The sequence below is a fragment of the Microchirus variegatus genome, assembly GCF_963457635.1.
Source record: "Microchirus variegatus genome assembly, chromosome: 7".
NCBI lineage: Eukaryota > Metazoa > Chordata > Actinopteri > Pleuronectiformes > Soleidae > Microchirus > Microchirus variegatus.
The window spans coordinates 24,973,994-25,046,082 of record NC_139808.1 but is presented as its reverse complement, the minus strand read 5'-3'; the positions used below and the strand labels follow the sequence as shown (position 1 = coordinate 25,046,082).

At 38.4% G+C, this 72,089-nt stretch overlaps 4 protein-coding genes across 4 annotated transcripts; 2 read left to right on the top strand and 2 right to left on the bottom strand.

Annotated features, from left to right (window-relative positions):
• Window positions 1-832: 832 nt before the first annotated feature.
• irf6 (interferon regulatory factor 6) lies at window positions 833-6,218 on the top strand (the record flags this gene model as incomplete). Its single annotated transcript, XM_083891865.1, has 7 exons — window positions 833-1,006; window positions 1,729-1,924; window positions 2,029-2,127; window positions 2,994-3,260; window positions 3,972-4,364; window positions 5,224-5,342; window positions 5,988-6,218. The coding sequence occupies 7 exons, from the start codon at window positions 833-835 to the stop codon at window positions 6,216-6,218; spliced, it is 1,479 nt and encodes a 492-aa protein (XP_083747991.1).
• Window positions 6,219-8,824: 2,606 nt separating this feature from the next.
• eps8l3a (EPS8 signaling adaptor L3a) lies at window positions 8,825-26,945 on the top strand (the record flags this gene model as incomplete). The annotated part of the gene is made up of 19 exons (XM_083891999.1): window positions 8,825-8,889; window positions 8,984-9,063; window positions 10,203-10,267; window positions 10,371-10,529; window positions 11,483-11,632; window positions 11,750-11,814; window positions 11,918-11,988; window positions 12,076-12,170; window positions 13,433-13,538; window positions 13,634-13,707; window positions 13,822-13,896; window positions 21,821-21,966; window positions 22,095-22,218; window positions 22,284-22,327; window positions 22,404-22,500; window positions 22,585-22,689; window positions 25,610-25,701; window positions 25,990-26,122; window positions 26,934-26,945. 19 exons carry the CDS (start codon window positions 8,825-8,827, stop codon window positions 26,943-26,945), a joined length of 1,758 nt encoding a protein of 585 aa, XP_083748125.1.
• Window positions 26,946-31,173: 4,228 nt separating this feature from the next.
• On the bottom strand, window positions 31,174-59,085 carry ampd2a (adenosine monophosphate deaminase 2a). The gene is made up of 18 exons (XM_083892437.1): window positions 58,994-59,085; window positions 40,227-40,357; window positions 39,230-39,360; window positions 38,474-38,542; window positions 37,501-37,612; window positions 37,221-37,407; window positions 36,331-36,472; window positions 36,139-36,228; window positions 35,908-36,037; window positions 35,536-35,730; window positions 35,316-35,447; window positions 35,062-35,225; window positions 34,312-34,438; window positions 34,061-34,224; window positions 33,859-33,979; window positions 32,632-32,805; window positions 32,429-32,539; window positions 31,174-31,516 (listed from the first exon to the last, which is right to left on the bottom strand). The coding sequence occupies exons 1-18, from the start codon at window positions 59,052-59,054 to the stop codon at window positions 31,301-31,303; spliced, it is 2,457 nt and encodes an 818-aa protein (XP_083748563.1). The 5' UTR covers window positions 59,055-59,085; the 3' UTR covers window positions 31,174-31,300.
• A 7,518-nt stretch (window positions 59,086-66,603) lies between these two features.
• On the bottom strand, window positions 66,604-68,052 carry LOC310929139 (G-protein coupled receptor 61-like; the record flags this gene model as incomplete). The annotated part of the gene is made up of 1 exon (XM_083891854.1): window positions 66,604-68,052. One exon carries the CDS (start codon window positions 68,050-68,052, stop codon window positions 66,604-66,606), a length of 1,449 nt encoding a protein of 482 aa, XP_083747980.1.
• Window positions 68,053-72,089: the final 4,037 nt, after the last annotated feature.

The window sequence follows — 72,089 nt, the reverse complement described above, 5'->3', positions numbered from 1 at the left end:
GACGCACAATATTAATGTTGTTGAATATTGCGATAACTTATAACAGATGTAATATTTTCTTGTCCCCATATAGACCAGACATTGGAGAGAAAACAAACATTAAATCAAGTATTTCCATTTAAAACACCATGGCTTTATTGGAAAAATAGAAGAAAACTAATATTTTTTACTACTATAAACGACATGGTTTTGAGAAATGTGCCTTTTTTTCATGCCATTTAGGAAGAAAATGGTTAAAAAAAAAAAGCTAACAACTGCTAACACAGAGACAAATCCACATTAATCACGTTTAAAGCAGTATCTGTGATATGTTTTGTATTGTTGGTGATATGTGATATTATTATACCATTTGGAAGTTACACAAGTAATCGCAAAACAACCAAAATCATAATTATGACCAAGTGCTAAATCAAAATACACCGCTGTTATTGAATAAAAAATTTGTAACAAAACAGTATTGATATCTTTAGTTCATTAGATAAACTATGGTTTGTTTGTTAATAGTTGACAAAAAGGTGACATGCAGTAGTTTTTGTTGTAGTGTACAGCCCTAAATATGAAATTGGAGTTTGTGAGTTCCCCCCTGTGTGTATATGGGTTTAATCTAGGTTCTTTCTAGTTTACTCCCACAGTCCAAAAACATGCAGATTTTGGGGGATTAGGTGAATTAGGACCAGGGTGTGACCCCATCTTTGTGGAGGATAAAGTGGTACAATATGAATTAATTAATTATAAAAATGGTCGTCTGGGGTAAATCCAGACCTGCAGGATTGAGGTTTTTGTCTCTGACTCTGAAGTCTCTCTCTCTCCCTCTCTCTCTCTCACAGTCAGGATGTCGGTCACCCCTCGGCGTGTCCGCTTGAAGCCCTGGTTGGTGGCGCAGGTGGACAGCGGGCGCTACCCGGGCCTGGTGTGGATAAACCGCGACGGCATGCGATTCCGTATCCCGTGGAAACACGCGACGCGGCACACACCGCAGCACGAGGACGAGGACACCATATTTAAGGTGAAGGCTCCAGAATAAAGAGTTTAGAGCAGGGGTTCTCCAAGTTTTGATACCTGAGGGCCAATTTAGGAACTCACCATTGGACTGAGGGGCTGCCAAAGGAAAAAAAAAAAGGAAAAAAACCACAGAAAGAAATCCCATTTGTAATCATTTTAATGACCAGATTGCAGTTCTACAGTTTACACTTATTGGTCTGTATCCAGTAATGTCCAATAAACATTTAACAAGCTTAGTAGCTCCTGGATTAAAACTGTCAACTGTACTATCAACCGCCAGAAATGTTTCTGCGGGCCGCCATTGGCTCGCGAGCCGCACTTTGAGAACCAATGGTTTAGAGGAATCAGTCGGTTAAAATGGCGACTTCTCTGAATCAGAAGACGGAAACGACACATTCACATTCATATATATATATATATATATATATATATATGTGTGTGTGTATACATATATACACATACACATATATATATATATATATATATATATATATATATATATATACATATATATATATATATATATATATATATATATATATATATATATATATATATATACATGTGTATATTTTTTTACTTGAGTCGTACTCTTTCCACCTCTTCAGATACGTGATGCATCCACATACCTTAACAAAACAACACCACACAATGAGCCCGTGTGTGTGTGTCAGAGCAGGATTGTGGTTTTAATAGCCGTGTTCTTCTGTGTAAACGATCTTGCAGGCATGGGCCGTGGAGACGGGCAAATTCCAGGAAGGAGTCGACGAACCTGATCCGGCGAAGTGGAAGGCCCAGCTCCGCTGCGCGCTCAACAAGAGCCGGGAGTTCAAGCTGGTCTACGACGGCACCAAGGAGGTCCCCATGAATCCTCTGAAGATCTACGACGTCTGCGACATCCCGCAGCCGCTCAGCAGCCAAGGTAAACGACAGCGGACTGGATTATTGGATACAAACCCCCCCCCCCCCCCCCCGCCGCCTTTTTTGGTTCTTTCTCATTTAATACGATTAACTGCCGCTCAACAGCCTCTTCAGACGCCGGCTCTTGGACTCCACATGAAGAGAACGGTGGTGAGGAAGACGCTCCGGATACACCAGAGTCTCTTCCTCCATACCAATCCAACGGTGAGCGACCTTTCCTCCATGTTTACACTGCCCTTCTAAAGTGCGGGCTCACTGAGAAATGTCCTTATTAAGGAAAAGCAATTTTTTCAATAAATATAACATTAAATGAATCAGAAATACACTCTCTACATTGTTAATGTGGCAACGCGATAATGCGGTTAATGCCGTCAACTTTAAGTTATGACACGTTTTCAGTGACGACTGACCGGAAAAAGAGTGTACGTGACGTCATGTTTTGCGTGACTCCCGATTGTTAAAATGAGTCTCTAAAGTAACACTAAAGCTTAAAAACAGAGGCACACATACGCAGTACCGAGGTACGCTGGTTATTTGTAGTGCTGCTCTTTTCGCTTAATAAACGGAGCACTGCAGTTCCACTGTAGGCGCGCTAACGGTGCTAAAGCAGCTAACGGGGTTAACTGGTCAGTGCGTTAACCTAGTGCCCGGCACTTTTTTTTTTATTGGAATATGTACATAAGTGTATAGAGGCCCATTTCCAGTGTTCTAATGGTACGTTGTGTTTGCTAATTGCGTTAGAAGGCTATTGGATGATGAGAAAACCCTTGAAAAACCCTTGTGCAATGATGTTAGCACAGCTGAAAACAGTTTTGCTGGTTCTTTGACGCAAAGGGCAAAATTATTATTTTGATTAAGAAATCATTATTTCTAATCTTGTCAATGTCTTGACTATATTTTCTATTCATTTTGCAACTCTTTTGATGAATAAAAGTGTCACTTTTAATGGAAACTGCAAACAAAATTGTATAGGTGACCCCAAACTTTTGAACGGTAGTGTATATAACAATTTTCTGCCGTTTGCTTGAACAAAACCGATTTTTGACTAATTTACCCCGTCGTTGATCCAGGTCCCAGTCCGTCTCCTCTCATCATGTGGTCTCCGATGAGCTCGGACTCGCCCATGCAGCCTCCGAGTTGTTCCTCGTCCAATGAGGCCTGGCCCAAAGAAGAGCCCGGGAAAATCTGGCCTAAAGAGGAGCCGGTGGACGTGGAGATGCAGCCCACACCCATGGCCGACATGCCCCCCGCTCCTCTATCTGACCCCATCCTGCAGCCCTCTCCTCTCACAGATGCCTTGTTTGCTTCGCCGGAAACATGGATCAGTTCTCTCCCGAGTAAGTTTGCACTTTGTCTTTAAAGGAGACTTATTATGCAAAATCAACAAAAAAAACTAATATTTTGAGAACCAAAGACATCAAAATACTATTATTTATGGTGATATTTCACTTAATTTCAAAATTAGTTTTTTAGATTAGTTCTTTTTCAAAATCTGGCCTGCGTGGTTTTATATAAGCATATTAACATTTACATTTTTATTAATATGCATCCTCACTTTCCTTAAACAAACAAATACATAAAATAGAATGTAAATAAAAAACATTAGATGGCCTCCCTTGTCCCATTTCAGGTACAACTAATGTTTTAACATGTTTTAAGATAGAACTTAATTTATCCCTTAGGAAATTCTTGTTCCAGGTTGCTCCAAAATTGCAGAAATAACAATATTCAGGGTTCCTACGTAGTATGGAATTTAATTTGAGTCATTTCCAGGTCTGGATAAGTACGGAAAAAGGGGGGGGAAAGTTTGTGTTGTTTCCAGACTATTATCTCACTTTCTAAAATAAAATATATTAATATATACAAATCAAAACAAGCTAGTAACGCAAGCATAGCCTACCTGTAGATGATATGAAACCTATCATGCTGTCGGGTTACCACGGTTACTGTTCGCCATGTGATTTTTTTCCATATGTTTTCCATAACTGTGAATATAATCTCAAAAGTAAAATATAAAATCAACGTCTCTGTGCTGGTCTGTGCCTCAGTGACAGACCTGGAGGTGCAGTTTCTGTACAGGGGAAAGGAAATGTGTCCAACCATGACCGTCAGTAACCCCCAGGGCTGCAGGCTCTTCTACGGGGACCTGGGCCCCATGGTCAACCAGGAGGAGCTGTTCGGTCCCGTCAACCTGGAGCAGCTGCGCTTTCCCACCACGGAGCACATCACCAACGACAAGCAGAGGGTCTTCACCAACCGCCTGCTGGACGTGATGGACAGAGGTCTGATCCTGGAGGTCAGCGGACACGACATCTACGCCATCCGCCTCTGCCAGTGCAAGGTCTACTGGTCCGGTCCCTGCGCTCCAAACCCGGCCGCGCCGAACCTTATCGAGCGTCAGAAGAGGGTGAAACTCTTCTGTCTGGAGTCTTTTCTCAGCAGTGAGTAGAATATTTTTACGGCTACTACTTTACAGTTACTAGGTAGAGGACATTTAACCCTTAGAACACGGAGCATTTCAGCTGCTTTACTATATTTAAACATACAGAGGGTATAAGAATGTGCAATATAGAGTGTCTTATATCCTTTTTTTCTATCTATAGACAATCCACCAACTATATAAACTAGTGTCTAACTACGGTTAACGCACATTAACGCATGGTGCGTTTCCATGACGACTGACAGGAAAAAGACGCGCGCGACGTCATGTTTACGTTTACGAGTCTCTAAAGTAACGCTAAACATTAAAAACAGAGGCACACATACGCAGTACACAGGTACGCTGGTTATTTGTAGCGATGCTCTTTTCGTTTAATAAACAGACCGCTCCAGTTCCACTATAGGTGCGCTAAAGGAGCTAACCCAGCTAATGGAGCTCACTGGTAAACGGTGCCTGGACTCTGCTGCCACGGCACGTAAACATGACGTCACACACACACACAAAATACAAAGAAAAACGCTCTAATTTTCATCTCAACAACACATAAGACGATAAATAGCTGGATGTGTGCCGCACCCATAGTAAATACACAACTCCTTATATGGACATCCTGGTGGTGTGTGTGTTTATAGATCACATCTTCAGGCTTTAAATAATGGGAGTTTTATATAATATAATATATAATATAGAGTATATCAAATCCTCACATGTGAAATGTTTAAATGAGGTGGTTGGTGTTTGATTGTTCATGTTTATGTTCATGGTTAAAGGTTTCAACAATCAATATTGTCCAGCCTGAAGCACAATTTTAGTTTATTACTGTATTCTCATCACCTTTTTTTTCTTGTATATATGTGTAGGTGTGATAGCACAGCAGCGTGGTCAGGCACCAAACCCTCCTCAATTTGAAATCAACCTGTGTTTTGGAGAGGAGTGGCCTGATGGAAGACCCAAAGAGAGGAAGCTCATCATGGTCCAGGTGAGAAGGGCTGGAAGTTCAGCATCAACTGAACTGACTGTATAGATGTAACGTTTGCATACGTTTGCAGATGTAACGTTGCAGATGTAACGTTTGACTTTGCAGTCAAAGCCAACTTGTGGTTATCACTGTAATTTCACTCGTGCTGTTGCAGGAAGCTGGGGAATCAGAGTCTTTGAGGCATGTTAACACGTTAACGGCGTCAACGTTAACGCACATCGCACTTCCATGCCGTCTGACCGGAAAAAGACGCACGTGACGTCATGTTTACGTGACTCCCGATTGTTAAAATGAGTCTCTAAAGTAACGCTAAACTTTAAAACGGAGGCATTTGTAGCGCTGCTCTTTTCGTTTAATAAACAGACCGCTCCAGTTCGACTGTAGGGGCGCTAACGGCGCTAAAGTAGCTAATGCATCTAACGGAGCTAACTGGTAAACGGTGTCTGGACTCCGCTTCCCCGGCATGTAAACATGATGTCACGCCGGTCTTTTTCCGGTCAGTCATCGTGCGTTAACGCCGCTTATGCCGCTAACCGCCATTAACGAGCTAACGTGTGCAGCACCAATTATTTATTTTGCCTCAGTTCACTCCATCTTTTGTTTGTGCATGTTATCGTCTTTATCGTCCCTCCTCCGTTCCTGCAGGTGATCCCAGTGGTGGCTCGCATGATAAGCGAGATGTTCTCCGGCGACAACACGCGCTCCTTCGACAGCGGCAGCGTCCGCCTGCAGATTTCAGTCCCCGACATCAAGGACAACATCGTGACGCACCTGAAGCAGCTGTACTGTCTGCTGCAGACGCACCAGGGTCAGGACGGCTGGGCTCTGCCCCCGGGGTCAGGCCTGAACATCAGCCAGGCTCTGCAGGCTCAGTGAAACCATACGCACACACACTCAGAGTTACCCTGTTGTAGCAAAGAAGTACTTATTGTAATCGTATTGAGACGTAGGATGTTTTTCCTTTAACATGACTTTTCTGTACATAGAGTGCCCTGCAGCAGCAGCAGCAGCAGCAGTAGTCTTGCATTATTTGTGCAGGGAAACCTTTCCGTGGGCCAAAGTCCTCGTCGCTCGCTGCGAGGGAATATTTAACGTAGTTAATGAGTTACAGAAATTGCCTTGTGTGTGTGTGTGTGTGTGTGTGTGTGTGCTCTATTTATCCAAAAAAAAAACACAGGTCAGTGATTACCAAACTGTCGTTCAGGAAAACCAGGCACTATGCCTTTTAGATTTTTGGATCTTTCTAAAGCTTAAGAATCTGTTAAGGGGTTAAGTTTGTTGGTATGATTTAAGAGGAAATGTTTCCCTGCTCTTTCACGTGAGGCTTTCAAAGATTTTTAAACATCGCTGTGTCTTCCCTGCAGTTTTGTCTCCAGTCATTTTTATTGTATTTTTTTGTAGCATATTATTACATTTGCATATCTTTTTACAATCCGGCAGCCATTTAACTAAATCACATTCAGCTACAGGGATCTGTTTGAGTAAGGACGCCACTGCACTTTGGGGGGAGCTGAATGTTCTTTTATGTTTAGTTGAATGAATGTAAGTGCATTTATCATGTGATTGTATCTTTATTTTATCAATAAAATTGCCAAAATAACCCTCAAGTATGTTTTTAAATTACAAATATGATGTTTTGTTTTGTCTCTGTATGAGAGACCCCGTGACCCTCATGTGAAGTGAGGTTCCCGCGGATCCTTAAAAGGTCTTTCAAAGGCATTGAATTCATAAATCTAAAAAACAACAAGGCCTTAAATAGTATTAAGATGTCTTGAATAAATCCCTCTTCTTTCAAAAGTCTTGAAAATGGTAACCCAAAATAATTGGTAACAGTTATTTTAAACACCAGGAAGTGGTTTTTCAGCTGTCACGTCACTCTGGGAAATAAGATTAATCTGGACTTTTTAAGGCCTTTAGGAAGAATTTTCAAACATGGAACTCCACTCAACATAGAATAAAACATCTATAAAAGCCTGTGTCCGTGTCTCAAGGTGATTTACAGGCGTCTCTTTTACTATTGTGATCAATGGGAAAATTGCTTTTTGGGCCCCATGAGTATTTTTTTGTTGCAGTACCCAGAGTGGCCACTATGACAGAATTGTCTTCAAGGCCGAGGGGGCGAGCTCTATCCAGTTCTTATAATACTGTACATCCATGGTGTATATAATTGATGAACTGTGACTAGTGCATGTGCTTATGTGACATTGCTGCCCCCTAGTGGTTTTGCTGAAGAGCATCATACATGCAATACAGAGCGAGTAAAAAGCATCATATTATCAGGGCCTCTAATACAGATTAAAATAAATGAGGTGGATTTGAATTTCATTTGAGGATTATTGTTATTATTATTATTATTATAATGAATTAAAAACCCATCTTTTGTTGGGTTTTTAATGACACACAATAGTTTTTATGACCATTTACAAATAATAACAAATAAACTTTTTTTTTGTTAAAAAGTAAAAACTGAAAAACTAATGAAAAATCCCAAACTATTACATTATATTATATTATATTATATTATAAGCCAATTCCTTATTTCCTAAGAAAAAAAAAATCTTACCTTAAATAATCCTTGTAATTGACCTTGATTTAAGTGTTTTCATGAATTTAATGTTCATTTAATGCACACATATGATCCTGTTAAACCACGGGTCTCTGGATACTGATAATGAATTAAAAAATTCATATTTTATAGTCCTGTTGAAGGAGCAGGAGCTCAATATTCACAGATGCCAAAATAACACATATGGGTATATGACATCTTTATTGACGTGAGCTAGTCACCTCCTGAGATTCCCTGTGTATCTGTGCTGACCTTTGCTCCAGCAGCAGTTCTCACTAAACTCAGGTGCTGCTGAGCTCAGTATCACACAGAGCTGAGCGCCGGACTCTGACCTTCTCCTTTTATGAGGAAGTTTGTCTTCGGCGAGAGGCGAATAATGTGGAGAGACGCGTGGGGATTTAAGTTGTCCTTTTGATTTGATTGAAAGTGAAAAAGGAAGTGACAGACATCACAGGTGACACATCACAGGTAAGACTGTGTTTTTAAGTGAAGACTCTTATGTTTATGGTGAAGATTATCTTTGAGGATTAACGTGTGTTTGTGTTATATACTGTGACGTTTATCCAGAAAGATTGAAATCATTTCAAATAAAAATGTCTCTTATTCTCTCTATGTCTCATCTTATTGTATAAATATTCATCTTTTCCTCTGTTTATATACATGTGTGACATATGAACGTCAATGTAAATATGGCAACATCATCATAAACTCGTCTTTATGAGGATCATATCCGACCGCCTGATTCATTCATTTATTGCGAATGCTACCGTTTTCTACCCTCCAACATAAAGGTCGTGTCTCTCGGTTCATTTTCCGTCATCTTTGGAGCTTGAAATAATGAGAAAAATAAACAAAAAGCCTCCTTTATAAACTGATATGACATATTCTTGTTTTTGTGTCTATGTCAGCAGTGAAGATGTTCAGGAGAGACAGTCCCTTTGTCAACGACAGCAGCAGCTATGCAGGCTCCATTCAGTCCAAGTATGTACAGTGATTATGCCTCTGTTGTGTGTGTTCTATGTGTTTTTAAAGTTGTTTTACTGTCATTCGTGAAACTGTAAATGTGTTGTGACAGCGGTTTGCCCACGACCAATCTCGACGAGGTGTCATCACAGGTGTCAGGCTACGCTAGGCCGAGTGCAAAATCTATTTACTGTGAGTAACCTTGCTGCATTTTACTTCTACTTTTAGAACTACCAAGGGGGGTCATTTTGACCGTTTTTTATATTTTTAGGGCGATAACTGTTGAAATTAAAATATGAAACCGTGGGACCCTGACTTTTCCTAAATGTGTGTAATTACCATTTTAACAAAGTTATATTATTAAAAACAATAGACTTTAATTACAATAGCGGTCAATTTGGCTATGCATTATACAGGGTGTAAGAGACCTAGGGACCGTCTAAAAAGTGCAACACCTGAAAAAATTAATTAGAAAAATATTCAATAATTTTGCCATTATACAGTGTAGTGTCATCAAACTTTCTGTGTACTTCACTGCTGCCACGTACATGATACTACACTACTCTGTATTCATGCACAGTACATCAGTGAAGTATACAGAAGGTTTGATGACACTACACTCTATTATGGTGAAGTTATTGAAAATTATTAGTCATAAATATTCACAAAAAGAGTGGTGTAGTATCATGTACAGTACAGCAGTGAAGTATACAGAAGGTTTGATGACACTACACTGCATTACGATGTAGTTACTGAATATTTTTTTAAATATCTTTCTTCGGGTGTGCACTTTTTAGACGGTCCCTGGGCTCTTGTCTAATGACTGCACTTAGAAATCAATGTAGCTTCTGCAGCTCTTTATGATGAAAATGGTGTTGTAGCTTAGCATCTACATTGCTACACTCTTAGAAATAAGGGTTCCAAAAGGGTCCTTCTACAAGGGCTGAGGTTCTACCTGGAACCATTTGCTTCTGAAAAACCCTTTCCTGAATAAAGGGTTTTTCAAGGGTTCTTGGTAACACTAATGGTTCCAGTAAGAACCACTTTGATCCAGAGAACCCTTTAAAACATCTTTCCAGAATAAAGGGTTTTAAAAGGGTTCTTGGTGGAACCCTCCAAAAGGGTTCCAGATGGAACCTTTATAAAAAGGTTCTACCTGGAGCCAAAAAGGGTTCTCCTATGAGGACAAGCCGAAGAACCTTATGTGGTTCTACTTAGCACTTTTATTTCTAAGAGTGTATGATTGAAAACGTGTTTCAACAATGTTTAGTTTAAATGTTTTAAATGTTTTTAATATGCTTCTAACTTCTTCTACTAAACTGCATTAAAAGTGCAGAGGAAAGCGTACGCGGCCTCGACAAACAAGCTGCTGGACAAGTTTCCGTACAGAGTGGAGGTATCGTACACGTGACCTTTGACCTTTGACCCACCTTTGTCAGAGTCCTGTCCCTTCACCATTAACGCTGTCGCCGTTTCGTGTCAATGCACCTGTGCCGCAGCATTTGTTCACCTGTGACCTGGACGGCAGGGAGCTGAGAAGCGTCGCGGACTGCGTGGAGCGTCTGAAGCTTCTGGACGGCATGGGTCGAGTGTGGGGTCAGAGCATGGTGCTGGAGGTGCACGGCGCCCACCTGCTGCTCACTGACCCGGACACCAAGGTAAACGGCAGGAGAGGCTGTGAGGGACGGCCACAATGGACCATTACTATGTATAAACATACAGTATATACTGAGGCTATAAGAATGTGCCATACAGAGTGTGTTATGTCTTTTTTTTCAGTACAATCTAGGCCAAATAAAATAATTTTCATCAACTAAATAAACCTGAGCTAAAAGTATGCAAAATGTTTAACCCTGAGTGCTCACACACCACAGATCTGTGCTGCAGGTGCACTCATGTTAATTTGCCGTGGGAATAATACACAACTCCTTATATGGACATCCTGGGGGTGTGTGTTTATAGGTCACATACTCAGGCTTTAAAAAAAAATGTTTAGTTGTGATATAAAGTAGCGATAATTGTGAAGAAGTCACAAAATCAGAGTGTTTTTCTTTTCTTTTTGTTCATAAAAACAACCCAAGTGAACTTTGAAATGTAATTCACGAAACGTATTTCACAAATTTCACAAATTCAATCCAGATTTTAAACATTTTGAGTACTTTTTGCTCATAATCATTATTTTTTCCACCAGATTTGCCCAAGCAGATTTGCCCAAGCAGTGTGCTGAAAAAAAGGATATAAAAAAGTATATTTTACACATTCTTATAGCCTCTGTATAAACTGTATGTTCAAACATGGTAATGGAAAAAATCTGCCAAAATGCTCTGTGTTCTAAGGGTTAAAATCGTATTGTATTTGTGAAACTTGTAATTTCGCTAGTTTATATGGCGACATAAAATAAATCATAAATTTGACTCAACAACACATAAGAAGATAGACAAAAAACACATTTTTAAAGCCAGAATATGTGACCTATAAACACACACCCTCAGGATGTCCATATAAGGAGTTGTGTATTATTCCCACAGCAAATTACCATGGGTGCGCTAAGGGTTAATTATTTGTATTTAAGATTATATTGTGACGTGTTTGTTTGTTGTTTTTTTCCCAGGTGGAGCTGGAGTCGATCGCTCTCAGCGACGTCGTGGAGCTGAAGTCCGAGCTGACGACGGAAATATTCAGCTCCCTGCTCATCGTGTCAGTTCGGTCGAGGGGGAAGAAAACCACCACCGTCTTCATGTTTCAGTGCGAGGACGTCCGGGTGAGGGCAGAGCCAGGGACAAAAGAAAGAAAGAAAAATGCTGTAATTGTGAAATTTGCAAACCACTGACTGTGTCTGAAGCTGCAAAAGTCACTGCGTGATTTGTTTGAATTAAAGGCCGACTTCGTTCAGAGAGACCTCTCCCAGGCGCTGTCTCGCAGGAGGGACAATCCAAACGTGGAGTAAGACGTCCCGCGCTCACCTATCATGTCCTATTGCTGATAAAGCCCGATTATTGATTATTAATGTCTGTCTCTCTCTCTCACTTCCTGAAACTTCTCACAGCGCCATGAAAAACCATCTGAGCGAACCTGAGGAGCAGAGTCTGTCGCTGCAGTCGGTGCCTCGTAGCTACGGTGAGGCCGATTGTTGACGATCGATATGTGATCTGCACTCAAAGCGAATCTTTACTCTATTTTTTTCTTTTTTACCAACCCCGACAGATGAAGACGATTTCCTCGAGCCTGAGCTGGTTGTGCTCAAGGACGAAGAGGACGACGAGGCCTCGTCCTCCTTAAAGGACGCATCGCTGAGTGTGGTCAGTCCATCACTCAGTCAGTTTCTCTATTGTTTCAAGCCCCTAGTTGACCCCATAAGCCCCATAATTTGACTAAATATTAGAAAATTATTGGATGAACTCTGGGCCATAATGGTTTGTGTAGTGTAGGGGTGTCCAAGCTACGGCCCGAGAGCCAATCACAGCCCTCTGTGAGATGTTGTGCTGCCCGCAGCTTCGGTTTTATAACGTATTATTTATGGCCAGGCTCTGGCTTCCAAATGCGTGCAAATTTTTGACATTTTTGTCAAATTTTGGAACAAAAATTTCTTTTTTCAAAAAATTGTCAAATTTTGGACGACATAGTATAGTATGACGTTTTTGTCAAATTTTGGACCAACATTTTGTTTTTCCAAAAGAAATGTCAAATTTTGGACCAACATTTTTTTCTACATTTTTTTTACAATTTTGGACGACATGCTATACTATGACTTTTTGGTCCAATTTTGGACAATAATTTTTTTTTTAATTGTCAAATTTTGGACGACATATGACGTTTTTGTCAAATTTTGGACCAACATTTTTTTTTCAAAAGAAATGTCAAATTTTGGACCTACATTTTGGACCTAAATTTTTTTACATTTTGGACAACATGCTATACTATGACCTTTTGGTCCAATTTTGGACCATAATTTTTTTAAATTTCTTTTTTAATTGTCAAATTTTGGACGACATAGTATAGTATGACGTTTTTGTCAAATTTTGGACCAAATTTTTTTTTTCAATTTTTGGACAACATGGTATAGTATGAAGTTTTTGTCAAATTTTGTGTGTAAATCACGTGTATAAGGCCGCAAATGCCAGTCAGAATGATCTAATGTCGCTCTGGAATGACCATTCAGGCTGGAAATAAATCCACAAAGTATGCTGGGATGTGTAGTTCTTCATTTGAAATGCTTGTGTTCCGGTGGAAATAAGTTGTTTTGATAAACAGCAAAGGCAAGACGACATTTGTGGTTGTAGTTCTTGAAAGTGAGTTGTTGTTTTACTCTTATTTTGCGGCTGGATCCATGAATCTTCATAAAAAATGTAATTGTTATAAAACAGTGCATTTGTATGTAAATGTTTCTGTTAAAAAAAGAAATAAGGACCAATTGGCTGAAGTGGTTCTCGCGCTTGCTTTTGTCCGGGTTTCGACACCTGGTCAGAACAAGGGCTTTCCTGCATGGTTTGTTTTAGAAGATGAAGTAAAAGAAAAGCACAATTTAAACAAAAAAGTTAACTTTCTTTCTTTCTCCCTCCAGGACACGTTGAATCAGATTTTAAATGACATTGAAGTCTTCATGAGTCAAGTCGCTGCTGTAGCGACGAGGAATGCTCAGAAAAGGAAGAAGAAGAAAAAAGGAAAAGGTAACTTTCAGGCAGACACGGATGAATCCAGGGTGGATCGTAATGAACGCCAGTAAATCACACACTTTTTTCATATATGCAAATTATATTTTAAGTGATGGAAGGCATGCCTGGCACAGAAGAGTTTGCAGCTTGTCTCCACAAGATCAAGTGTGGATTCAACCTTCTGGTAAGCACTTCCTGTGTGTGTGTATGTGTGTGTGTGTGTGTGTGTGTGTGTGTGTGTGTGTGTGTGTGTGTAACAGTGTTGTTGTGTATGAAAATGTTCTCTTTTTTTGGACAGGGGGAGCTAAACGGAAAGATTGATAATCCCACTGCTCCTGAGTTTGTTCACGTCCTCTTCACCTTGTTAGCATTTGTAAGTCAAACGTTCAGATTTCCACATACAGTGTGATTGTGATTATAATTCAACAGGGGCGAGTTTGGGTCAGAGCTTCAGGGTGCTTTTTCAAATGAACGACATACTAAACTATGACTTTTCTGTCAAACATAACTAGTATAGTATAGTATGACGTACTGCATAGTATAGTATGACGTTTTTGTCAAGTTTTGGACCAAAAAACGTTGTTCAAAAAAATTGTCAAATTTTGGACGACAGTATAGTTTGATATTTTTGTCAAATTTTGGACCAAAAAAAAGTTTTTCAAAAAATGGTCAAAGTTTGGACGACATGCTATACTATGGCTTTTTGGTCAAATTTTGAACCAAAATGTTTTTTTCTAAAAAATTGTCAAATTTTGGATGACATAGTATAGTATGACGTACTACATAGTATAGTATGAGTTTTTTCTCAAGTTTTGGACCAACAAAATGTTTTTCCAAAAAATAGTCAGATTTTGGACGACATAGTATAGTATGTCGTTTTTGCCAAATTTTGGACCAAATTTTTTTTTTCAGAAAATGGTCACATTTTGGACGACATAGTATAGTATGTCGTTTTTGTCAAATTTTTTACCAATTTTATTTTTTTCAAAAAATAGTCTCATTTTCGAAATATAGAATAGTATGACGTACTACATAGTATAGTATGACGTTTTTGTCAAGTTTTGTTAACAAAAAAATGTTTTTCTAAAAAATTGTCAGATTTTGGACGACATAGTATAGTATCTCGTTTTTGTCAAATTTTGGAGCAATTTTTTTTTTCAAAGAATAGTCACATTTTCAAAATATAGTATAGAATGACGTACTACATAGTATTGTATGACGTTTTTGTCAAGTTTTGGAACAAAAAATCTTTTTCAAAAAACTTGTCACATTTTGGACGACATAGTGTAGTATGTCGTTTTTTGGCAAATTTTGGACCCAATCTTTTTTTTCAAAAAATGGGCATATTTTGGACGACACAGTATAGTACGACGTATTGCATAGTATAGTATGACGTTTTTGTCAAGTTTTGGACCAAAAATATTTTTTTCCAAAAAATAGTCAGATGTTGCACAAAATACTACAGTATGCCGTTTTTGTCAAATTTTGGACGACGTATGACGTTTTTGTCAAATTTTGGACGAAACGTTTTTTTTCCAAAGTTAGTCAAATGTTGCGCTAAATACTATAGCATGCCCACGATCCTAAAAAATGTGTTACTTTGTATAGGAATTATGGGAATTTATAAGAATTTTGATCTGGAGTTTGTCATTAACTCACGATCATTGTACACGGGTCAGTCATCCCAGTTTCAGGTTGCTGGTCTCACCTGAGGCAAGGTGTGAACGGGCCATTAGGGAAGGTCTGATATGTCCACATGTATCTGCTTCTCAATTCATTCACAATCAGGGTATCAAACCTACAGCCTTTAAGTTGAGAAACAACTCACTCAACCATCACTTCAAAACCTGTACACACCCAACGTGGGGCTCGAACCCACGACCCTGAGATTAAGAGTCTCATGCTCTACCGACTGAGTTAGCCGGCTATTGTTGCCTATAAATCAGTGGAAACTTCCCAGAAACTTTCCATGGTATATGAATAGTATGTCGTTTTTGTCTAATTTTGGACCAAAATAATTTTTCCAAAAAAATAGTCAAATGTTGCGCAAAATACTACAGTATGCCGTGTTTGTCAAATTTTGGACGACGTATGACATTTTTGTCAAATTTTGGACCAAAAAGCTGATTGAAATAAAATGTCAATTTTGGAACGACATAGTATAGTATGTCGTTTTTGTCAAATTTTGGACCAAAATCCTTTTTTCCAAAAAAATAGTCAAATGTTGCGCAAATACTATAGCATGTTGTTTTTTTCAAATTTTGGACAACGTATGATGTTTTTGTCAACTTTTGGTCCAAAAAGCTGATTGAAAAAAAATTTCAATTTTGGAACGATATAGTATAGTATGTCGTTTTTGTCAAATTTTGGACCAAATTCTTTTTTTCAAAAAATGGTCACATTTTGGACGACATAGTATAGTATGATGTACTACATAGTATAGTTTGAAGTTTTTGTCAAGTTTTGGACCAAAAAAAGGTATTTCAAAAAAATGGTCCGATTTTGGACGACATAGTATAGTATAACGTACTACATAGTATAGTATGACGTTTTTGTCAAGTTTTGGACCAAAAAAATGTTTTTCAAAAAAATTGTCAGATTTTGGACGACATTGTATATCGTTTTTGTCAAATTTTGGACCAAATTTTTTTTTCAAAAAATAGTCTCATTGTCGAAATTCAGTATAGTATGACGTACTACATAGTATAGTATGACGTTTTTGTCAAGTTTTGGACCAAAAAAATGTTTTTCAAAAAAATTGTCAGATTTTGGACGACATAGTATATTATGTCGTTTTTGTCAAATTTTGGACCAAATTTTCTTTTTTCAAAGAATAGTCACATTTTCAAAATATAGTATAGTATGACGTACTACATAGTATAGTATGACGTTTTTGTCAAGTTTTGGTCCAAAAAAATCTTTTTCAAAAAACTTGTCACATTTTGGACGACATAGTGTTGTATGTCGTTTTTTGGCAAATTTTGGACCACACTTTTTTTTCAAAAAATGGGAATATTTTGGACGACACAGTATAGTACGACGTATTGCATAGTATAGTATGACGTTTTTGTCAAGTTTTGGACCAAAAATATTTTTTTCCAAAAAATAGTCAGATGTTGCACAAAATACTACAGTATGCCGTGTTTGTCAAATTTTGGACGACGTATGACGTTTTTGTCAAATTTTGGACCAACATTTTTTTTCCAAAGATAGTCAAATGTTGCGCTAAATATTATAGCATGCCCACGATCCTCAAAAATGTGTTACTTTGTATAGGAATTATGGGAATTTATAAGAATCTTGATCAGGAGTTTGTCATTAACACACGATCACTGGACACGGGTCAGTCATCCCAGTTTCAGGTTGCTGGTCTCACCTGAGGCAAGGTGTGAACGGGCCATTAGGGAAGGTCTGATATGTCCACATGTATCTGCTTCTCAATTCATTCACAATCAGGGTGTCAAACCTACAACCTTTAAGTTGAGAAACAACTCACTCAACCATCACTTAAAAAACCTGTACACGCCCAACGTGGGGCTCGAACCCACGACCCTGAGATTAAGAGTCTCATGCTCTACCGACTGAGCTAGCCGGGCTAGTGGTACCTAAAAATCACTGGAAAATTCCCAGAAACTTTCCATGGTATATGAATAGTATGTCGTTTTTGTCTAATTTTGGACCAAAATAATTTTTCCAAAAAAATAGTCAAATGTTGCGCAAAATACTACAGTATGCCGTGTTTGTCAAATTTTGGACGACGTATGACATTTTTGTCAAATTTTGGACAAAAAAGCTGATTGAAATAAAATGTCAATTTTGGAACGACAAAGTATAGTATGTCGTTTTTGTCAAATTTTGGACCAAAATCTTTTTTTCCAAAAAAATAGTCAAATGTTGCGCAAATACTATAGCATGTTGTTTTTTTCAAATTTTGGACAACGTATGATGTTTTTGTCAACTTTTGGTGCAAAAAGCTGATTGAAAAGAAAAGTCAATTTTGGAACGATATAGTATAGTATGTCGTTTTTGTCAAATTTTGGACCAAATTTTTTTTTCAAAAAATTGTCACATTTTGGACGACATAGTATAGTATGATGTACTACATAGTATAGTTTGAAGTTTTTGTCAAGTTTTGGACCAAAAAAATGTTTTTCAAAAAAATTGTCGGATTTTGGACGACATTGTATATCGTTTTTGTCAAGTTTTGGACCAAAAAAATGTTTTTCAAAAAAATTGTCAGATTTTGGACGACATAGTATAGTATGTCGTTTTTGTCAAATTTTGGACCAAATTTTTTTTTTCAAAGAATAGTCACATTTTCAAAATAAAGTATAGTATGACGTACTACATAGTATAGTATGACGTTTTTGTCAAGTTTTGGTCCAAAAAAATCTTTTTCAAAAAACTTGTCACATTTTGGACGACATAGTGTAGAATGTCGTTTTTTGGCAAATTTTGGACCCAATTTTTTTTTCAAAAAATGAGAATATTTTGGACGACACAGTATAGTACGACGTATTGCATAGTATAGTATGAAGTTTTTGTCAAGTTTTGGACCAAAAATATTTTTTTCCAAAAAATAGTTAGATGTTGCACAAAATACTACAGTATGCCGTGTTTGTCAAATTTTGGACGACGTATGACGTTTTTGTCAAATTTTGGACCAAAAGTTTTTTTTCCAAAGATAGTCAAATGTTGCGCTAAATACTATAGCATGCCCACGATCCTCAAAAATGTGTTACTTTGTATAAGAATTATGGAAATTTAAAAGAATCTTGATCAGGAGTTGGTCATTAACACACGATCACTGGACACGGGTCAGTCATCCCAGTTTCAGGTTGCTGGTCTCACCTGAGGCAAGGTGTGAACAGGCCATTAGGGAAGGTCTGATATGTCCACATGTATCTGCTTCTCAATTCATTCACAATCAGGGTGTCAAACCTACAACCTTTAAGTTGAGAAACAACTCACTCAACCATCACTTAAAAAACCTGTACACGCCCAACGTGGGGCTCGAACCCACGACCCTGAGATTAAGAGTCTCATGCTCTACCGACTGAGCTAGCCGGGCTATTGATGCCTATAAATCACTGGAAAATTCCCAGAAACTTTCCATGGTATATGAATAGTATGTCGTTTTTGTCTAATTTTGGACCAAAATAATTTTTCCAAAAAAATAGTCAAATGTTGCGCAAAATACTACAGAATGCCGTGTTTGTCAAATTTTGGACGACGTATGACATTTTTGTCAAATTTTGGACCAAAAAGCTGATTGAAATAAAATGTCAATTTTGGAACGACATAGTATAGTATGTCGTTTTTGTCAAGTTTTGGACCAAAAAAATGTTTTTCAAAAAAATTGTCAGATTTTTGACGACATTGTATGACGTTTTTGTCAAATTTTGGACCAAAATTTTTTTTCCAAAGATAGTCAAATGTTGCGCTAAATACTATAGCATGCCCACGATCCTCAAAAATGTGTTACTTTGTATAGGAATTATGGGAATTTATAAGAATCTTGATCAGGAGTTGGTCATTAACACACGATCACTGGACACGGGTCAGTCATCCCAGTTTCAGGTTGCTGGTCTCACCTGAGGCAAGGTGTGAACGGGCCATTCGGGAAGGTCTGATATGTCCACATGTATCTGCTTCTCAATTCATTCACAATCAGGGTGTCAAACCTACAACCTTTAAGTTGAGAAACAACTCACTCAACCATCACTTCAAAACCTGTACACGCCCAACGTGGGGCTCGAACCCACGACCCTGAGATTAAGAGTCTCATGCTCTACCGACTGAGCTAGCCGGGCTATTGTTGCCTATAAATCACTAGAAAATTCGCAGAAACTTTCCATGGTATATGAATAGTATGTCGTTTTTGTCTAATTTTGGACCGAAATGATTTTTCCAAAAAAATAGTCAAATGTTGCGCAAAATACAACAGTATGCCGTGTTTGTCAAATTTTGGACGACGTATGACATTTTTGTCAAATTTTGGACCAAAAAGCTGATTGAAATAAAATGTCAATTTTGGAACGACATAGTATAGTATGTCGTTTTTGTCAAGTTTTGGACCAAAAAAATGTTTTTCAAAAAAATTGTCAGATTTTTGACGACATTGTATATCGTTTTTGTCAAATTTTGGACCAAATTTTTTTTTTTCAAAAAATAGTCTCATTTTCGAAATATAGTATAGTATGACGTACTACATAGTATAGTATGACGTTTTTGTCAAGTTTTGGACCAAAATTTTTTTTTTCAAAAAAACTGTCAGATTTTGGATGACATAGTATAGTATGTCGTTTTTGTCAAATTTTGGACCAAATTTTTTTTTTTTTTAAATAGTCTCATTTTCGAAATATAGTATAGTATGACGTACTACATAGTATAGTATGTCGTTTTTGTCAAATTTTGGACCAAATTCTTTTTTTCAAAAAATGGTCACATTTTGGACGACATAGTATAGTATGATGTACAACATAGTATAGTTTGAAGTTATTGTCAAGTTTTGGACCAAAAAAAGGTATTTCAAAAAAAGTGGTCCGATTTTGGACGACATAGTATAGTATGTCGTTTTTGTCCAATTTTGGACCAAAATTTTTTTTCAATAAAGGGTCACATTTTGGACGACATAGTATAGTATAACGTACTACATAGTATAGTATGACGTTTTTGTCAAGTTGTGGACCAAAAAAATGTTTTTCAAAAAAACTTGTCAGATTTTGGACGACATTGTATATCGTTTTTGTCAAATTTTGGACCAAATTTTATTTTTCAAAAAATAGTCTCGTTTTCGAAATATAATATAGTATGACGTACTACATAGTATAGTATGACGTTGTTGTCAAGTTTTGGATCAAAAATATGTTTTTCAAAAAAATTGTCCGATTTTGGACGACATTGTATATTGTTTTTGTCAAATTTTGGACCAAATTTTATTTTTCAAAAAATAGTCTCATTTTCGAAATATAGTATAGTATGACGTACTACATAGTATAGTATGACGTTTTTGTCAAGTTTTGGACCAAAAAAATGTTTTTCAAAAAAATTGTCAGATTTCTGACGACATTGTATATCGTTTTTGTCAAATTTTGGACCAAATTCTTTTTTTTTCAAAAAATAGTCTCATTTTCGAAATATAGTATAGTATGACGTACTACATAGTATAGTATGACGTTTTTGTCAAGTTTTGGACCAAAAGTTTTTTTTTCAAAAAAACTGTCAGATTTTGGATGACATAGTATAGTATGTCGTTTTTGTCAAATTTTGGACCAAATCCTTTTTTTTTTTAAAAATAGTCACATTTTCGAAATATAGTATAGTATGACGTACTACATAGTATAGTATGTTGTTTTTGTCAAATTTTGGACCAAATCCTTTTTTTTTCAAAAAATAGTCACATTTTCGAAATATAGTATAGTATGACATACTACATAATATAGTATGTCGTTTTTGTCAAATTTTGGACCAAATTTTTTTTTTCAAAACATTGTCACATTTTGGACGAAATAGTATAGTATGACGTACTACATAGTATAGTCTGACTTTTTGTCAAGTTTTGGACCAAAAAAATGTTTTTCAAAATAATGTTCAATTTTGGGAAGTATAGTATGTCGTTTTTGGCAAATTTTTGACCAAAATTTGTTCCAAAAAAATAGTTTAATGTTTCGCAAAATAGCCTATGTTTGTGGAGACGTAGTTTAGCAGGGCGTTTTTGTACTTATTTGAAGACAATCTATATGTATTATCAATCATTGTATATAAACATTTGTTCTACTTTTAACACGTGCTGCCGAAACCCCGGATTGAACCAGGGACCTTCAGATCTTCAGTCTGACGCTCTCCCTACTGAGCTATTTCGGCTTTCTGATGAGTAATTGTCAAATTCTGGAGCTAATACTATAGTATGGCGTTTTATGTCAAATTGTGGACGTCGTAGTATAGTATGTCGGTTTTGTCAAATTTTGGACCAAATTTTTTTTCCCATAAATTGTCAAATGTTGCGAAATAGTATAGTATAACGTACTACATGGTATAGTATGACGTTTTTGTCAAGTTTTGGACGCCATAGTATAGTATGACATTTTTCTAAAATTTTAGACGATATGCTAACCTATTACTTTTTTTGTCCAATTTTGGACAACATACTAAAGTTAGACTTTTTTTTAAAGTTTTGCATGACATACTAGAAATTGACTTTTTTTTAACTTTTTGGACGACATACTATGGCTCATTTATTCAGTTGTGTGCCTTTGCTTACATATTTTTTTCATCAGATGTTGTTTTCTTGGCAGATAGTACCTCATGGTCCCGAGCATCTGTCCTCAACCATTGTGTCTCCTCTGCTGACGCCTCAGAGTGTCCGTCTCATGAGTGAAGAGACGTCCACAGAGGAGGACCAGCTGTGGCAGTCTCTCGGAGATGCTTGGAGCATCCCCAGGTGAGACACTAGACTTTTTAATTATCATTTATCACCCCATTACAATGTTTGATTTCTGTTTTTAATTTCCCTTTATTTGACAATCATATTGCTTTTAAATGTAATTGTTGCTGTAATGGTTGTACCAGCACTAAATGGCCAGAGGGTGACAAGGACATCCTGACGTACGCGTTGAAGTTCTCAGATGAAGTCACACCTGTCCACAGTGAATCTGTGAGCAGACAGGATAGTCCACATCCTGCAGGGAGACAGGTAAACCCTCACAGACAAACATACACACTTTATTTTGATAAATTAAAATGTAATTTTCTGTTTAGGGGTCGACAAACTGGGCTCCTCAGTATCAACCACAAAATGCCAGGTACACACGTACACAACATTTAATTTAGCATGATGGGAACATTTGAAACTAAATTATATTGTTGTTTTTTTTCCAGCTTGGATGAGTCAAAGCCACGTCAAATGCGCGTCATGTATGATTTTATCTCAAGAAACCACAGGGAGCTCACCATCAGGAAAGGGGACATCGTTGAGGTGCAGATCAGTGACCAAATTTGAAAAGTTCCCTAAAATTCTCTCGTACCACTTACTTTTCTTCTTTGCGTCGTGGACCCGCAGGTGCTGGACGTGTCCAAGCAGTGGTGGAAAGTGAGGAACAGCAGCGGGGATGAGGGCTTTGTTCCCAATAACGTCCTGGAGACTTGTGATGAAACGTCTAACGAGGTACTTACCGAAACAAGGACAATTTACACTCAGTCTTCTTAACCTTAGAAACCAGGGGGGCGATGGGTTGCCTCGGAAACAGAGGTGATTGAAATTTCACGACCAGATAACTGTGTCCACACAGAGAAGCATCAAATGAAGCTCCCGCTATGTTCTTCGTCTCGACCGCTGACAGGAACAAACTCACACTCGGTTAAATAATGTGAAATCTAACTCACGTGCTGAGCTTTATTTAAACAGCATTCGTCAGTCGTGTGGATTCACAAACAATAGATGGACAGCCAGGGCACTGTTTGATTTGGCAGAAGAACTCACAAAATGATTCTATGAAAAGTATTAGGATTAACGAGTATGGTTTCTGAGGTATTGTGTTGGACTGGTTAAAGAGTTACATAATAAACAGGGAAAAATTTATAAATCAATATACATCTGGATTTATGAATATAACATGTGGGGTGCCTCAAGGGTCAGTTTTAGGACATAAACATAAAATTATCTATCTATCTATCTATCTATCTATCTATCTATCTATCTATCTATCTATCTATCTATCTATCTATCTATCTATCTATCTATCTATCTATCTATCTATCTATCTATCTATCTATCTATCTATCTATCTATCTATCTATTAGCTAAAAGTTAGCTAAAACAATTGATATCTAACTATCTATCTATCTATCAGCTAAAAGTTATCTAAAATGATTACTATCATCTATCTATCTATCTATCTATCTATCTATCTATCTATCTATCTATCTATCTATCTATCTATCTATCTATTAGCTAAAGGTTAGCTAAAACAATTGATATCTAACTTTCTATCTATCTATCAGCTAAAAGTTAGCTAAAATGATGACTATCTATCTATCTATCTATCTATCTATCTATCTATCTATCTATCTATCTATCTATCTATCTATCTATCTATCTATCTATCTATCTATCTATCTATCTATCTATTAGCTAAAAGTTAGCTAGAACAATTGATATCTAACTATCTATCTATCTATCAGCTAAAAGTTAGCTAAAATTATTACTATCATCTATCTATCTATCTATCTATCTATCTATCTATCTATCTATCTATCTATCTATCTATCTATCTATCTATCTATCTATTAGCTAAAGGTTAGCTAAAACAATTGATATCTAACTTTCTATCTATCTATCAGCTAAAAGTTAGCTAAAATGATTACTATCTATCTATCTATCTATCTATCTATCTATCTATCTATTAGCTAAAAGTTAGCTAGAACAATTGATATCTAACTATCTATCTATCTATCAGCTAAAAGTTAGCTAAAATTATTACTATCTATCTATCTATCTATCTATCTATCTATCTATCTATCTATCTATCTATCTATTAGCTAAAAGTTAGCTAAAACAATTGATATCTAACTATCTATCTATCTATCTATCAGCTAAAAGTTAGCTAAAATGATTACTATCATCTATCTATCTATCTATCTATCTATCTATCTATCTATCTATCTATCTATCTATCTATCTATCTATCTATCTATCTATCTATCTATCTATCTATCTATCTATCTATTAGCTAAAGGTTAGCTAAAACAATTGATATCTAACTTTCTATCTATCTATCAGCTAAAAGTTAGCTATAATGATTACTATCTATCTATCTATCTATCTATCTATCTATCTATCTATCTATCTATCTATCTATCTATCTATCTATCTATCTATCAGTTAAAAGTTAGCTTAAAGTTAGCTAAAACAATTGCTATCTATCTATTAGCTTAAAGTTAGCTAAAACAATTGCTATCTATCTATCTATCTATCTATCTATCTATCTATCTATCTATCTATCTATCTATCTATCTATCTATTAGCTAAAGGTTAGCTAAAACAATTGATATCTATCTTTCTATCTATCTATCAGCTAAAAGTTAGCTAAAATGATTACTATCTATCTATCTATCTATCTATCTATCTATCTATCTATCTATCTATCTATCTATCTATCTATCTATCTATCTATCTATCTATCTATCTATTAGCTAAAAGTTAGCTAGAACAATTGATATCTAACTATCTATCTATCTATCAGCTAAAAGTTAGCTAAAATTATTACTATCATCTATCTATCTATCTATCTATCTATCTATCTATCTATCTATCTATCTATCTATCTATCTATCTATCTATCTATCTATTAGCTAAAAGTTAGCTAAAACAATTGATATCTAACTATCTATCTATCAGCTAAAAGTTAGCTAAAATGATAACTATCATCTATCTATCTATCTATCTATCTATCTATCTATCTATCTATCTATCTATCTATCTATCTATCTATCTATCTATCTATCTATCTATTAGCTAAAGGTTAGCTAAAACAATTGATATTTAACTTTCTATCTATCTATCAGCTAAAAGTTAGCTATAATGATTACTATCTATCTATCTATCTATCTATCTATCTATCTATCTATCTATCTATCTATCTATCTATCTATCTATCTATCTATCTATCTATCTATCTATCTATCAGTTAAAAGTTAGCTTAAAGTTAGCTAAAACAATTGCTATCTATCTATTAGCTTAAAGTTAGCTAAAACAATTGCTATCTATCTATCTATCTATCTATCTATCTATCTATCTATCTATCTATCTATCTATCTATCTATCTATCAGTTAAAAGTTAGCTTAAAGTTAGCTAAAACAATTGCTATCTATCTATTAGCTTAAAGTTAGCTAAAACAATTGCTATCTATCTATCTATCTATCTATCTATCTATCTATCTATCTATCTATCTATCTATCTATCTATCTATCTATCTATCTATCTATCTATCTATCTATCTATCTATCTATCTATCTATCTATCTATCTATCTACACTAAAACTGTACTAAATGCTAACTAATGTTAATACTTGTATAATCGTCCAGTATGAGGAAAGTGAAGGTGTTCCTGTCCTGACAAGGCGTTCTAAACCTGCGGAAGTGAAAGTCTGGCTGGAAGACAAGGGCTTTAGTAAAATGTAAGTATTTAAGTATCACATGATGAAAGGAATGATATCCTTGTAGCTCCTCTCTATGGGTGAATCATCAATACTTTTATTTTTACCTTCCTTATTTGTCATTGACAGTGATCTGATATCTGTTCAGTCGTTTTTGATTTGTCTTCTTTCATTGTATTCCGTATTCATCTCCTGTGTTTATTTATTTTTTTATTATCTGTAAAGTTTGTTATAATTATTGGACAATTAAAAAAAGGGACATTCCACAGTCCTATAATGAACCCCAGTGTTGATGACCGTGTGTTACAGCACAGTGCGCTGCCTGGGCGTGCTGAGCGGCTCCATGCTCCTGACCATGACCAGAGAGGAACTGAAGACGCTGTGTCCAGAGGAAGGAGGACGAGTCTTCTTCCAGTTACAATCGGTCAAGTACAGCATGGCCGTAAGTCACAGACGGACCGCGGTTACACAGCTTCATGATTCACACAAAAAAAAATTCAAATTTTGGTTGACATAGTACAGTATGACATTTTTCTCAAAATCTGGACCAAAATTTTCTTTCTAAAAAATGGTCAAATTTTGGAACACTATTGTATAGTATGATGTTTTTGTCAAATTTTGGACCAAAATTTTCTTTGGGAAAAAATTTAACATTTTCGAAAATCATAGTATAGTATAGTATAACGTTTTTGTCTAATTTTGGACAAAAAAAAAATGTCTAAAAAGTTTTCAATTTTGGAACGACATAGTATAGTATGACGTTTTTGTCCAATTTTGGACAAAAAAAATTTTTCTAAAAAGTTTTCCAATTTTGGAACAACATAGTATAGTATGATGTTTTTGTCAAATTTTTGACTTTTTTTTTTTCATAAATTTTTCCACATTTTGGAATGACATAATATAGTATGACGTTTTGGCAAATTTTGGACCGGAGAAATGTTTTCGAAAATAATGTCAAATTTTGGACAACATAGTATAGTATGATCTTCTTGATACATTTTGGACGACATGCTATAGTACGACTTTTTGGTGAAATTAGGACAAAATTTGTTTTTAAAAAAAAAGTCTAATTTTGGACAACATGCTATACTATAACTTTTTTGTCAAATTTTGGACCAAAAAATGTTTTAAAAAAATTTAAAATTTTGGACGACATAGTATAGTATGATTTTTTTGGTTGTCAAATTTTAGGTTCATGATTCATGATTGGCTCTGTGATAACAGCTGGTGTTTGCTTTGTGTCTCAACTGCAGGCTGACCAATAAACAGCCACAGTAATATATGACATCCACGGAGGAAGAGGAGGAGGAAGAGGAGCCTTATCTTCATCATTTATGCGACAGGACTTGATATATCGTCTCCTCTGAAACATGTGGTCATGTAATTTAATACGATTTGTTGTAATCAAACCGTTATATCCAATCAAGTGTAAATAAAAATACAGCAGATAATGACTCGAGTGAATCAACATGCTTTTATTTCATTGATCAGACGTTACACAGAAGTGAATCTTATCAGAGGCAAATCCATCTGTGACATTCAGGAAATAGAAGAATATCCACCAAATTAGTTTTAAATCTAAAATGGACATGACTGTGCGTAAAAAAACAAAGACACAAAGACACAAAGACTTATGCAATCAAACAAACACAAATATGATTTTGAGTGTTGAAATAATCATCGTCAGAGACACTTTAATGGAATCCTTGAAAACTAAGAGTCAAAAACTCACTCAGGTTCAAGCGTCTGAAACATTTTTTTTGTTTAGTTTCATGTTTTATCCTTGTTTTCGACACATATTTGGGTTTGGGGGTTTGGTAGGATTGTATTAATGGGTTCCTCAGTGTCATTCAGCGACGTAAACTGTCATCAAAAAAGTGTATTTGTTCTTATTTTACTCAAAGCCAACAGGTGTCTGCACTGTGTGAACAAGCACGTCACAAAATTAACGTTTGCAGAAATTAAACCGGATGAATGTTGTGCTTCTGTCTGTGTCTTCAGCATCAATCACTGTCGCTCACAGTCGACCAGAAATAAAAGACTAGAGTTTATGTAGTGTACAGAGGTATTACAGTCATATAACGTCCGCAGATAAACTCTACGATTAATAATAATAATAATAATAATAATAATAATGATGATGATGATAAACCTGACAAAGTTCTAATCCACGTGTTTCAACCCCAACAGAACTAAGTCAATTTAATACAGAGTGAATATAAAAATGTCTTTATCTCTATGTCACCTTTTAAAAAAATACACTTTATACACGAAACCCAAACAAACACACATACTTTTCCCATCCTGCAACTGTGCCTCCCTTTAAAGCCTCTCACTGCTGTGCTGATGCTGAACTCTAATCCGAACTCTCATCTTCTACAAAAGCAAAACACAAAGTAAACCTCCTGAAACGTTAGATTTTTCTGATTCATATTTTTGTGTCAGTTATTTACCTGACAGACAGTGAATGTTCACAGTTTGATGGAAGGTGAGACCAGAAGTGTCCAGAGGTGACGACAGTGGAAGAGTGACGATAGTGATTTTAGGGCAGAGTGAAACATAAATGCTACAAGAACCAATGCGACTTAAAGTCTTAAACCACGTCCCAGCATGGTTTGCTCATGTCTTTAAATCTGTTTTCTATGGAAGCCCAAAAAAAAGAGGTTAAACTTTGCCTTGCTAATAAAAAATATGCTGAAAGTAAGTCAAAATTATGAGATAAAAAGTTGAATTTATGAGATAAAAAGTTTAATTTATGAGATAAAAAGTCAATTACGAGATAAAAAGTCGAAAAATTAAGAGATAAACAATTTGAATTTATGAGATAAATCGAAATTATGAGCTAAAAAGTCGAAATTATGAGATAAAAAGTAGAAATTATGAGCTAAAAAAAGTCTAAATTATGAGACAAAAAAGTCTAAATTATGGGATTAAAAAAGGCAAAATTATGAGATATAAATTTTGAATTAAGTGATAAAATAATTTTATTTCATAATTTAGACTTTTTGTCCCTTAATGACATTTCATCTCAAAATGTCTTCTTTTTTATCTCATAATTATCAATTAACGTAAAATGTAGACTTTTTGACTCATAATTATGACATTTTATCTCATCATTTCGACTTCCTTTGAGAATATTTTTTAATATCAAGGCTATATTTTACCTCTTTTGAAATGGGCTTCCATAGTTTTGCTGTCATTTCAAACTAGAAAACGCAATTTCCAAAGCTGGTCTGCAGCCCTAAATGAGTTAAGAAGCGTCACATTACCGCTCATTCTCTCTTCTGTCGTCAGTTACTCATGCAGGCATGCAGGTACCTATACGCACTTGTAAACTGAGAAACAAGTTCTCCTCATTTTGAAGGTTGAAGGTAAAAGTTAAGTCACACACAGCATGCAGCTGAGCGGCTTCAGATCCACGACTGAGAGCAAAAGGTGTTTGAACGATAGAGAGCAGACCTTTTACACATCGTGTAAACAAACCTGGAGAAACACGGGCATAAAAAATGAAAAAGGCACTGTGGAGTCTTTGTGGTGCATATGTTTCAGTGCACTGCATGCAACAAGGGAAAAAACTCCATGACTTTATACTTTCATTCACTGGAGAAGGAGAACCAGAGTGATCCAGGACTCATGTCATGGCTACACTTTCTTGTGCGAGGGTTAAAAACTATAATCTCTCTCTTTATGGCTCTCAAGTAAATATCAAAATAAAAGGATCGTACACATTAACTGGAGCTGACGCGCTGCTGTACTGTGGAGTTTCTGTCTTTTCCTTAAACACAGGAGTCTGTTGTTCTGTAACCTGGCTGATATTCAGTGCTGCAGCTGATTTCATCAAAGCTTTGCCACTTTGCACTGCCTGTGACATGTCAGTGTTTCTGTAAATACTGCAGTACGGGAGAGTATTAGGGTATTAGAGTACTGTAAATGAAAAAAAAAATGAAAAAAAAATGAAACAGCATGAATTCTGACTCTAATCTAAGAATTCTGAGAAATTCTGACTTTTTTCTTTAATCTCAGATTTCTGACTTTTGTCAGAATTCTGAGATTAATTTCAGAATTACTTTAATCTCAGAATTTCTTTCATCTGAGAATTCAGATTTTTTTAAATCTAAGAATTCTGATAAATTCTGACTATTTCTTTCATCTAAAAATTCTGTGAAAAATTTACTTTTTTCTTTCATTTCAGAATTCTGAGAAAAGTTTACTTTAAATTGACAAAGTGTTCTTTAATCTCAGAAAATGTTCTTTTATATCAGATTTGTGACCATTTCTTTAATCTAAGAAATCTGTGAAATTCTGTCTTTAATCCCAAGATCACTTTAATCTCAGAATTCTGACATTAATTTCAGAATTCATGCCGTTTTATTTTTTTTCTCTCAATTTCTTTTCTGGCATGTGGTCCTAATACTCCTTATAATATTCTAATAACACTCTTCCATTCTACAGAGATGCTACACACTATGAAGAATTGTTTCCCATATACAACAACTCAAAGGTCCAGAGTGTAGGAAACAGTGACCTCTAATGGTGAAACCACAGACTGCAGCTCACGGACGACTACGGTTGCCTTCGGAGACCAGAGAGGACATCGTCACACACAAATATCACAGACTATGTTCCTCTTCCTCTTCTTCTTCATTGGTCTTAGAAACTCTATCCATCGTGGTTTCTTCTTTTTTTTTGATAGTGCTTTAAACCAAACACTTCTAACAATCTAAGGTCCTATTTTAATATTTCATCGTGTTTTATATCTTCTATTCATTTACTTATTTACAAACGATTAAGATTTCTTTTTTCTACATTTCTTATATTTATTTTGTCTGTATATTGTAATACGTCCCTCTATTTTCATTCTACCGATTTTCTAAAGCTATTTATTTTATTTTTACCTTTTTAAGACATTTACAAATATTATTTTTTTAACACTTCATATTTTAAGCATTGTTTATTGATTGTATTTTTTATTTTTTATTTTTTTATCTTTGTATCAGTTTCTAACAGTTCTTTCTTTGTGTTGTGTTGTTATTATTAAATGCCGAATCAGTGTAATAGAAAGTGCTCTAACCTAGCCCCGCCTCCGCTGAGTCACTGTGGGCGGAGTCATTCTTCTTCACTTTGCTGCTGTAGAAACAAGGCAGCACAAAATAACGGACTTGGATCCTCACTAGAGTTCATATAAAAGGCTTATTCTGAGACAAATAATACAAAACCAAAGAACAACTACTACTGTGTAGTATATTTAATTCCTGCCTACAAACACTCACAAAGTTACACACTGGAACTTTAAAATGTTGTCTAAGCGGTTTGTTGACGACCCAAATGTAGTGTGTGTGGTGTGATGTAAACACTAGGTTCACTGTTCATTCACAGAAAACATGGTGCTGGTCATCCCTTCTAAACGGGGGGGGTCTAAAAAATGACAGAATAACGTGGATTAACAATCCTTTAGTGCAAAGTAATAAGGATTCAGACACGAGAGTTGGCTGTCAGTGTGCGATTCTTCTCTAGTGATTGTAGTTGTTGTTGTTGCTGTCGTTTAGAAAACAGTAGAATTACTCTCTAACGCCTCGTACCTCGCTGAATGGACCGATCACACGCAGGGGGGGAGGGGTTTTCAGCGCTTCCCCAGCAGAGGAGCCATGGACAGTGAGTCGTCCTCATCGACGCCGTCCAGCTCCTCCGTGCGGACGGCGTGCGTGATGAGGTTGAGCTCCTCGGACAGCGTCTCGCTGCGGTACGCCACGCGGATGTCGGGGACGTTGGTGCGGCGGATGTCGTTGCTTTCGGGACCCTCCTTGGCATAGCTCGGGCCCAACCAATAACTTTTCACCTGGGGACAGCAGAAGGTTGCGTTAGAGAGGGAAAATCTGAGGGGAAATAGAGAAGAAAAACACGCAGTCGTCCTGAGCTCTCTGTGTGCTCATCTTGCAGGCTGCAGGATCCAGATCCAGTTTCAAGGTTATTATTATTATTATTACCATTCATTTGTCTTCCTTGTAGGTCTCTACAACTGTCCGACAAACAGTATTATACTTTTTGACGTATTTTACTTTATTTAATTCTCTTATTTATTTTATTTAGTTTGTTTTAATTTGGTTGTTATTTCCTCTTTTCCGAGTCACTACCTGTCAAGTTTTGTCTAATTGTGTTATTATTCTCTATTTAACCCTTAGAACACAGATCATTTCAGCTGCTTTTTTTCCATTTACTATATTTAAACATACAGTATATACAGAGGCTATAAGAATGTGAAATATAGAGTGTCTTATATCCTTGTTTTAAGAACAACCTAAACTATCTGATGACAAAAATAATTAATTTTCACCAACTATATAAACACACATGAGCAAAAAGTACTGAAAATGCTTATTTGTGAAATAAGTCACAGTTCAGAGTTCACTCGTTTTTCTGAACAAAAATAAAATTAATTTTTTGAATAATTTTGTGACTTCTGCACATTTATTGCTACTTTATATCACCACTAAAAATTATTAATTCAATTCATCATAACTTTGACTCAACAACACATAAGAACACATTTTTTAAAGCCTGAATATGTGACCTATAAACACACACCCCCAGGATGTCCATATAAGGAGTTGTGTATTATTCCCAAGGTAAATTACCATGGGTGCACCTGCGGCACAGGTCCTTAGCGCCGCAGGGGCACTAACAGTCAAACTCAGTTAAAAAAATATGCAAAGTCTGAGTAAGAAATAATTTAAACATTAAACTGGTTTACCTTGTGTGAAAATCCACTCATGAGGACACTGTTCCTCGCCAGCTCGCACATGTCACAGGAACTCAGTTTCCACACTTGAGTCGCGATGCTGTACTCCTCCATCAGAGGTTCCTGTGTACACACACACACACACACACACATAAACACAGTGTGTGATATTTTTGTGTGTTTATATTGTGACACAAACATCCTCCAAAGCTGACCTTAGTGAAGTGGAACTGAAGTGGGTCATCGGTGGACAGGGACACCATGAGGCCTCTGGACAGGTACTCTGGCAGCGGGTTACGATGGTAACTGAGGAACAGGCTGTTATTGCTCAGCGGAGACATGGCGATGCCGATTTGAGCCAGGTAATAAAGATACTGCAGCACTGGAGCCTGAGGGATATCAGAGAGAAAGGTAAATATATATACAGACGTCACAGCTGATATAACACGTGTGTTTGCTCAGCCTCGCAGCATATAGAAAAAAAGTCATTATTTACCTGAATGAACGAGACAACTGATCACCTGTCACACACACGTGACAGTGTTCTGTTTTTCATCACACAGAATGTTTGCTTTTAATTTAATGGTGAATAATGATACTTTATCTGAAAGCTGAAAAGTTGCACGTCAAAGCCGACGTGTGGTTATTACGGTAATTTTACTCGCTCAGTGTCTTTGTTGCCAGAGACAAAGACTCAGAAAATGTGATTCTAAAGAAATATGTTATACTGTTCAAATTTCAAAAAATCTGTTGTTCATGTGCAACTGCAGTGTTTTTATAATTAAAACGTTTTGTTTTTCTTCATTTTAAATTGTTAAAGGTGCATTATGTAATCAATCTAAAGCAACTGGCTATAAAATCCTCCTAATATGGCAAATCATGTTTATGTTATGAAATCATGTTTTGGCATGTGGCGCCACCTAGCGCCATCTACCAATCATTGCAGTCCGTAAAGTCTCAGCTGCCAAGCAACCACAGGTTGCCAGTTACGTCAGAAAACGAAACATAAAGACCTCTGTATTTTGAATTTGAATGTAGTAACCGTTTTTGGCCACATTCTTACATATGCCACCTTTAAAACACTAATTTAACATGCAATAAATCACATAAGCCAGATATTGGAAGTTCGCACTTTAGTGAAACGAACCGAGCCTTTTGAATAACGTACATTTCTCCCGGTTATCGTTCTACATGCGCGTAAGACTTGGTTGTGTTATACCCACAATGCCCTGCGTAGCAGTCCGCTTTCAGGACCAGGACTTTCTGAGCAAACAAACTAGGGTTTGATGAAGAAGAACCTGGTGTGAAAGCATCCTGAGAAAAAAATAAAATTATTTCTGGTATGCAAAGGCCCCCATAGTTTCCTGTCATGTTTGGGAACAGTGGCCCTTTGATACACGGAAAAACTTTGTAAAAGAAAAACAATTTCACGTAGTCCTGACCTTTCTGAGCAGCAGTCCATGGGAGATGTTCTCTGACAGCATGAACCCTGACACCAGGTGGTGGACAGGCCCCGCCTCCCCACAGTGAGGTCGCAGGACAAACGTATTAAAGCCTCGGCGCCTATTAAAAAAATAACAATATTAAAACCTTCTGTATTTTGTTTTCTGAAAAAATGAAAGGATGTGAGCAGAGAGCGTCGACCTCCTCATGTGGTTGAGCACAGTCATGTTGGCGTAGGTATAGTAGAGGTAGTAGGAGTAGGGCGGGTTGTCCTCTTCTGTCCAGTTTTCTGGCAGTGGACTGTCCAGGTTAAAAATGTGGTGCTCAGGTTTGGACTCGTCGTCCACGCTGTCAAAGCCGGACACCTAATCACACACACACACACACACACACAAAAAGGTGAGTTTATGTGACTGTGACTGAGATTCAGTCTTCGGTGAAGTGACACTCACATGTTCCAGGAAGAGATGAAGCTCAGGATGACTGCGAGGGTTTATTGTGGCTTCAAACAGAGGCAAGAAGATGTTCTCCAACATCTGCTGGAAATTAGCCAGATGCTTCTTTGTGTGATACACGTCACTGGAGAGGTGGTGATTGAATAATGACATTGTTATTATTATTATCATTATTATTAGTATTAGTATTGCAACAGAATTGTTTTCATTTGTTTTTAATGGAATCATGAAAAGTGCTTGATTTCCAATGTAGAAGCCAGACTCTTGCCCTCATTTCACTTTTCAGCCCCGAAAAAAAGGGCATGAATTCAGAGATTAAATCAGAATTCTGAGAGTAAAGTCAGGGCCACATGTAAAAAAAATTAAAGAAAGCAAAAAAGAAAACAGCATGAATTCTGAGATTAAAGTCATAATTCTGAGATTTTATGAGGAAAAGAGTCAGAATTCTGAGATAAAAGAAAGTCAGTATTCTGAGATTAAAGAAAAAAAATCTGATTTCTGAGATTAAAGTCAGAACTCTGAGATTAATGAAAAAAAGTCAGAATTCTTAGATCAAAGAAATAAAGTCAGAATTCTGAGATTAAAGAATTGTTTAATTGAAACTGCTCTTTTTTTTTTCTTTTTTTTTTTAAAGTATGCTTTAAATTTGATCCAAGTCTGTGGCGACTCCAGCCAATCAGAGACTGAGCAGTGATTCTCTGACTCTGAGGGTAAAAAAGAATAAGAAGAATCTGTGGCTGTACTTACAACAGACGAGGCACCTGGATGAGCCAGCGCACGTTATTAGAGTAAACTCGGTGTTTGACGGCCCACTGAGCCAGTTTGTCCCATTCGTCCCTGGAGCGACCGTAGATGGACAGGCGGAGTTCTGAGTTCTGGTACTTGCTCTCTTCCAAGTCAAACATGACTTCCTGGACAAATGAAGGCAGCACAGGCAGGTGGATCAGTTTTTTGTTTGTGGAAGTTATTTGGGTTGATTTAAAAACACATTATTGTCACACCTTGATTATTTGTGCAAAGTATTTCCCTTCGATGTGGTTGTTGGTCTTGATGAAAATCTCTCTGATGATCGATTCTCCGATGGGGTTGTATTTGGCGTTAAACTTGTCAAAGCGATGGAACGTGTTGCGGTCCTGAAAAGGAGAGAGGAAACAGATCGGAAAATGTCGCTTCGTCTGTTTCGTGAGTTTCTGAAACCCGTTTGCTGCTCCCGTTTCTCACCGCGTGCACGTCGAGAGTGTCGACGCTCAGGTCGAAGGCCGTCAGGTTCATGGTCTCAAACACGTCCTTGAGGGTCTGACCGCGGCCGTGCTCGATGTGAACGATCTCCTCGGGGTATTTCTTCATGGCTTTCTTGATGAAGCGCAGCAGGTGCTTCTGGTTCATGGAGGACGATGCGTGTATGTGTGTGTCCACCTGGGGTCAGCGCACAGCAGTGAGAGACCTCTTAGTACAGTAGAGTATTTTCTGGAGATGATTTTTTTGTGAATTGCAGGACCAGGCTGAATCTAGATTACCCAACTCTTGAACGATCAGGACATATAAAGGTGGACGTAGTCTTCCAAATGCATATTTTGTGTCGTTTGCTCTCACCTTTCGTATATTGTAGAAGTCTCTGTGAGGAACCTTCTTCTGAGCTGCCAGCTCCTTCATCTCGTTCAGAAGGATGTGCATCTGGAACTTGGAGCTCAGGTACTGAAGGCGGCGGTAGCAGAAAGACTTCCTGTAAACGCGCCGTGCAGACGAAACGCACGGTTTTAAAATATGCACTAAGCTAAACATCCGGTGACGCCTGAAGATAAATGCTGTGCAACAAACACTCACACAGGCCCGTTAATAATGAGGGCCATCATAACATTCATGTCTGCGATGTACTCCTTCAGGTCCGGATATGGCAAGTCCAGTTCTGCGCCCCTGAGAAGGAAGACACTTCAAAGTTTAGCAAGCAGATCCACTTTGTTTTTGTATTATTGTCATGAATTTGTCAATGCACAACAACACAACACAAATACGTACTTGTCCATGTTGTTATTGTTGGTGTAGACGTGGACCACGCCGTTCACCATCTGGCATCCGTATCCCGTGTCTGCCGGCATGTTGGAGGGGTCCTGATTGTCGTAGGGGTGAGTCTCAGAAACAGGTGGATGGACCGGGGCATCTGCGGAAACGAAAGGACTCATATTATACCCTATTTGTCCAAGTTCACCTAGTTCACCTACTTCCCTGGTGTCCTAATGAACATGTCTGTGACATGCTTTGGTCAAAATACCTTAAGGATGAAGCACCACAGCAGTTCAATCACCCTGAACAAAACAGCCCTGTTCAGAACGCTCGCTTTTGAGTGCCTGTCTCTTTAAATATGCAAATGAGACACAGGAAGCCACGTCAGCGTCACTGAGGCTAACGGCAGCTAACAGCAGTTAGCGTTTAGAAAAGCCCTCATTATTGCCGTCATATATAAAATGTAAATCCTCTGAGGCTGAAAGTTTTTGTAGAACTCTGTGCTGCACTGTGCCAAGAAGCCAAGAATAGAACACTTCGCAGACTTTTGCTCTTCCGGATACTATCGCCCTCGCCTGAACTCTTGCGTTTTTAGGGACAAAGCGGAGCTCTGCGAGACAACAATTCAAGGCATGTCTCATTGTGTCATAGCAATGAGTGCGGAAGTAAACATTGCATGTTTTATCTCCACAAAAACATGACCGAGTCATCTTTCGTCACACTTTGCCTACTCATACACTCTTAGAAATAAAAGTGCTAAGTAGAACCATATGAGGCTCTTCGGCTAATGTCCCTTTTAAGTACAGTAAATGTCAGGTACTAATAAATCCCCCTTTGTCATTTCTGCCCAGCGGTGATGGCAGATGATGTGTCACTTCCTTATCGCATGTCGTCTGCCAGCATACCTGCATCTACGGGAGTTTCCGGGATGTCATCGTAGACTCTCAGATCCAGTGGCTTCATCCCGAGCTCCTGCAGGGAGTGAGACGTGGTCTTACAGAAGTTCTGCATGGATCGGTTGATGTACTTCTCCCGAATGAACAGCGCCTTCACCACACACTTGGCAGCGTCTAACAGGTCAATGAAGGGAACCTGGATAGATGAATAGATAGATCAGATAGATAGCTAGATAGATAGATCACACTGAATCCAGATGACAAAATCGATTCCATAAAAGCGGCTCACCCCACACTTCTCCTCGCCAGATATGGAGACCCGCTGGTACTCTCGCTCCAGTGGCAACGCTCTCTCCCTGAAGCCATTGTCGACAGTATCCAAACACATGTCCTTCATTAACCTGGACAGATCCAGGCACATAAATGTAGAATTTAAACCAAGAGAGAGTAAGAGAGGAGGACAAGAGGGACAAAGACAAAGAGACAAAGGAAACCAAACCTCGGATGCGTCAGTTTTTTTCTATGAGAGTCTGTTTTGCGATCAATAAAAGACTTCTTAGTGAGTGGACATCAACAGAATCAAGAAAACAATACACATTTAAACATTTATGAAGCCACCAGCAGGGGGAGATTTTGTTTAACTCCATAATGCTGATAACTTCCTGTCAGTGGTTCTGGAGAAAAGTGAAGAGTTTCTAAACCCTGTAACCTTCACAGTTAAATGATACATGTGAATTAACCGACTACAGATACACTACCGTCCAAAGGTTTGGGGTCACCTATACAATTTTTGTTGTGTTTTCCATTAAACGTCAGACATTTATTCATCAAAAGAGTTGCAAAATGCATAGAAAATATAGTCAAGACATTGACAAGATTATAAATAATGATTTTTATTCAAAATAATAACTTTGCCCATTGGTCAAAGAACCAGCAAAACTGTTTTCAGCTGTGCTAACATCATTGCACAAGGGTTTTCTAATCATCCAATAGCCTTCAAATGCGATTAGCAAACACAATGTACCATTAGAACACTGGAAATGGGCCTCTATACACCTATGTACATATTCCAATAAAAACCAGACGTTTGCAACTAGAATAGTCGATTACCACATTAACAATGTATGGAGTGTATTTATGATTCATTTAATGTTATATTGGAAAAAGGTGCTTTTCCTTCAAAAATAAGGACATTTCTAAGTGACCCTAAACTTTTGAACGGTAGTGTATGTATCATAAATAGTGATTCAGAGCTCACTCACTCCAGGTCTGCCGTGCTGTCGATTTTCATGAAGTCCTGTTTGGCACGGACCAAGATCTCTGGTTCAAGCCTTGGTGTGATTTACAGCAGCAGCAGCAGCAGCAGCAACAGCAGCAGCAGCAGAGGACATTTTGGACATTAAAGGCAGTGAGAGGAAATAACACACAAACAGAGCAACACACAATATAGAAAACACACTCAAATAAGCACCATCTCACACACACACAAACACCTTCATCAGCTAAGACATAGCTGGTGATTGACACAAAAACATAAACATCAGTTAGTTGTGGCAAATCACAAAGTCAAAAGGCTACAGGTCACAGATCAGCTCAGTGGCGTTGACAACATCGACCCCGGAGAGTCAGTCAGAAGTTCTTTGATGCATCTTGATTCAGATGTGGACAATTCTCGATTTACAAATGAAACCTAATTCGGATTATAGAAATGTTAAATAACGTAAAATACAGTGAGGCGAAGACATCGCAAAATACTGGATTGACAGTGCAATTCAAGATGCATCGATAATCGTTTCATAATCAAATTACGGCCCCTCAGAACCCACCTCCTCATACGCGTTTGAAGACTGAACACCAGGGGGTGAGTGTCAGCTGCTAGTTAGCCCAGTTAGCTGAATGTCAACGTTAGTTAGCTTGCTAACAACCTGCCATATTGGACACTGATAAGCACATGTTTGTATATTAGTTAGAGCGTAGGTAATTTCAATGGGACTGTGTGTGTATGTGTGTGTCCTCACTTAATGTCCTGGCTGATTTGCCTCTCCAGGCGGTGGCGCCGTTCCTCCAGCTGTTCGATGGGACTGTCCTCGGGGAACTCGTAGGGAGCGCTGCGCATCTCACTCTCAGTCATGCTGCGAGTGAACAGCTCCTGGTGTACATGTAAAACATGCATTAGACCAACGCTAGTGTCATAAAGATCAGGAACAGGGTCACATGCATACGTGTAGATGCACAGGATACACTGAGACAGATGAATGAAGAGGACAGGTGAACGAATGAAGAGGACAGGTGAACAAATGAAGAGGACAGGTGAATGAAGAGGTGAGGTGAATGATGAAGACAGGTGAATGATGAGGATAGGTGAATGAATGAATGATGAGGACAGGTGAATGATGAGGACAGGTGACTGAATGAAAAGGTGAGGTGAATGATGAGGACAGGTGAATGAATGATGAGGTGAGGTGAATGAGGAGGACAGGTGAATGAAGAGGACAGGTGAATGATGAGAACAGGTGAATGAATGATGAGGACAGGTGAATGAAGAGGACAGGTGAATGATGAGAACAGGTGAATGAATGATGAGGACAGGTGAATGAAGAGGGCAGGTGAATGAATGAAGAGGACAGGTGAATGAATGAAGAGGACAGGTGAATGAAGAGGACAGGTGAATGAGGAGGACAGGTGAATGAAGAGGACAGGTGAATGAAGAGGACAGGTGAATGATGAGGACAGGTGAATGAGGAGGACAGGTGAATGAAGAGGACAGGTGAATAAGGAGGACAGGTGAATGAAGAGGACAGGTGAATGAATGATGAGGTGAGGTGAATGAGGAGGACAGGTGAATGAATGATGAGGACAGGTGAATGAAGAGGACATGTGAATATGCATAGGGTCTGATGTTGAAAGACCCTGACAACCATAAAGAAAATGTATCATGCACCTAGAGTACTATAATCATGGCTGACTGTATTTCTGTTTCTGTGAGTGTTTTTGATTAAAAACAATAACCCGTACCTCTGCAATCTCTTTGTACTTCTCCTCCATGGATGCTCTCAGGTCGGCTGGATGGTGCTTGACAGAAACGGGCGTCCCTGGCAGCGAACGCTGAGGTTTGAGAGGCTTCGGCCCAGATATTCCACACAGATCTGTAAGTGGACAGTGAGTTGTTATTATTTTATTATTATTACGCAGCAACTCTGCACTGGACTCTGCATGACATCAAAAAAATGAGACGTAATTAAAGCGACTGTCAGCCATTCTTCGTCTTTTTTTGGCCGACTCTCGTGGCCGTTCGTGTTCGCCCCGTCAGAGGCGAACGACTCTCTGTGGAGTTGTTGACCTAAATAATGTGGGAGAGTGGAAAATTTTGTACCAGAATTACAGTCTGACCCCCTGACAGTGAGAGAGTGTGAGAGACCCATCATCCCTAAATAAAACACACTAGATTAGTAACAGCTCCTGCAATATAGAGCAATATAGAGTCTCCTCTTTCACACCTACAGTGAAGCAGTGTTTGCCACCATAAACACCATGAATTATTTTTAACCACTGCAAATGGCTGAAAAAAGCAAAAAGCATTGACATCTGCAATTTTAACAAGTTTCCACATATAGAGCTGCCTTTAGCACTTTTCTGCTTTATATGTCCACGTAAATATTTTTTCAACACAATCCACTGAATAGCAGACATTTTTGGACATTTTTAGTAAGTGCCCCTTGTGGTGAGTGGTTAGTGGTTTACTTTGCCAACATCTGCAGCCACACAATGTAATTACAGATTCTAGTTTTAACTTTACTGAGCATCCCTATATTATGACCACATAGTAAACACAGTATCTAAAACAAAACAAAAACAGCAACTTGAACTTTTCTATATCAAATTACGCAGCAGCAGCAGCATTTAAAAAAAAAATAAATAATTATAAATTGAAATTATTAACATCAGTAATTAAAACAGACCTTGTTTTTTTACATTTTTAAAGTTTGTAACCCTTAAATTGCTTCTTTTTTTGTCATGATGCATCAAAAACTGTGATTTGAATGTGTTTCAATGAGGACATTTTTGGACGTGAGGTGTGTTAGTATGAGTATTTTAGTTCACGTTGTTTACAAAAGGCTAAAAATAAAATATACATGAAAAAAATTGTAAAAATACTTTAGAAATAAAAGGCCAAAAACACAAAAATGTGTCTAGGTGATCAGTTTAAGGGTTAATCGATTATCACAATAGTTGATGGTTAATTTAGCACTCAATTAATGATTGGGTGCACAAATGTTTGTGTTTGAAAGAAACAAGTTCTTAAATAAGTTTTTTTCTTTGCCAAAATAAAGATGATAACCAACGAGAAAATATCACCACTATCATCTGCACTCTCAATATTTGCCCTGACAAACCCATTGTCAGCCGACTTATTACAAATTAGCCCATAGACGACACCAAAGTCAACAGTTTTAACAGTGAGGTTAAAGTTAAACAAAGTCAAAAAAGGGAAAGTCTGATGTCCGATGCCTCTGTTGACGGGAGCCGCAGATGTAATTTGCAACAGAGCTCAAAAAATCTTTGCACAATAACCACGGCGAGAAGCTGGATTAAGTTAGGACAGCTGTACCGACAGCAGATACTGTGTCACTTCACACACACACAGACATATGAACACATCTGAGGGTGACACAGAGGGGATCTTCCCCCACTCACGACCTGCTGGAAACAGATGACACCAGCTCCACTCTGGACTAAACCAAAAAGAACACAATCATCTGATGCCTAAAACAAACAGCAACACTTAGGAAATAATCTGTTATGTCAAACATGTTTTAAAAGGATTAAAGTATAATCTCTGGATACGTTACAGCATACATTATCAGTCAGGCTTTCACATGGTTCACAAACAAATACGTTCCAGTAAAACAGACACACTGGTCCCCCAGTATAGCATCCATGTAATCCCTGAGTATTTCCAACCACAGATGACTGCTAATCCAGCTCACCCCAACTCTATTTCCCCTCAGTGACATCAGCGTGGTGAGCTGAACAAACATAGAGATGAACTACGATGAACTAAGACAAAAATTAAAAACAAAACAAAAGAAAATTGTCAGTTCTAGCAAGCTAGTTAGCATGATCGTTTTATGCTATTGGGCCTTTCTCTCTCATGAAAACCCTCTCACACGGACAACCTTGTCTCCAAAACCTTCATCTTCAGAGATTTAAATGTGTTCAGGGTTAAGTTAAGTTTTGATGTTAGAGATTAGACTGTGAATTATGAACTAACACTGTAAAATTAAAAGAAAAAAAAAGAAAATTGCCAGTTCTAGCAAGCTAGTTAGCATGATCGTTTTATGCTATTGGGCCTTTCTCTCTCATGAAAACACTCTCACACGGACAACCTTGTCTCCAAAATCTTCATCTTCAGAGATTTAAATGTTTTCAGGGTTAAGTTAAGTTAAGTTTTGATGTTAGACATTAGACTGTGAATTATGAACTGAGACTGTAAAATTAAAAGTAAAAAGAAAGAAAAAAGAAAAGAAAATTGCCAGTTCTAGCAAGCTAGTTAGCATGATTGTTTTATGTTGTTGGGCCTTTCTCGCTCATGAAAACACTCGCACACAGACAACCTTGTCTCCAAAATCTTCATCTTCAGAGATTTAAATGTGTTCAGGGTTGAGTTAAGTTTTGATGTTACAGATTAGACTGTGGATTATGAACTAACACTGTAATATTAAAAGAAAAAAAAATTGCCAGTTATAGCAAACTAGTTAGCTTGATTGTTTTATGTTATTGGGTCTTTCTCTGATTAAAAACACTCGCACAAAAATAAAAAAAAATAAAAGAAAGAAAGAAAAGAAAATTGCCAGTTCTAGCAAGCTAGTTAGCATGATCGTTTTATGTTATTGGGCCACTTGCACACAGACATCCTTGTCTCCAAAATCTTCATCTTTAGAGCTTTAAATGTGTTCAGGGTTAAGTTAAATTTTAATGTTAGAGATTAGACTGGATTATTTCAAGTTTGGAGCTGTTGACAAACCTAAAAGCTCACATTTAAGGAACAACAAATAACCAGATGTCCAAATAACTAGGATTTATGACTTCCATGTTTCCATTTTAAAAGAGGAGATAAGTGAGAAGGAGTTTGGTTTTATAGATAAAAAAAAACTCGACAAACACAGTGACGGCCATTTGACTTGAGGAAATAATAAACCCTTAGAACACAGAGCATTTCAGCTGCTTTTTTCCATTACTGTATTAATTCCATTAATGTACACACATAAGAAGATGGAAAAAACACTTTTTTAAAAGCCTGAATATGTGACCTATAAAGACACACTCCCCGGATGTCCATATAAGGATTTGTGTATTTTTAAATTAACAAAGGGTTAAAGAAAAGGTGAAAAATATTGTCTTATGACACAAATATGCATCCATTTTAGAATGAAATGCCTCAACCCTTCAGAATTTTGTGGAGTCAGCGCTCGATCGTTTCTGAAACTCGTGTGTAATACTGACAAAGCTCTTTCTTTATCTCTGTTTTCTCTTAAACGAGTTTGCACAACACACACACACACACACACACACACACACACACACACAGACACACACCTATCACTTTGAACTGACCCACAGAGATAGTGATCTAGTATCTGTGCAGCTGCCTCTGCTCCACAAAGATCAATACCATTTTTCCGTCTCTGTCCCTGAGGCCAAACGCAGCAGTGGATTTGTGCTGACGCTGCACTTCTGCTCACTTTTCAATAAAAGCACAAAACATTTTCACACCAAGTCCACCACATTATTCAATAACCAAATCAATCAGGGACTAAAGGGATTAAAGCCACTCAAGGAGCTTGATTTATTGTACAATAATTTTGCATGCAGAAATAAAACAACATGAATTCTGACTTCAGTCTCAGAATTCAGATTTTTTTTAAATTTGATCTAAGACTTCGGACTTTCTGACTGTTTCTTTAATCTCAGAATTCTGACTTTAATCTCAAATTAAATAATTTTCTTTAATATGAGAATTCTGACTTTCTGACTTTTTCTTTAATCTAAGAATTCTGACTTTTTCTTTAAACTGAGAATTCGGACTTTAATCTGAGAATTCTGACTTTTTTTTCTCAGAAATCTGACTTTAAACTCAGAATAACTCTATTATATGAAACATAAAATTCTAATAAAGTATAATCACTGTGCTGAATCTGTTGAAGCAGACTTATCAAGATGTCCCAGTTGCTCGACTAAGAATAGAAAAGTTTTTCCCTCACCCTGGGAATTGGCCAATTTTAAAATGTGCAAGAAGAGTGTGGATTATGTAAATGAGGCCCCACTTGTGTCTGTTTTATCCTCACTGAGGAAAAAAACAAAAAAACAGAAAAACAATTTTAAAATCCAGATCTGTTCTGGTTTACTGAATGTAACGCTTGTCACTATTATCTGTAATTTAAGTTCTAACATTGATTGTGTGTTCTCGCTGGTCTGTACCTGGAAATGACAGCATCCTGAGAGCTCATACTGTACTGTTTGCTATTCCTTCTCCAATCCTGACATTATGCATGCTGTGTTGAGCAGGTGACATTTACAGCAAAGGGAATGCACACACACACACACACACACACACACACACACACACACACACACACACACACACACACACACACACACACACACACACACAAACACACACACACACACACACACACACACACACACACAGACGGCTTCAAGAAACGTCACAATGTCAACATCATGCAGCATCCATTAGCCTCTTCGACCTAGACACAACACTAGAGTCAGAAGATTATGACAGATTATTGTCTTCATATAAGCACATTTCTGTGAACATTTTGTAAGTTTAAATAAGATTCTGCTTTAGCGCCTACACCACTGAGAACATCCTATTTTATTTGGTCGTAGCAAATAAACCAACAATAAATAAACACATAAGCGCTAGTTACAGGTTTAGTGAGCAACAGATAATACATATAATGTATTCTATTCTAAATCTTAACAACTCTTTCAACTCATTGGGATTTGAAGTCAAGTTGCTCCCGATTTGAACGTGATTGGCTAATTTGACAACTTCAAAGCCGTCAAAGCTGTGCCAAAATGGCCGAAAGCCAACTCTCACTGACTTCAAAACACATTTAAAAAAAGTGTATAACAGAATTTTAATACCTGCAGGTCTGCTGTGTCTGTAGCTGACAACAAATGAACACATGCATTCAGAGGAAAAAGAATGAGTGTGTTTACATGCACACTAAAAAACTGATTGTTATCAGGCTTTTGTAGTTATCTGGTTATTCAAGTGCTCATGTAAACGGAATAAACTGATTTCATTATCGGTTTGTTGCCGTTATCGTTTTTTGGAAAAACCTGTTTAACACACCTAGGTTTCTGTCAGTAATCTGATTTCTTAGAGACATGTATACACCTTAAACGGTTTATTCCAGTTACCCAATTATTGCCAGTAATCAGTTTTTTGTGTGCATGTAAACGCACTCACTGTATGCCTTTGACTTAAAGGTGCATTATGTAATAAATCTAAAGCAACTGGCCATAAAATCCTCTTAATGTCACAGAGACTCAGGAATAATGTTCATATAACAAACTGAACTCAGTACAGGCAAAATATTTGCATTAAAAAAATATTTTGCAGACTGCAAATCCTGTTTATGTTTTGAAATCATGTTTTGGCAGGTGGCGCCACCTACCGCCGTCTACCTATCATTGTAGTCAGTAGCGTCTCAGCTGCCGAGCAACCACGGGTTGCCAGTTAAGTCATAAAACCAAACCTAAGACCTCGGTATTTTGAATTTGAATGTAGTAACCGTTTATGGCCACATTCTTACGTATGGCACCTTTAACTCAATACAGTTTGTCTTCCTCTTCTATTCTAATCTCAAAGTATGCGAACATACCGGATAAAAATAGTCGCCATCTTGACCACACGTGAAAAGTGTCGCATCGTGATTCTCCCGATGGTGACAACAAACATTCATTTGAATATTGTTGTTACACGACAGACCATAACTCTGAAACACATTAGTGTAATTGTGGCTCCAGTGATTGTTTTCCCTCACTTCATTTTTTTCCCCCATGAGGGAGGAGTGATGACATACACTTCACATGTTCCTTAGCAACCACAGATGAGAATAAATCTCTACTTGCGTCCTCCTGTCTTCAAAGTACTGTACATTATTATCACAAGTCCACAGACTCAGTGCAGCACAGACACGTGATGTCCATCAGTAGAATCATCCATCAATATCTGGCAGTTATTTACAATTTACTGCATGTTAAAATTCTGTTTTCTCACTACTGTTGCAATAAAGATTTACATTTCCAGAAAAATGGAACACAAAAAGTTGTAATGGTACAAAATATCTTACAACTGTCGCAAAAAAATAGTTTACTTTTCTGAAAAACCACCAACATCTGGCAGTTCTTTACAATTTACTGCACGTCAAAATACTGTTTTAACAATTTAAAGTGAAGAAAATATCTCAATATTGTCGCAAAAAAACATTTACGTTTCCAGAAAACCTGAAAAATGTTCTAATATAACAAAATATCTTACGACTGTCACAAAAAAATTTGTTTCGTTTTCTGAAAAACCATAAATCACCAATAAATGTCAGTACATTTTACAGCCTGTTAAAATGTATTAATAATTTAAAATGAATAAAATATCTCACAGCTGTAGCAAAAAAAGATTTACGTTTCTGAAAAACATCACAAATTGTTCTAATGATACAAAATATCTTACAACTGTCGCAAATAAAATGGGGTTACTTTTCTGAAAAACTATAAATCACCAATAAGTTATTTACAATTTACTGCGTGTTAAAAAACTATTTTTAAATTTTTAAATTAAAAACCATAAATCGTCAATAAATGGCAGTTATTTACAATTTACTGCATGTTAAAATACTGTTTTAACATTTTAAAATTACGATAATATCTCACTGCTGTCACAAAACAAATATTTACGTTTCGGAAAAACGTGACAAAATGTTGTAATGTTACAAAATATCTTGTCGCAAAAAAAGATTGAAATTGCCGTAATAACCACACGTCGATAGCATAAACTGTTGCGTAATTACGGTAACGCAAAATGCGCTAGCGCAAACGTGTCGTCCGTGATGTTAAAGGGTTACGATTATGATAACGAAACATGTTTGTTGTCGTATAGACTGACAAAAGTCAGTTCTTCGTGATTGATCAATGAATGAATGAATGAATGAATGAATGAAATGATGTCATTTTTTGTCCCTTTAACAGATAAAAATACAGCTGTTTAATAACAAATGATGGTCACTTATCGTCTGTCTGCACTGCAGTGCACTTGCATAATCCCAATAAACATTTATGTACAAAGTAAATACTAAATAAACAAGAAACTAGAAAACTAAACATTGTCAAATAAAGTTTAGGATGCAAAAAAGTTTAATCGAGATTCCAAAAACCCAAGAAAAAACTTGCATAAATCAGGACTAATGAGAGGATTAATCACATCACTGAGCCTGATTATTAGAAAAAAAATCAGACTCTGTTTTTCCACTTCCATCTGTTTCTGATTACAAAGACAACCCCGAGCACCAATTACTACATTTCCTCCCGACGTTGTCTCGTGCATGTTGTCAACATCTGTGTTTACCGGCTCTTCGTCTGTCGATGTGCACAGAACTGGTAAAACTTCTCAGAACACAGCATTCATATATTTTTAAAAATAGCACAAATGTACATCTGCAAAAACCTCTATTGATGATTAGCCAGCACATATATATATATACATATATATAGATCACAGTACCTCTATCTCCCTGCCTTGTCCCGTTATCAGCAGGTTTACAGTCGCAGTGGCCTTGCCTGAGCTCCTGCGGGATGCTGGGACATGTAACTAGGCCTGGGACGGTCGATGATGCACCCTCCCCCACTGGCACAGAGCAAAAAAAATAAAGAAAATGACAGCAAAGAGAAGACAGAGAGGAGACAGTGAAGATCTGCTCTGTCCTAAATACAAGCTGCTCTAACACGAGGAGCTCTCAATCTCAATCTCAATCTCAATCCCCCCTCCTCTCTCTCGCTCTTTGCTTCTTCTGTTGTGACTGTCGCCAACCTCCACTGTGCTGGCAGAGCAGTTTTCTCCCCTCTTTCTCTCAGCCTCTGTCTCTCTCTGTTTCTCTCTCTCAGCTGCTTCCTGAATTGCACCGGTTTCCAGAACAGCACAGCCCTTCAAGCCCCCGGATTTAAATACTGGGCTGGAACATACCACGTAGGCAAGTGGAAAGGGGTGGTGGTGGTGGGAGGGAGTCAGCCACTTCCTTCACGCTCCATCTATTGTGCTGCAAAACAGGGGCGGGCCCTGCCATCTCTGGCCACTCCCACTCCTTCTGCAGCGCCTCCCACCTCTTTCAGGGAGAACTCACATGACTCCAGAGAATCCTCTGTGTGAACAGCAGAGTTCAAAACAACTCATAACGTTTCCCCCGTCTTTGTACTTGTGTCGGTTACATATCCATTCATTTGCGGGTGTTTAAATTGTTCTGGTTCACTTTAACATGTTGTGATTTTCATGTTTTCTGTAATTACTAATTGAACCATCGTGCACCCGAAAAACGGTGAAAGCCAAACGGAACTCAGCCATCAATAATATGATTGCCTGTGACACTCATTTGCATACTAAAAATGTCATGTTTCTTTCTCTATTGAACACATTGCATTTAGGTCCAAAAATGTCAAAGCGAAAGAAGACCGTGAAGGAATTTTCCAGATGATCCATCAAACAAATATTTGCACAAGAAAGACACAGACACAAGGTGCACCAGGGACCGACCTCTGAACCAGATCCTCACTTTCTTTCTGGGTCTGTGATTCTCAATAGTTCACCAAAAGTCACCGAATCAGTCTCCTGCACCTCCAAAAGGCTTCCACAACGAGCCTCTTGTATATAAGACGTGAAAAGTCTTCCAGAAGTCCAGCTGCTGCTGATTCAACGACTCCTGGGATCTGCCCTTCTTGGACAACAACCTCACATTCAAGTGACCCAGCTGCATGTGAACTCAGGCCAACACAGCACAGCACACAAGACACAAGACACTTCACCTCATTTCACCACAGCAACACCGCACCATTCTACAGGAGAGTGTTAGGGCCACATGTAAAAAAGAACATATAATAGTACATACAATAATTGAAAGAAAGAAAAAAATAATAAAACAGCACGAATTATGAGATTAAAATCAAATCTGATTTAATCCGATTTCTGACCTTTTCTTTAATCTCAGAATTCTGACTATCTTTAATCTCAGAATTCTGACTTTCTTCTCTAATCTCAGAATTCTGACTTTTTCTTTAATCTCAGAATTCTGGCTTTAATCTGAGAATTTTTACTTCAATCTCAGAATTCTGACTTTTTCTTTAATCTCAGAATTCTGACTTTTTCCTGAATCTCAGAATTCTGACTTTCTTTAATCTCAGAATTCTGACCTTTTTCTCAGAATTCTGTCTTTTTTTCTTTCATCTCAGAATTCTGACTTTTTCTTTAATCCTAGAATTCTGACTTTTTTCCTTTAATCTCAGAATCTTGACTTTTTTCTTTAATCTCAGAATTCTGACCTTTTCCTTCGAATTCTGACTTTAATTTCAGAATTCATTTTTTGAACATTTTTTTTTTTTGAACATGTGGCACTAATTCTCTTCCGTAAAATTCAATGTACTTGAAAGTAAAGAAAAAGCTTAAATCTGAGAACTTCAGCAGACATCAGGAGCAGTGTGACTACATGACTGATGATGATGACACTGACCAAACTGTGAGGAATGAGCTGACGTCACTCTCGTCTGTATTCCTGTGTGTTTACAAAAGACTCAGAGTTCATTACTTTTAAAGAACAGAAGAACCCGAAGTCTTTGCTGTAAAACTACAATAGATACAACCAGATTAAAACAATATTTCACCAAGATACACAATAAACTGCAGTGGTCAGTGATGATGTTTCCACATCGTCTCTGCAAAACACTGAGTAGGAAGGAGTTTAATGGCTCCGCTGGGCTCCAGCTAACAAACCAAATATCTATTTCAAGATTATTTTTGCCTCAAGAGACTTGAAAGAACCTGACATTAACATTTCCAGCAACAAAAGAAGATTCTTCCATACAACTGCACGAGTTAGTGTTTTTGCAATGAATAAGAAATGACATAAATATTATAAATTATACATTTTTACGTATGCGATTACGAACCAACAACAGCGCAGTTTGATTCCCTGAAAAAATTGACCTAATTTTAATCACAGCACAGGGTTTACAGTCAACAACAAATCAACCTGATCAGATGCAGGTAATTTAATACCTTTATTATCATCACAACGTGACGTTATCTGCGTAAAACTGCAGCCATAAATTTATCAAAAACAAAATCCCCTCGAGATATAACACCGAAGTGAACTTTGAAGTTTGAAAATATATATGGGCGATTATCAGAGCTGTCTAATATAGGAGCAGCTGTAAAGAAAACTGTTTCAACACGGTTTATGACTTGATAATAAAATCAGCTGCAGGCAAAAAACCAACAGTAGACTGGTGGGAAATCCAGTTTGTACAGTGTGTACTTTATACTGCAATCACAATTTCAGGTTTGGTTTCTTCTTTTGATCCTTAGAACACAGAGCATTTTGGCAGTTTTTTTCCCAATGTACAATATGTACTGAGGTTATAACAATATATGCAATATAGTGTCTTATATCCCTTTTTCAGGCAATCTGATGAGCAAAAAGTAGTCAAAAACGTCAAAATCAGATTGAATTTGTGAATTTTGTGAAATACGTCACAGATCAAAGTTCACCTGGCTCGTTTTTATGGACAATAAGAAAAGAAAAACGCTCTAATTTTGTGACTTCTTCCTAATAATTGCTACTTTATATCACGACTAAAAATGTGACCTATAAACACACACCCCCAGGATGTCCAACAATTACTCGATTATTAATCCATCACTAAATGAATCATCATTTTGATCATCGATTAATCGGTTTGAAGCTTTTTTCATGATTAAAACAAGGTTTTTTATTGTTTCAGCTTCTTAAAGGGACACTGTGTAGTATTTATGGGTTTATATGACCCAAAATCCACTCTTTTATACATATTATGTGCTCCTGCATTGTCTAGTTGCTGTATAATATTCTTTGTTTCATTTTCGTAGTGTTTCGAAAAGTCATGTATAATAACATGGTCGCGGGCCGCTACTGCATTGCCACGACGCCATGTTTCTACGGGAGCCTGTATAGACAAACTCGAGAGAACAAATCAAGCGTCTCTTTACTTGTAGCGGAAGTCCCGCCTCCACTCTCTCCGCTTCGTCTGCTACGGCCGCAGTAGCTCGCCCTCTCCCTCACCTCACGAACCTCATCTGCTGACACGGAGAAAGACGACGAGGACGACATTTGACCGGCTGAGGATACCGTATCGCTCAAGGAAGGGAGGGGGTGAGCAGAGGAGCAGTTCTTTGTTTTAAATTTCAGCCTCTCCTCTAGATGGCACTATAAACTACTTACTTCACCTTTAAATGTGATTTTTTTTGTTTGTTTCCTTGCTCCATAAAGACAAAGACACCATTTAAACGGAATCATTTTGACAAGACATTTGAGAACATGATAATTTCCAGGTTGAACAACATTTTTCAATATTTTATGGACCAAACTATTACTCAGTTAGAAAACCATTAATCGATTATGAGCTCTAAATATAAGGAGTTGTGGTTTATTCCCACGGTAAATTACCACCTTCAGCCTCTCTGCTCTAATCTCAGAATTCTGACTTCTAACTTTAATCTGAGAATTTCTTTCTCAAGAGTCTAATCAGCTCGTCACAGGAGCTGTGGAGACTCTCTGCGTGATTTCACCCTCTTTTACCAAGAAAAACAACCAGAGCTGCTGTGGTTATTATGGTTAAGGCTGTGTTTGATCACACCTAATCTCCAACCATGCACAAAAATTCCCATGTGAAAGAAAAACTCTGTGCCAAACACAATAAATCACACACACACACACACCTGCTGCAGTGCACATCTATATAAACACACCCACAGAGATAAATTGTACACACACACACATGCAGAGTCCCCTCTCCAATCCTGTGAGATTATCTCAGTCCAGTCCTGTCAGCGCAGCTCTCATCATATCTGAATATAGCACTGTTTTCACTCGACTCTGTCGTCACATCACACACGGTGTGGGGGGTGCTAATGCGCTGCGTGGATATCGAGGGATTAAATCAGTTATTCCCTGAGATTAAGGGTGTGTCATGGTATTGTGTCATGAATCTAAAGTAGAGGCAATAAAAAAAAAAGAAGAAGAAGGTGTTGATTCATGGAAAAGTGGGGGAAGCTTAGACGTGATAACAGCTGAACTTTGATACTGACACACATGCACACACCTAAAGTGGGATTAGCCTCAATGTGCTGTATGTTTGTATGTCTACATGTGTTCAGATTCTGGAACCAATAAAGTTTTCTGAATCTGAATACTTTAGTGACAATTAGGGCGGAACCATTTTGATTAAATAAATACTCCTGAGCACGTTAACGCGTTAACAGCGGTTAACGGCATTAGGGGCGTCAACGTTAACGCACATCAACGCATGACGCGTTTCCATGACAACTGACCAGAAAAAGAGGCGCGTGACGTCATGTTTACGTGACTCACCGATCCTTAAAATGAGTCTCTAAAGTAACGCTAAACCTTAAAAACGGAGGCACAGGTACGCTGGTTATTTTGTAGCGCTGCTCTTTTCCTTTAATAAGCAGACCGCTCCAGATCGACTGTAGGCGCGCTAGCGGTGCTAATGGAGCTAACAGAGCTAACTGGTAAACGGTGCATGGACTCAGGTGCCGCGGCACGTAAACATGACGTTCACGCGCGTCTTTTTCCGGTCAGTCGTCATGGAAACGCGTGATGCGTTAATGTGCGTTAACGTTGATGCCGCTAACGCCGTTAACCGCCGTTAACACGTTAATGTGCCCAGCACTAATAAATACCAAATTTAATATTTTTTACATAGTTCTTCTCATTTGAATAACATATTTTAAAAAATCACTGTGTGAGATCTGTGCAGAAACACAGATGTTCTGGAGGATCTAAAATGAATCAGAAATATTGCATCATTTGAAAATTGCTAAAAAAATAAATAATTGCTGCTTACGAACATTTATAGGTACTATACTAGCCCTTTATTATTATTAAGCACGTATTAACACCTTATGTAGGAAATCTTAATTCAAGTCAGGTAGAATAAGGTTATGTAGAATCAGGTGTTAATACATGCTTAAAGGTGCCATATGTAAGAATGTGGGCAAAAACGGTTACTACATTCAAATTCAAAATACCGAGGTCTTTTAGGTTTTGTTTTCTGACGTAACTGGCAACCCGTGGTTGCTCGGCAGCTGAGACTCTACTGACTGCAATGATTGGTAGATGGCGGTAGGTGGCGCCACATGCCAAAACATGATTTCAAAACATAAACATGATTTGCAGTCTGCAAAATATTTTTTATAATACAAATATTTTGTCTGTACTGTTGTTGTTGGTGAGTTCAGTTTGTTTGAACATTATTCCTGAGTCTATGTGACATATTAGGAGGATTTTATGGCCAGTTGCTTTAGATTACATAATGCACCTTTAATAATTACTTATAAAGGGCTAGTATGCTACTTATATATGTTAGTAAGCACCTAGTTAATGAATATGTGTTCCATTATCTAAAGTGTTACCAAAATTTCACTTAATTGTTCAGCCCTAGTGATAATGTACACTCACAAGTCACTTTATTAGGTACACCCCTTCACATGCAACTATCTAATTAGCCAATCACGTGGCAGTAATTTCTCAACATGAATACTTCTCTGTGCTTGCGTTATTGGCGAGTATGTACTACAGTCGTACTTCCCAAGTATGCAAGAACATCCATGGAGTTCAAACGCTAAACCGTGCTAAACCGTGTGTGTGAGTAAAAGTGACTTTGAACGTGACAAGGTTGATGTATTTCAGGAAAACACTGATCTACTGGGATTTTCACACATGTACAGGGTGAGTGAAAAGCCTTGACGGGTGATGACAGAGGTCAGAGGAGGACAGGCAACAGCTGGCAAAGGAAGTACCGACAAATGTAAACAATTGTGCACATCTTACAATAAAAGGTTCAGCATAGGAACACCTAGGAATGCACAACCAGACCAAACCACGCCAAAGTGCCACTCCTACCACTTTATCAGTCCTCCCATACCTAATAAAGTGGTCACCAAGTGTATGTCTTTATTTACAGGACAAACTCAGTCACCTCTGGGTGTGTGTGGCTCCTACAGAGGGGGATAATATGAACAGGGAAGTCATTATATGAACTTGGGGGGGAGTGGTGACAGTGAACAACAAGAAGCCAATCAGAGATCAGCTGACGCTGGTTTGTCTGTGATCGAATCAAGTGCATTATGTGAAAACGGATCTTCATGAGAGGAGTCGTCCTGAGAGCAACAGACGCTTAACTGTGGCCCAGCGATGAAACACAAACCCACGACAAGCTACGTGCATGAGGACAGTCTGTCTGCCCGATAATCATCAGCCCACTGGGAAACGGAGTGTTGAGTGGCATCTTTCTCTGTGTGTCTGTTAGGAAGTAGCTTGGCAAAGTGCTACACTCTTAGAAATAAGGGTTCTTCTACAAGGGCTGAGGTTCTACCTGGAACCATTTGCTTCTCCAAGGGTTCTTGGTAACGATAATGGTTCCAATAAGAACCATTTTGATCCAGAGAACCCTTTAAAACCCCTTTCCTGAATAATGGGTTTTAAAAGGGTTCCAAGTTGAACCTTGATGAAAAGGTTCTACCTGGAGCCAAAAAGGGTTCTCTTATTAATTATCCTTGCAGAAAGGCTTTTGTTCCAACTGGGGCTCGAAGTTGTTCCAACCGGGGTTTGAACCCAGGAACTCAGGCCTTCTTGCCGCAAAGCGACTACACCAACCGTGGGCCAAGCCGAAGAACCTTATATGGTTCTACTTAGCACTTTTATTTCTAAGTGTGTACTATGAGCTGTTTCTGTTCCTTAAGCTAAGCTCACTCATTTAAACATAAACTATACTTTACCACTAACTGTGGGTGTGGAAGCTGTCGATGCATCGGCTCAGTCGTTCACCAAAATCCCTGACACACTTCCTCTACGCTAATCTTAGCAGAAAAGAGGAGGAACGAAAACAAGCGATCTATCAATCCGTCGTCTGTCAGCAGAACAAACCTCAGATCTGAGACACCGACAACGACACACTTGCGTAAACACGGTGGTCTGGGTTAGGGTTTGTGGTTCTTATGCAACACTCTGTGCCAGATACTTCCTGTTAATGGTGAAATAAAGAAATATTACACATTCAGCAACGACTTGCACTGAGCTCGGGGACAGCTTTGTAACAGAAGTGATAACATTTGAGTTGAGGTTCGTCCCAAATGCGTCATCACTGGCTCAATATGATTACGGTACACAATCAGGTTTGCTTCTTCAGTGGTGAAAACACTGACTACAGCACAGGGACTCCCAGCCTGTCACGTGTTTTTGTCTATACAGGAGTGTGTGTGTGTGTGTGTGGGGGGGGGGGGGGTGAGGTAGGATGTCAGCTGTATAGGTTTAAGTCCATCAGGGAATGTGTGGTGAGTCATGAGATACAGAACAGATACTGGAGCACAACACCCTGACAGCAGCAGCAGCAGCAGCATCAGTGTGTTTGGTTAATAATAAAGCAGAACAAGAGGGGAGCCTGAAGTGAGCAGCACTCACTGTGTGGTCAGCACTGGACTAAAGCTCAACAAGCAGCCACGGTACATATATAATATAATGTTATATTTTATGATGACGAATAGAAACACAAAGTGACTGCACTGCAGTGTTTTTAACAGCATAAGAAGTCAATGCAGAGGTAATGAAGAAAGTAATGAATTACATTTACTTGCGTTTCTGTAACTGAGTAGGTTGATATTTTAAAATTTGACTTTTGCTTTACTTTTACAGGTGAATGACGATGACATGTGAATGAGATGGACAGGTGATTGATGAGGACAGGTGAATGATGAGGACAGGTGAATGAGATGGACAGGTGATTGATGAGGACAGGTGAATGAGATGGACAGGTGATTGATGAGGACAGATGAATGATGAGGACAGGTGAATGAATAATGAGGACAGGTGAGGGATGATGAGGACAGGTGAATTAATAATGAGGACAGGTGAGTGAATGATGAGGACAGGTGAGTGATAAGTACAGGTGAATGATGAGGAGTGGTGAATGAGATGGACAGGTGATTGATGAGGACAGGTGAATGAGGAGGACAGGTGAGTGATAAGTACGGGTGAATGATGTGGACAGGTGAATGAGGAGGACAGGTGAATGAATGATGAGGACAGGTGAGTGAATGAAAGAGGACAGGTGAATGAGATGGACTAGTGAATAATGAGGACATGAGGAGGATAGGTGAATGAGATGGACAGGTATATGATGAGGACAGGTGCAGCATAGAGACATTCATTTTGAATGACAGTAATATGATATGCTGTGTGTTGTATTTTGTCAGCGTAAATGTCAGAGGACAACGACACTAGTTACACAAATTATCCATTTACACGAAGAACAGGTAAAAATCCACTGGGTAATCCATGTAACCAGGCTGGGATTAGAGATCCTTGCAAATATTTGAGCTGACAAGACAACTTGAAATGAACAAAGTTAATAGTTATCGAAAAAAAAAAAAAAAAACACCTCCACGAGTTCAACGACAGATAAAAAGCACAAAGTCAGAGTCTCGGTCTCAGATCTCAGATCTCAAGCTGGAGTAAGGAACTCCCCTCACTGCGCTCTGGCACATCATTCTAAAATAGCCTCTGTACGTCACGTCAAACAGCTTTGGCTGCAAAGATGGAGACTTCTGTTTCATGTGGTGCCGTCAGGGTCTGCTGAGAAAGAGCAGGATTCTTGCGGATGACATGACTGACTGAGCACTCAACGTTTTCACCTGCTGCAAATACACAGCAGCAGCAGCCTTTAATAGATCTGTCTTGAACGTGCGTCAGTGCTGGAAATAAGAGATTATTTGGACAAAAACAAAACTTCTGGGTGGAAAAAGTAACACAGAAAAAAAACAACCTCCATTTCATGACAGCGAGATCAAGAAAATGGTCAGATGGGAAGACTACAAGATGGACTCGGAGGGCAGAGGACTCAGCCAAGCGGCTAATTGAGAGGACTTAAAATGACTGCATGGTTGGAGAGAACCTCTAAGTTATTTATGTGACTGCATCAAAGACGGGCTTTCTCAGCAAACACGGCGTCAACGCGAGTTTCCGCAGCCGATCTTTTGCAGCATCGCAACAACTCTTTGTAGTATACATCCACAGAGAGAGACCGTGGAGCCAATCACGCTAAAATGAATCATACCCCTGCGTACACTTCATGTACTGACACTTAAAGAGTCTTAAGTGTGTGAGAGGAAACCAGAGTTCAAAGGGAGAAAACACAAACACCACACAAACCACATCTCGCGGTGAGGAGACAGCGCTAATGACTACAAACCTACTTCGCCTTCAGGCAAATGTCCGCTTTTGTCGATAACAGCTGTCGATTCAAACAGGAAAAGTAGAACCTGGTTAAAGCCGAACATGCGATACCACCTAATTCATCATTTTAAGATGGTTTTAAAAGATCTAGGACTCAGAAACTTTAGGTGGAGTAGTAAAAAAAACTGTTATATCTGATACAATCTGATAAGCAGAGTCCATACCCAGTAAAACCCCTGATAAACAGGAAGGGTCAAAGAGGCCTCTTAGGGAGTGGGCTTCTCTGAACAATTCAGGTCAAATGTTTTACGACACAAACAAAAAAGAAGGGTATTTCATCTCCAGTGCACTGTTGTTTACACCTATCTGTAATACTTACTGTATTTCCTTCTATTGGAAATACAGTAGATACAGTGATTTAAGCTACTTGTATTGTAATAGATGATGCAAACAGATACTCTTAGAAATAAAAGTGAACCATATAAGGTTCTTTGGCTTGTCCTCATAGGAGAACCCTTTTTGGCTCCAGGTGGAACCTTTTTATAAAGGTTCCACCTGGAAGCCTTTTTGGAGGGTTCCACCAAGAACCCTTTTAAACTGGTTTTAAAGGGTTCTCTGGATTGAAATGGTTCTTACTGGAACCATTAGTGTTACCAAGACCCCTTAAAAACCCTTTCTTCAGGAAAGCAAATGGTTCCAGGTAGAACCTCAGCCCTTGTAGAAGGACCCTTTTGGAACCCTTATGTCGAAGAGTGTACCAGCTCATGAAACATATTTATAGTATTTAACTTATTATTATTTATTACCAAATTTGAATGTAATAATAAGCTTCTGATTGCAAAACTATTGTTGGTGTTCTATCTTAAAGTTCAGTTTCAGTGCTATGGTTTATGAGATAAAAAAATATTGTTAAACAATGTATTGAATTATTAAAGATTACAGTTCACACTGAGTGAGCGCAACATTAAAAAATGTGACAAACAAACTGAAATAATCTCTCAATAATGACCTTGAAAAGACAGCGGAATGCAAACTAAAGTTGTGAGGAGATCATTGCTCTGTAAACTCAGTCCACTGTATTTTCTTTGCTCCTTTTTGGGACAACAGAAATTCTTAAATACCTCTGCAAAAGCATCTGTGTAATCCCGCACACACACACAAACACACATTAATCTAGGGTTAATCCCCCCCTCTGATACTCACCAGGGCTGGTGGTGCTCTGCAGACTCCCCCTCTTACGAAACGGGGATTGAGGCTTGAGCATCCCTTGTCCGTTGGAGGTGGAGGAAGAGGATGACATCTTGGCTGCGGTGCTCCCGTTACTGCTGGAGCAGAGAGGAGCTTTAGCTCTGATGCTGGAGCTCTGTCTAGTGGTGGGGCACAGGGGCTGCAGGAGGAGCCACGCAGCGCGGGGAGAAGCTCCTCTGCAGAGCTGGCTCCTCCCCGTCCTCCTCCACCTCCTCCACCTCCTCCACCTCCCTGCCAGCAGCAGGTCAACACACACTCTGCTCAGGGACAAGCTGAGAGGCAGCCCGAGGCCCCCCCACCTCCCGCTGAGGGCCATCCTCCTCGGTTGCCCTAGCAACCAGGGACTAAGCTTCCTGTAAGCGAAGCAGGGGGAAACAGCGACAGAGGAGAGCATCGTAGATTCGAAAGTGTGCGGCGGAGACGGGCGGCACCACTGCCAAGCTGAGCTCCAAGGTGAGCAAAGGACAAAAAGTTATTTCCGCTCAGCTAAATATAGCAATTAAATCCCGAGAGTGTGTATTCAGCCATCTGTGGCTCCACATGAAGAATAAAGTGACGAAAAAGGAAGTGTGGATGAGAAAAGAGAGAGATGAGTAAACTGACGAGTGAAGTCTCGACAAAGAATCCAAACACACTCTGCACAGACACACCTCTCCAGGGTTATATATAGTCGCAACCACCGCACAACAGGGGGCTAATTAAGCAGCCGCTGGTGCAAAAGTTCATCACATGAGGATTCTGTTTGTTTTCATTAATAAACCAAAAATAACCACATGAAAGTTGTTGTTTTTTGTCCTCATTGATATTTTAGATACAAAATCCAAGATCAATGTAGTCCTTTAACCCTTCTGTGTTTAACCAGATCTGTGCCACAGGCGCACTCATGGTGATTTGCTGTGGGAATAATACACAACTCCTTATATGGACATCCTGGGGATGTGTGTTCATAGTGATAAACAGTAGTAACAGTTGTGGAGGAGTCACAAAATTAGTTTTGAACTGTGACAAATTTCCTAAATTTCAAAAATTCAATCCGGTTTTAAATATTTTGAGTACTTTTTGCTCACGTATGTTTATATAGTTGGCGGATTGCCTATAAGTTCTTCTTCTTAAGTGCTGAAAAAAGGATATAAGACAGTCTATATTACACATTCTTCTGTATATACTGTATGTTTAAACATAATAATGGAAAAATCAGCCAATATGCTCTGTGTTCTAAGGGTTACAACTAAGGGTGTATGAAGTGTATTCTGGACTATTTGTTTCCCATCCCATGTGTTAATATCGCCATCTAGTGGTATAAAGAAGTATTACACAGAGAGTTGGTGCGATACAGCTGTCTGACAACAACAAAAAAATCCTGATTCTCCAAACAATCATTCTATTTCCCCTACAACCACCTTCTGATTACACTTCACAATACAACCGACTTGCATCCATCTGTTTATCCGTCAACACATTTTAAAATATATAAAGATACACTTAGTCAGAGTAGCATGTATTTCCGAAAACAAACCCTGAAATCAAACTCAAAATCACTCAGTCATAGAGAGTTATTGAACATTAAAGCCATCCAGTTTGGACTTATGTCTAACTGACTAACACTTTTAACTTTACAAAAAAAAAAAGGCATCCCAAAACACAACACAGGTGTCAGGGTTTTGTTTTTTTTCTCAAGAAAAACAACAACTCTTATTCGGGCGTTCAGCATTTTTCAGAGACCTCATACTGAACCATATGGTGCAGCATCAGCACAGAAGGCTTTAAACAGAGGCCTACTTTCACCGTGGACATTTATTCATGCGATGTAAAAGCTAAGCGCAGGTGCCAGGGGGGTCATTAAATCAACAACAACAACAACAAAAGAATTAGTTTGACTGGTGTTTCTCCTGAGCATTTGTGCTTTACGGGAAGAGTTTAAGAGGAAGACGACAAAATGAGCAGAAATGACGCACAAAAAAATGGAAAAGCAAAAACTAGTAGTACCTAAGTGGCGAACAATGTGATGTCAACCATAAAGGCCCTGGTATGCTGCAGGCCCTGCTACACTCCTGTAGTATCCCACTTCACCATCAGGTGGCGGTACAAGTCTGGACGCCTACCAAAGAAGAAGAGAACGATACTACAGATCTGTTAGCGTATGCACTGTCCGCGTGTCCGCAAACAACGCGTTCTTTGCACACGGATCCAAAATCTGCGTCGAAGTATCCCAGAGCCTTAAGAATGTGATCTTTTATTTTAGTAGCCCAAAGAATTGCGATTTGGACTTTGCCATATCCGCGGCGGTTCAGAGGCGCCACCTCCAATCAAGTTCCTATTGGACGAAACCAGCTGTCAATCACACTGGTGTCCATTCACATGTGCTGTATATATTTGCCTAAACTAAACTGGATGATAATATACAAAATTGACATCATGTGTTATAAAAGAAAACATCAACAGGAATATGTTTCTAATGCTATAAATCATGTGTAACTAATAACGACTTTCATAATCGGCTAATCTATCGATTACTAGTAATTTTATGGTCCATAAAATATCATAAAATGTTGGAAAATTGTAATTGGTGTTTCCACAAACCTCGAAAAACAATGACGGAAGAACAGGAAGCTCGGTACCACAGTTTGAGAACCATGGGTTTATAGCACAGTGAAAGGGACCACCTGTAATACCCAATCAGTCCACCAGTGGGCCGCGGTACATACTTTAAGCACCACCACAAAGCAGGATGATAACTGTGTGGTGACGGACATTTAAAAACACACATGTATTACATATTCTTACACATCATATATATACATACACATTATATAATACATTCACGCGTTCACGTGTTACTTACGTCACTAAAGTGTTGGTGTTGTAGGTTCGCTTTTCTGTGTTTAGCTAATGTTTTGTTTTTGAACTTACCTCCTGACATGGTTGAAGACAGCGGTGAAACAACAGGTAATGTCCGGGGGAAACAAACACACAGCAGCGGTTTAGTAAGTTTAACGAAGAAGATTTCCGAGTAACCTGTCTGTCTGACTGTCTGTGTGTGTGTCTGTCTGCCTGTCTGTGTGTGTCTGTCACTGACACAGCTAACGGTGAAACAGCTTCACGAACGTGTTTTAACGTCTGAACTCACGCGAACAAAAATGTCGGTTGTGAGTCGATTGAGCTAGCAAATAAAGATGAGACAGCAGTTTGTTTGTTTTTGTTTTCTTTCACCTTTGCTCGACTAAGAAAAAAGTTTGACCTAAAAGCAGTTTCCTGTCAAAGTTACTCTTAAAGGAGCCGCCTGCTGCGTGTGTGTGTGTGTGTGTGATAGAGACAGAGCTAATCGATTGATTAATTTAAGATGTACAGGTAATGGAATTACGGAAGTACGAGGGAGTATGAGGGCCAAACAACGAATAAAAAAATCGAATATTTCGAGAATAAAGTTGTAATATTATGATAATAAAATTGTAATATTAAAGTCGTAATATACAGAAAATAATGTAAAAAAAAAAATCAGAGAATTAAGTAAAATTATTGCTAGAATAAAGTCGTAATATTACGAGAATAAAGTCGAAATATTACAAGAATAAAGTTGAAATATTTAATGTGCAATATTACGAGATCAAAGTAATATTATGAAAATAAAGTTGAAATATTAAAGTCATAATATTACAAAAATAAAGTTGAAATATTATGATAATAAAATTGTAATAATAAAGTCGTAATATACTGAAAATAATGTAAAAAAAAATAATCAAAGAATCAAGTAAAAATATTGCGAGAATAAAGTCGAAATATTATGAGAATAAAGTTGAAATATTTAATGTGCAATATTACGAGAACAAAGTAATATTATGAAAATAAAGTCGAAATATTAAAGTCAAAATATTACGAGAATAAAGTTGAAATATTATGATAATAAAATTGTAATATTAAAGTCTTAATATACTGAAAATAATGTAAAAAATAATAATCAAAGAATTAAGTAAAAATATTGCAAGAATAAAGTCGAAATATTATGAGAATTAAGTTGAAATATTTAATGTGCAATATTACAAGAACAAAGTAATATTATGAAAATAAAGTCGAAATATTAAAGTCATAATATTACGAGAATAAAGTTGAAATATTAAGAGAATAAATTAGAAATATTACGAGAATAAAGTTGTGTTATTACAAGAATAAAGTCATAATATCGCAATAATAAAGTCGTGATATAACAACAAAAAAGTCGTAATACTGCGAGAATAAAATCGTAATATTAAAGTTGTAATATTACGAGAATAATGTAACATTATGAGAATAAAGTTTTAATATTATGAGAAAAAAGCTGTAATATTTCGAGAATAAAGTTGAAATATTAAAGTCGTAATCACAAATAATCCACAACTCCTTATATGGACATCCTGGGGGTGTGTGTTTACATACACATACACATACACATTCACATATTCAGGCTTTAAAAAAACGTGGTTTGTTTTTCATTGTTGAGTCAAAGTTATCATTCATTTTACACTGCATTTTTAGTCATGATGTAAAGTAGCAATAATTGTGCAAAAGTCACAAAATAGATATTTTGAGTACTTTTTGCTCAGGTATATATTTATATAGTTTTTTTTTTTTATCAGATTGCCTAATTTGTGCTGAAATAAAGGATATAATATATATATATAATATATATATATATATTATATATATATATATATATATATATATATATATATAATCTGTATTTGTAGGGTAAAGAAATCCAAGATTATCCAAGGTAATAACAGAACATGAATTAGATCACGTGTCAAACTCAAGGCCCGGAGGCCAGATGTGGCCCGCCACGTCATTTTATGTGGCCCGCGAGTGATTACTTGGTCTTAAAAATCTGTGTTAAAATAGGTCTATGCTGCTTTAAGGCGTACATTGACCATAAACTACATTTCCCACAATGCATGGCAATATGTTACGGAGTAGTTACCTTTATTTTACATTATATTTAATTACATTTAGTTACATTTATTCTGTATGACAGTTACATCTGGCCCTTTGAGGGTAACTATTATGCTGATTTGGCCCTCAGTGAAAATTAGTTTGAAACCCCTGAATTAGATTAAAGGAGATGGAAACAAATGTCTGGGTTTTAGTCAAGGGAATATGTTTTAAGTGACGTAACAGCTAAGAGAGTCTTGTTGGATTCCCAATAGATGGAGCTCCTCCTCCTCCCTCCCACCACAGCTCTGAGAAAATGTCACTAGGTAATAATTGCCATGGGGATGGCAGAGCCTGGTGAAGCTGGGGGCGGCTTGACTGAGGTCCATCGCTGAGGTGAGAGGCCTGTCGCACACCAACGTCCTCCAACCAACCAACCAACCAACCGCAAGAAAAGCATAACAATAATTATGAAAATGCACTGGAAGTGTTTTTACAAACATAGAAACTCTTTATTACAACATCATCTCTCACTCAAGTCGTCCCTATGTTTGTTATCCTCCACACATTCATTTCATCGCCGTACAATGGAAGTGGTTTTATTTTCGATCACAGCATTTAAATAAATAAATAAATCATGAAAATCCTAACACAAACATTTAATGTCATTCACAGTTTGGGATATTTAGAAGTGATGAGGGAGCCGGAACTCCTAGATTTGAAAAACCCTGTGTCCACTTTGAGTAAAAAGCATTCAGTCAAACATTCCCCAAATACACTTTTACTTATGAATTGCTAACAATTTGCTATAAAATACACTTTAATCTCATCGTCAAGCTCGGGAAAAACAAAACAAAAAATCATCTGGAACCCTCATTTCGAAGAAATTGTCATCAAGCAGCTACGTCGCCCCTGTTTTTGTTTTTTTGGACTATTTTTTATGTTCTGCTCGTGCATCTGAGGTACTGTAAACACCCTGATGAGCAGGGTAATCCAAAAAAAAACACGTATTCTACTCTGGATTAAAAAAGGCAGTCACTACACTCTTAGACATAAGGGTTCCAAAAGTGTCCCTCTACAAGGGCTGAGGTTCTACCTGGAACCATTTGCTTCTGAAAAACCCATTTGGTAACACTAATGGTTCCAGTAAGAACCATTTTGATCCAGAGAACCCTTTAAAACCCCTTTCCTGAATAAAGGGCTTTAAAAGGGTTCTTGGTGGAACCCTCCAAAAGGGTTCCATGTGGAACGTTTATAAAAAAGGTTCTACCTGCAGCCAAAAAGGGTTCTCCTATGAGGACAGGCCGAAGAACTTTATATGGTTCTACTTCACTTTTATTTCTAAGAGTGTACACTCTTAGAAATAATTGTTCCAAAAGTGTTCTTCTACAAGGGCTTAGGTTCTACCTGGAACCATTTGTTTTCAAGGGTTCTTGGTAACACTAATGGTTCAAGTAAGAACTGTTTTGATCCAGATAACCCTCTAAACCCCCTTTCCTGAATAAAGGGCTTTAAAAGAGTTCTTGGTGGAACCCTCCAAAACGGTTCTTATAAAAAGGTTCCACCTGGAGCCAAAAAGGGTTCTTCTATGAGGACAAGCCGAAGAACCTTATATGGTTCTACTTAGCACTTTTATTTCTAAGAGTGTACATATGTGCCAAAAAATATAAATATCACCCGCCTTTGTAATGAAATTCATAACAAATACTTCATACTGACTAATAAATAAATTTTAAGAAAGAAACATATACAGGTTTACCCAACAGAACACACACGTTTAGTAAATCAAGGGTTAGAATCGGGTTTGCAGTGCAATCAATAGAATACTGATTTTTTTTTTTTTTTTTTTTTTTAAGTCTATATCCAAATATATCACATGGCAGAAAAGCCGGGTGTGACCCATAGGTTTATAAAGTTCAATCTACACCCTAAACTGAGTCGTTTCTTTAGAATGATGCGACAAAGAAAAGCAAACAAACGTCACAAGTGTGTCTGTAAACAAAGTCGTAGCAGCTCCACGAGAGTACGGCCACAGCCTCCTTAATCTAATCTAATCAGATTGGCTTACGGGTGGCGAGTGGCATCATCACTGACGAAAGCCCGCCGACGACGGCTGCAAGGATTAATGCAAGCTTTCTGATTTTTCAGCTTCTTAAAATGTGAATATTTTCTGGTTTCTTTGCTGAAAAAAAAAAGTCATTAAAACTGACATTTTTAATAGCAATCGTTAGCAATAGCAATTTCTTTGTAAGGCATAAAATCACCAGTGTGTTCCAGGAAGTGCTCCCTGAATATTTCTACGTGAATCATCATACTCTGTCGCCGTCAAAGGTCATGTGATTATTTTCCATTTTTAAAAAAAGTTTACTGTACAGAGCTGAGCAGTTACGCGAAAGGTCGTCGGAGGTCGTTTTCTCGTCTTTTCTTCTGGTCTCGCGGTAATTTCCCCTGCTCGAGTCGTAGAATGCAGTGCATTCTTCGTCTGTGTCACTGTGACTGTTTCCAAAAAAAACTACAATGGAATCGGATGAGGAAAAGTGCAGCGATTCAAAGATGCAATTTAAAGTGTTTTGGCCGACTCGCAAATAGAAATAGACAGATGTTTTCCTGAAAGTCTTTTTTTATCGGAATGAGCAAAAATGAGACTTATTTTTTAAAAAACCTCAATTGTCCGTATAAATGCAGTTGTTTTTCCCCTGTTCGCTCTCAATAAACTCTGAAGTCTCTTCTGCAATTTGTCCAGGAATACGGAAATCGATGGGTATGGGATGTGCCAGCTCAGGTGGTTGGGGCTGTGGTTGTGGTTGTGGTTGGGGCACGGGGCAGCAGGCCTCCCCCTTAGGACTGGACGTGCTGTGAGAGTTTTGAGGATCCAGGTTGCAGCCGGTGCCCTGAAGAAACTGGAGAAAGTTCTCCTCGATGGATCCTTCGCGGCTGGGCAGCCGGTCCTCCACCTCGATCCCCGCTCTGCGAAACAGGCAAGGCAGGTGCTTCCCCAGCTCCTCGCGGATCTGTCTGTTGAGACAGCCGTAGAAGAACGGATTGGAGGTGAAGCAGAAGTAGCCGATCCAGGTCACCACTTCCTCCAGAGAGGCCAGCGTGGCCGGAGGACTGGCGACCAGAGCGGAGTACAGGTGGAAAGCGAAATACGGCAGCCAGCAACAGAGGAATTGTCCGCCGACGGCTGCCAACACGGCCGCGGCCTTCCCGCCTCCGAAGGGCCGATGTGGCGTCGCCCTTCCCGTTCCAGTGCCGGAGCCGGTGACCATCGTGGAGCGGCTGCTGAGCGACTCGGACCGCTGGCGGCGAGGAGTGTCCATCCAGGTGGGCAGGGGCCCGTGGTGCATGGCCGCCACCCGAGCCACTTTGAAGACATTGCAGTACACGACAAGGATGACCAGAAGTGGACAGAGGAAATATACCAGAGTGAAGAGGACCATGAAGGCCAAGCGGTTCGACCCTCCGCCTGTCCAGTGCAGCGAGCAGCGTCTGTGACCCTGAGCAGGAGGAGGCGGGACGGCTCCGCTTCCTCCTCCTCCTCCTCCTCCTCCTCCACCTCCTCCTGCGACGACGCCGCCGCCGCTCCCCAGCAGCGGCGTCCGCCCGCCTTGCAGAATCCAAGCGACCAGCGGCAGAGCGGACATGGCCAGGGCTTTGACCCATATGCCCACCAGCACCGACGCCACCAGGCCCACGGTCATCTTGACCTCGTAGCGCATCGGGTGCATGATGTAGTAATAGCGCTCCACGTTGATGACGGAGATTGAGAGGATGGCTGCGCTGACCAGGCACACGCTGAGAAAGAGGTAGCTCCGGCACAGGGCCTCGCCGAAGAACGCCCGGCCGGAGAGCATGCCGAGCGGCATCAGCACCAGCGCCGCCAGCAGGTCCACCACGCACAGGTGGAAGACGAAGGCAAACTTGTGGAGCTGCGGGGCCTTTGCGATGACCGCCATGACCGCCACGTTGCCCACCACGGCCAGCAGGTCCATGAGGAGCATGGCCAGCAGGGCTAGCGACTGGGAGAGCGCCCAGCCGTCGGGCGGCGAGGAGGCAGACGCGTTGGACATGAGCTGTGGAGGTGGGCGGGAGGAGTTCCACATCGGCTCCATTGAGAGGTGGGACAAGGCAGGCAGGCGGAAACAGTCACAGGCCCATCACCCATCCTTCAAAGCCAGGAAGTACGGCCAGAAAACTGCGGATTAAAAATTAGCTTAAAAAGCTCAGTCCTGTCGTCCGTCAGATGATGCTAGATGATGGTTTGGAGTATATTTATCTCCATTTATACATCTTCATGGGTGCAATCGGTTCCTGGAAACAAGACAGAAACAACACAGTAAGTGCATATGGTTTTCATAATTCATCCTGGACCACTTTTTCTCCAGCTACCGTAAAAGATTCTCAGATAAAGAAGTTTGATAATCCAGATCTATGTGAGGTCTAATCTAACGGATTAGAGTAATCCAAAACCAGCCCTCAAACCTATTAGCTCAATTAAGGCATGCATTATTCATACCACGGACATTTGGCACCTTTGAGTAGAACAAACGTTGATTATTTTCTGACTTTTTCCGCTGATATTCGGGCCAAAAATAAGCATAAATGTGAACACGGGAGCGGCGGACCACTTTTCGAGCGCACATCCTGTTAATTCATGAGTGCACGGGGCTAATCCGAAACAATCCAATCAGTGAACCTTCTCCATCGCATCCATCTACACCTGCTGCGAGCTCTCATTTAATATGTACACCCAGGCTCTGAGCTGACGGTGTGTGGCTTACAACTCAACACAACACAAACGTACCAACCGACGATCGATCGCACCCCTTATGGCCTTGTGTGAATGTGTTATTATTATTATTATTATTATTTATGTTCACAATCCTCTGCCTCTGTTATACGACCACACAAAATCGAATACCTTGGAGGTATTCACAGGTTAACAGCGGTGTGACACAACACACAGCACATGTCAGAAAACACACAAACACACGCTCTGATGTAGCAGAAGCTCGATGTTCTCGTCTATAGTGACAAAAAAAAATCACCTGTGAGCAACATCACACCGACTCCGCTCCAGAGCCACTTTAACCCCCTCCTCTGTGCTTCAGTCGTGGTAATGAATGATGGCCCACATTTCACACATGACTCTGTGTGGATTCAAGAGCAATTGGGGGGAGAAAAAATGTTGGAAAAAATGTGGTGACAATCAGGCGGCGTGATGGGAAGACACAGAGAGAAGAAGAAGAAGAAGAAGGCAGAGAGAGCGTACAGTGTACCTGGATGAGAGTGACACAGCTCAGTCTGCTGCTGTGGTCTCTGAGGACGATAAACCTGGTTTGGCTCCCACTGATGATGAGGCACACACTGGGCATCAATCACTGTGCCTTGTGAATGCAGCTGAGGCACTTGCCACTGTGTGAGCCTCATTCTCCTCTCGCCTTGTGCATCATCATCCTCCTCCACCTCCTCCTCCTCCTCCTCCTCCTCCTCCCTGGCTGACTACAGATGTGGCAGCAGTGATTTGCTTTCTCTTTTTTCCTCTCGCTCTCTCTCTGCCTGAAACGATGTTGATGTAAATGTTTGCAGAGACACGAGAAGCTCAGCCTCTGCTCTCTGTCTCCACTCACACAGTGACTGCAGAGAAGGAGCAGGAGGAGGAAGAGGAACCAGAGATGCTGCTGCTGATGATGCTGCTGCTGATGATGATGCTTCTGCTTCCACAGGGTCCTAGTGTCCCAGAGATTATTCTTGTTTTAAAAATGAAATGTTTTAAACCTGGAAACAATTTAATATAAACACAAAATGGTCCAAATCCTGAATGAAATGGAGCAGAAATTTGAATATTTTTACTTCGTAATATTATATAACATATAAATATATGTATATATATATACATATATATATATATAAATATATACATTTACATGATATACAAAACTAAATTACAATAATTTACACACAAAAAAAGTTGTTAAGACAAGCAAACACATTAAGGGAAAAACTCATCAAAAAATACAATACAATTTGAAATTAAAAATTCTTCATTTTGACTTATTTCTATTTTAAAGGTGCATTATGTAATAAATCTAAAGCAACTGGCCATAAAATCCTCCTAATATGTCACAGAGACTCAGGAATAATGTTCATATAACAAACTGAACTCACCAACAACAGTACAGACAAAATATTTGCATTAAAAAAATATATTTTTCAGACTGCAAATCATGTTTATGTTTTGAAATCATGTTTTGGCATGTGGCGCCACCTACCGCCGTCTACCAATCACTGCAGTCAGTAGAGTCTCAGCTGCCGAGCAACCACAGGTTGCCAGTTACGTCAGAATACGAAACCTAAAAGACCTCGGTATTTTGAATTTGAATGTAGTAACTGTTTTTGGCCACATTCTTACATATGGCACCTTTAATTCCTTGATTTTTTTATTTTTTTTACAATTAATTACTTAGTATTTATATCATCAACAGTATTCATTATAGAACATTCTATACATGTATTTACAATAATCTAATTCAAATTTTAAATGAAATTATATACTGTATATATAAAAATGTATATATAGCATATATACATATATACATGTATGTATTCAAGTTTTATTCCAACATTAAGTATTTACACTACATATATATATATGTATATACACCTGATGTTTTCAGTGTTTTTACTCTTGTTTGAATTCAAAAGCCTCATCTTAAAGGGCACTTTCACCCATTTTCTCCCACTAGGTTAAATGAAGAATCGTTGTGATGGTCGGAAAAAATGTGATCATTTTTTTTATGTGATTTATTTGTTAGACTTTTTTCCAGATCTTTAAACTCATAAAACATGACAGAAAGACGGTAAAGGCTTTTATTTTCTTTGAAGGAAGTGACTTTCAGTGCCAACTTCCTCTGTTGTTGTGGGAATGAGACGTTGTGTCTCAGATCCACTGTCTGAGGAATCGAATAACACATTTATCTCTGGAAATTAGTGACATTTTTAACGAGTAACCAAATTAACGAGGGCCAAACATTATATTTATATTATAAATATTGTATTTCTGTGGTTTTAACACACACTAAGTGGTTTGTCTCTTTCTTTTTTGGTTAACAGGCAGCCTCTTAGTTGCATGCACAACACATTACACCTCTCTCTAACGTCCAATCACTTATTTCTTCTTCCAGTTTTATTTATTCCATCCATCAGTGATGATCGAGGTGGTGATTTCATGCGGTTTAGGTGTATTCCAGTGGCAAGATTTAGTGAGACAATGAGGCATTGATTAGACCAGGCCTCAGCCTCCACAATCCCAGCTTCTCAAACTGGGGCTTCTGTTGCCACGGTGATCTTTTTCATATACAGTCCATCTCATTGCTCTGTCTGTGGAGGACAATGTAATCTGGGCTATTATGGGTTCTAACTGAAGGAGCAGGGATGGGTGAGTCCAAGGTGTTTGTCATTTGCATTTGTAAGGTTCCTCATGATGATAAAAAAAAAAAAAGTAATGTTTTTCTTTTATGTAAATCACACCTGGCTCCTTATGTAATTTCCTGTGCTCTTAATTGCACAAATTGACTGATAAATGTAGCTCAGTAAAAGCCTTGATTATAATAATGCCACTGGCGAGGTCATGTGGTTGAATTGATTTAGGTTGGGTTTTTTTTTTAATTTATATTATTTGTTGTTTTTGCTTTAGCTCACATATCAGTGTATGACTGCGTCTTGAACAACACATTACAGCAGTTACAGATACAGTGATATGAGCAGCAGTTGTTACAGGTGATGATGTACTTATAATAAGTGCTGGTGTGCAAAATGGAACTTTGGCAACGACATGACACGGAAATCGCTCTTTGTCTTTTAGGAAAGAACGTTTGCATTTGGCAAATGTTTATTTATCAGCATTCATCATGTGGCAATTGATGGTATCTATCTATCTATCTTACTAGTTAGCGTGGTAGTTAGCTTGCGAGCTATCAATCTGTCTATCTATCTGTCTATCTATCTGTCTATCTATCTATCTGTCTATCTATCTATCTATCTATCTATCTATCTATCTATCTATCTATCTATCTATCTATCTATCTATCTATCTGCTAAAAGTTGGCTTAAGCTTAATGTAAGCTAAAACAATTGCTTTCTATCTATT

Bases quoted from the DNA above. Each gene is read 5' to 3' on its own strand.
- ampd2a (XM_083892437.1), bottom strand. From the start codon at position 59,054: ATGCTCAAGCCTCAATCCCCGTTTCGTAAGAGGGGGAGTCTGCAGAGC. The intron at 37,613-38,473 runs GTGAGTGAGCTC...GGATCTGTCCAG, and splicing joins GACAGCACGGCAGACCTGGA to GTTAATGAAGGACATGTGTT. The intron at 31,517-32,428 runs GTAAACCAGTTT...TGCTGTCCCCAG, and splicing joins TGAGTGGATTTTCACACAAG to GTGAAAAGTTATTGGTTGGG.